This window comes from Malaclemys terrapin, chromosome 4, assembly GCF_027887155.1.
Source record: "Malaclemys terrapin pileata isolate rMalTer1 chromosome 4, rMalTer1.hap1, whole genome shotgun sequence".
NCBI lineage: Eukaryota > Metazoa > Chordata > Testudines > Emydidae > Malaclemys > Malaclemys terrapin.
Window position 1 is genome coordinate 4,861,098 of NC_071508.1, and position 60,157 is coordinate 4,921,254.

The 60,157-nt window shown below is 57.6% G+C and overlaps 5 protein-coding genes across 7 annotated transcripts in view; 2 read left to right on the top strand and 3 right to left on the bottom strand.

Moving 5' to 3' along the window:
* SLC5A2 (solute carrier family 5 member 2) overlaps window positions 1-179 on the bottom strand; it is a 17,284-nt gene extending 17,105 nt beyond the window's left edge. The window contains 1 exon segment of the mRNA XM_054027537.1: window positions 77-179. Coding sequence (XP_053883512.1) covers window positions 77-175 — 99 coding nt within the window. The 5' untranslated portion in view covers window positions 176-179.
* A 15,521-nt stretch (window positions 180-15,700) lies between these two features.
* On the bottom strand, window positions 15,701-22,736 carry LOC128836907 (carbonic anhydrase 4-like). The gene is made up of 9 exons (XM_054027631.1): window positions 22,572-22,736; window positions 20,364-20,470; window positions 20,183-20,212; window positions 19,505-19,669; window positions 18,826-18,974; window positions 18,250-18,339; window positions 17,935-18,007; window positions 17,485-17,648; window positions 15,701-17,162 (listed from the first exon to the last, which is right to left on the bottom strand). The coding sequence occupies exons 2-9, from the start codon at window positions 20,440-20,442 to the stop codon at window positions 16,953-16,955; spliced, it is 960 nt and encodes a 319-aa protein (XP_053883606.1). The 5' UTR covers window positions 20,443-20,470; window positions 22,572-22,736; the 3' UTR covers window positions 15,701-16,952.
* Window positions 22,737-26,591: 3,855 nt separating this feature from the next.
* Window positions 26,592-34,942, bottom strand: LOC128836908 (carbonic anhydrase 4-like). Its single transcript, XM_054027632.1, has 9 exons — window positions 34,866-34,942; window positions 30,346-30,446; window positions 30,165-30,194; window positions 29,002-29,166; window positions 28,310-28,458; window positions 27,774-27,863; window positions 27,456-27,528; window positions 27,006-27,169; window positions 26,592-26,801 (listed from the first exon to the last, which is right to left on the bottom strand). The coding sequence occupies exons 2-9, from the start codon at window positions 30,422-30,424 to the stop codon at window positions 26,592-26,594; spliced, it is 960 nt and encodes a 319-aa protein (XP_053883607.1). The 5' UTR covers window positions 30,425-30,446; window positions 34,866-34,942.
* On the top strand, window positions 33,626-40,786 carry ARMC5 (armadillo repeat containing 5). 2 transcript variants are annotated; one of them, XM_054027506.1, is made up of 6 exons: window positions 33,626-33,952; window positions 34,895-35,002; window positions 35,464-36,301; window positions 36,562-38,075; window positions 38,904-39,036; window positions 39,277-40,786. In XM_054027506.1, the coding sequence occupies exons 1-6, from the start codon at window positions 33,646-33,648 to the stop codon at window positions 40,067-40,069; spliced, it is 3,693 nt and encodes a 1,230-aa protein (XP_053883481.1). In that variant the 5' UTR covers window positions 33,626-33,645; the 3' UTR covers window positions 40,070-40,786. The 2 variants fall into 2 exon arrangements, with proteins under 2 accessions (XP_053883481.1, XP_053883482.1); XM_054027507.1 differs by having other exon boundaries at window positions 33,837-33,921.
* A 1,936-nt stretch (window positions 40,787-42,722) lies between these two features.
* TGFB1I1 (transforming growth factor beta 1 induced transcript 1) lies at window positions 42,723-54,641 on the top strand. Of its 2 annotated transcripts, XM_054027528.1 has the most exons (12): window positions 42,723-43,317; window positions 46,025-46,075; window positions 46,575-46,729; window positions 47,055-47,122; window positions 47,604-47,746; window positions 47,997-48,093; window positions 48,317-48,422; window positions 50,425-50,664; window positions 51,185-51,358; window positions 52,935-53,016; window positions 53,276-53,424; window positions 54,291-54,641. In XM_054027528.1, the coding sequence occupies exons 1-12, from the start codon at window positions 42,864-42,866 to the stop codon at window positions 54,555-54,557; spliced, it is 1,986 nt and encodes a 661-aa protein (XP_053883503.1). In that variant the 5' UTR covers window positions 42,723-42,863; the 3' UTR covers window positions 54,558-54,641. The 2 variants fall into 2 exon arrangements, with proteins under 2 accessions (XP_053883503.1, XP_053883504.1); XM_054027529.1 differs by lacking the exon at window positions 46,025-46,075 and having other exon boundaries at window positions 42,727-43,317.
* The last annotated feature ends 5,516 nt before the right edge of the window (window positions 54,642-60,157 follow it).

Sequence of the window (60,157 nt, forward strand, 5' to 3'; positions counted from 1 at the left end):
GTGGCTCAGGTCTCTACCCTGTGCCATTTCTTCCCCTGTTGCCCAGTGTTGGGGGGGTGGGAGAGAGGTCACATACCCAGAGCCCTACGCAGATGACCAGGATGAAGTAGCCCACGATGACTCCAATGTCAGCAGGGTTGTTGATGACGGCCCTGGGCTGCGGCACCCTCTCCATACTGTTTCTGTCTCTCTCCCTGCAATGAAATGACACCTCGTGGAAGGGTCCCCAGGGGCCAGCATGGATGGTTAATAGCAAACCTGGTCATGGGGCTGGATCTGTGATTAACCAACCCAGAGACTGCGGGGAGGAGGGAAGTAGAATAGACTGAAGGAATCCTGACTCCTGAACCCCGCTCTCTGCCCCCGTCCCTCCTCCTGCTCTTGCCATCTCTGCCCCGCCATTCCCTGGTAGCTGGGTAGAGCTGAGCCCATGTTCTGAGCCATCTGAAGCCCTTCTCCTTCTAGGAGAAGCAGAGTGAGGCTGGGCTGAGCCAGGCTGAAATGTGCACTGCTGGTGAGTGCCACCTACTACCCTGTGCTCCCTATGGGAGGGGGAGGGGGCTTCTGCCATGGGAGGGTTGTTACAGGGGAGGGGGCAAAGGGGGAGTCAGTTGTGGCAAGGAGGGCTGCAGAAGATTGATTTATCTTTCCATCCATCCCCATGCAGACCCACCTACATGTCTATCCATTTCCCCACACCCTCCTCTATGTATGCATCCATGCCCCTCATGAACCCAACTACCCATCCATCCCTTTACAGACCCAACTACACATCCCTTCATCACCCTACACACCCAACTATCCATCCCCCTCTGGATCCAATGACTCATCCCTCTATTGCCCAAGAGACCCAATTATCCATCCCTCCATCACCCTACAGACCCAACTATCCATCCCACTGTGGGACCAACTACCCATTCATGCGTCCCTCCATTGGACCTAGCTATCCCTCCCTCTATTCTCCTGTGGATCCAACAACCCATCCTTTCCTCCCTCACCATATGGACCCATCTACCTAACTATCCTTTCCTCCACCCCCCATGGACCCAATTACTCATCTTTCCAACCTCCTATGGATCAACTACCTAACCCTGAAACCCTCTTTGGACCCAACTACCCATCCTTCCATCCCCCTATGGGCCCAACTACCCATCCCTCCATCACCCTATGGACCCAACTACTCAACAATCCACCCCTCCAACCCTCTACAAATCCAACTACTCACCCACCCACCCATCACTATATCCCTTACCTACTCACCCACAAATTGTTCCATCTCTTCATCTCTGTGATGGGGTGTTCACCCCACACCAGAGAAGAAAGGGTTAAAGGAGGCCTCATGGGCCTCCACACCCTGTCCCAGAAAGACGCAATGGAGGTGAGTCCTCCAAACAGCCAATTGGAGGGAGGCTGCACAGAGCAGCCAATCAAGGCCCAGTGGGATCACATAAAAGGAGCTGCAAGGCCAGAGACAGTCAGTTGCTCTGGGGAGCCCAAGGAGTGAGGACTGTTTTCCTAGCAGGTTGCAGGAAAGGTTGGACAGAGCAGTTGCTGGCAGGGACTCGGGGAGCAAGCGGGAGCTGGTGGCTGACTGCTGGGACTTGCTGACTGGATACTCTGAGAAGAGGGCTGGGGCTGCAGGGAAGTGGCCCAGGGAATAGAAGCAGCATAGAGCAAAGTTAAGGGGATGCAGCAGGAGGCTGCTGTCTACAGGGTCCCTGGGTCAGGACCCGGAGTAGTGGGTGGGGCCATTGGGGAAGGGGCTGGACTATTGAACTGAGCTACTTCACCCCTGGAAGGGGGAAAACACGCTGATGACATGGCTGGGGGGCAAGACGAGGACACTGCGGCATAAGTGCTGACTCCAGGGCTGGAGCACCCACAGCGAAAAACCCCCCTATCAGCACCTCTCCCTCCCCCCAGTGCCTCCTGCCCGCCGGAGGGCCCTGCCAATGAGCGCTTCTCCCTCCTCCTCTGCCCTCCCACCTGCCGCCATCAGCTGTTCTGTGGTATGCAGGAGGCTGGAGGGGAGGGGATAGGAGCGAGGACACAGTGATCAGGGGAGGGGGCGGAACGGGGCAGGAAAAGGAGGGGCGGGGGGTGGTAAGAGCGGGGCTGTAGCGGGGCAGGGCCTTGAGGGAAGGGGCGGAGTGGCTGGGGGCGGGGCCTGGGGCAGAGCTGGGGGTCGAGCTCCCCCCGGCACAAGGGAAAGTCAGCGCCTCTTCACTGTGGTACTTTGACTGAGGCGGGTCTGCAGTCGGAGACAACATCGGGAGAGGCACCACCTGGAGATGGTGCACTGGTTGGCGGAGCTAATTCCTGTGGTGGCCAGCAGGAGGCGCTGCTGTGGTGAGTGGACTCCGTCATACTCAGCTATCCATCCCTCCAGCCCTCTAGGGACCTACATATCCATCCATCCCCCTGTGGTCCCAGCCATTTATCTCTGCATCCACACTATCTATCTATCTACATGTGCCTGTCCATCTGAGCTCGAATGATGCCGGAGTTGGCGTGGAAGGCGCTATCACACACTGCTGTGGCATTAAGCAGCTGCAGCTCCCCATCGACATCATCACGCATGTGGATGGGCCTCCCCCACCCCCCGTGCCTTTGGCCTGTCAGCCTGGCTGGCTCTTGCACTGGGGCCAGGGGGAGGCAGCCTGGCTTGGAGCATCAGATTGATGGCAAACACTTCTCCGTGGAGGTGAGTGGCAGGGGTGTGTGTGTGGAGAGGCTCAGCACTGGCAGAGCAGTGCTGGGGGGTGCTGTGCTGCAGGGCACAGGGGGGCTCAGCAGGGGACGCTGTGCTGCGGAGGGGCTGGGGGGCTCAGCAGGGGACACTGTGCTGCGGAGGGCTCAGTAGGGGTCGCTGTGCTGCAGGGAGCTCGGCAGGGGGCGCTGTGCTGCAGGGAGCGGGCAGGGGGCGCTGTGCTGCAGGGCACAGAGGGGCTCAGCTGGGGGGTGCTGTGCTGCAGGGAGCAGGCAGGGGGCTCGGCGGGGAGCGCTGTGCTGCAGGGCAGAGAGGGGCTCAGCGGGGGGCGCTGTGCTGCAGGGAGCGGGCAGGGGGCTCAGCAGGGGGCGCTGTGCTGCAGGGCAGAGAGGGGCTCAGCGGGGGGCGCTGTGCTGCAGGGAGCGGGCAGGGGGCTCAGCAGGGGGCGCTGTGCTGCAGGGCAGAGAGGGGCTCAGCGGGGGGCGCTGTGCTGCAGGGAGCGGGCAGGGGGCTCAGCGGGGGGCGCTGTGCTGCAGGGAGCGGGCAGGGGGCTCAGCAGGGGGCGCTGAGCTGCAGGGAGCGGGCAGGGGGCTCAGCAGGGGGCGCTGTGCTGCAGGGCAGAGAGGGGCTCAGCGGGGGGCGCTGTGCTGCAGGGAGCGGGCAGGGGGCTCAGCGGGGGGCGCTGTGCTGCAGGGAGCGGGCAGGGGGCTCAGCAGGGGGCGCTGAGCTGCAGGGAGCGGGCAGGGGGCTCAGCAGGGGGCGCTGTGCTGCAGGGCAGAGAGGGGCTCAGCGGGGGCGCTGTGCTGCAGGGAGCGGGCAGGGGGCTCAGCGGGGGGCGCTGTGCTGCAGGGAGCGGGCAGGGGGCTCAGCAGGGGGCGCTGTGCTGCAGGGAGCGGGCAGGGGGCTCAGCAGGGGGCGCTGTGCTGCAGGGAGCTCGGCAGGGGGCGCTGTGCTGCAGGGCAGAGAGGGGCTCAGCGGGGGGCGCTGTGCTGCAGGGAGCGGGCAGGGGGCTCAGCAGGGGGCGCTGTGCTGCAGGGCAGAGAGGGGCTCAGCAGGGGGCGCTGTGCTGCAGGGCACAGAGGGGCTCAGCAGGGGGCGCTGTGCTGCAGGGAGCAGGCAGGGGGCTCGGCGGGGAGCGCTGTGCTGCAGGGCAGAGAGGGGCTCAGCAGGGGGCGCTGTGCTGCAGGGAGCGGGCAGGGGGCTCAGCAGGGGGCGCTGTGCTGCAGGGCAGAGAGGGGCTCAGCAGGGGGCGCTGTGCTGCAGGGAGCGGGCAGGGGGCTCAGTAGGGGTCGCTGTGCTGCAGGGAGCTCGGCAGGGGGCGCTGTGCTGCAGGGCAGAGAGGGGCTCAGCGGGGGGCACTGTGCTGCAGGGAGCGGGCAGGGGGCTCGGCGAGGAGCGCTGTGCTGCAGGGCAGAGAGGGGCTCAGCGGGGGGCGCTGTGCTGCAGGGAGCGGGCAGGGGGCTCAGCAGGGGGCGCTGTGCTGCAGGGCAGAGAGGGGCTCAGCAGGGGGCGCTGTGCTGCAGGGCACAGAGGGGCTCAGCAGGGGGCGCTGTGCTGCAGGGAGCAGGCAGGGGGCTCGGCGGGGAGCGCTGTGCTGCGGAGGGGCAGGGGGGCTCAGTAGGGGGTGCCTTCCTTCTCTCTTTCTCTCTCCCCCCCCTTTAGCTCCACATCCTGGGGTCTATCCCCAGCTCTGCTCATCATAGGCTGCCAGCTATGTGGTGCAGGGGCTGAGGGTACGTCTACCTGCCAAGTAGAAACCTGCAGCAGCCAGTCTCCGAGCCGGGCCTGTTAGACTCGCCCTTGCGCTCTCGCACTAAACCTAGCCGAGCGGACGGTCGGCTCAGGCTGGAGTTGGGCTGTGAAACCCACCCCGCTCCCCGGCCTCACAGCCTGAGCTCCAGCTCAAGCCCACATGCCTACTTGACTGTTCTTAGAGCCAGAGCCAAGCCCCATGACCCCGACTCTGTCAGCCCGGGCTCTGAGACTTGCTGCTGCGGGTTTCTGCTGGCCGTGTAGATGTAGCCAGAGCCTCCACCTTCGCCTGCGAGCTCGGTTCTCACGGAGGCATCTGGGTCCTGCCAGAAATAACAAAACCCCTAATGGCTTGTTCAGTGTCTTGAATGAGTCCTCTGTGCTTTGCTGCGGATATTGACCTAACGGAGTCGTTGCACGAGGAGGTGCAGTAATTGCTCAGAAGAGTTGTGCAAGCAGAGACGTTTGGTGTAAAGATGTCGCCCAACGACAATGGTGACAGCTGGGTCTGTTGAAAAGGAGAAGATCTTCACACCAAATCTGAGGAGGCACCAGAGTGCGCGGAGCACGTCAGATACCTGGGAAGCGTGACCCCAAGGGACGTAGAGATCTGTCATAGAATCGGACTCGGAACTGCGGCTCTAGTGACACTCAGCCGCTTTGGAAAAGCAAAGTTGTTACCGGACAGTGTCCAATGAAATTGCTGCAGTCTCTGGTCTTCAGCATCTTGCTAGATGCATGTGAGACATGGATGCTAAAGACATGGGACAGCAGGAGACTAGCCCTTCAACATTGTCGGAGAAAAACTGAGTTCTCACTATTTTGTTAGGTACAGCAAGTCAGATGTTTTATTAACTCTCACATGTGCAGAGGGAGAGAGCTAAACAGGTCTCTCACTGGTAACTAATTACAGCAAGCATTTATACCTTTCATTACAAAAATAATGAGGGACAGCAGCATTTTTGTTTATACATAGGCCATCTTGATATCTCATTTCCTCAGTTGTTTTGACTCTTGCCAACATACAATTATTTTCTATTACCTTATCTACACAAGGTCTTCTACACTTTATCTATGCTGAGGTCATCATGACTTCTTACACAGTTCTTTCTCACCCGCCTCACACAATCCTCGCTTCTACAAATCTCGCGTTATCAGGGTTACAGTTAGCCTGACTCTTGCTAACAAACGTCATGCATTGCAGTTCCCTTCTGTCAGTTCTTTTCTCTGCTTCCACAACCCCCCCTTTTGTACTTCTAGTACAACAAACATTCTCAAATCTCTATTTGCATCAAGTCCTGGACTTCTGATTCTAAATCAGATGCTTCAACCTTAGGGGTTTTGATTGGATGCAATGACAATGCATGATTAGCATGAACATGAAAGGTATTACTATTATTACGTCTTTTACAACAACAATAACATAATCCTAAGCTAACTAATAACAATACAAGCAATAACATTCCCATAGCAATACTATAATGGGGTTGTTGTACAGCCTTTGTCATAAAGCACAATACATCATATTTAGTACATAAGGTAGATACTCTATAAGCAGTGTGAAAGGCATACTTTTCTACTTGATATACATTTTGAAGCATGTGAATTCGCCCTTGTACCTCAGAGATTTTCTGGATCTCAGGTAACAATGAAAGCAAATTTTGAAATCTATCAGATAGTAAGCTAGTCCAATTAAAGGGTATCTGGAACCTAAGGGCTACTTGAAAAACTCTATCTGCAGGCCAGTAAATGATATGATTGCCTGCAGTGGTAGTGAGATTAAAATGTATGTCTTGTGATATGGTGTCATTAACATACACACAGCTATCAGTAGCTTGGAAGAGTAAGTGTCCTGTCAGGGTAGTTCCTTGTCCCCTACCCTCCCAGCAAACGTAGTCATAGACAGTGACAACTTCTCCTGGCTTCAGTTTACGTGTACACTGAAGCTGTGGGGGTTCTAATGGCCAGAATGTCCATAGGTTACCTAACCCCATCCAAATGTCAGGTGTAATCCTAGGAGCACTAACTAAAAATCGATTGGGCATACCAGGTGGTCTAATTTCCCAGATGTCTCGATGAATTACCCAATCCCATATGCATCCTCCCCATGGACCCGGCAGGATACGGTATGTGGGAGCCCACACCCCCTGTACCGGTCCATATGCTTGGAAGGAGCACTGAGAACGTCCACACTTCCACCCAGAAAGTTTCCAAGTATGTCTCCATGGCCACAGATCAGATGGTACTCCTGACGTGTCTGTAAGGGCAGTGGGCCAAGCCTGGTGCTCTAGATCATTCCGAATGGCCATTAGCTGGTCATTCAAGAAATCCTGAATCTCTGAGCATGCTAGATCCCACTGCAATGCCTTCCCAGCCTCAGTGATATTCAATACCATCTCTACAGATCCATTTGTTTTCCATTCAATTGTTTGCTCATATACATTATCTTGAACTTTAAAGAATAATCTCTCTGAGCAAAATTTCAGTAAATCACTGAGATGTGAAAGTCTTGGCCAATGAGTTTCATTGGAATGTGTAGTACTGTTTGTATCTGGATAAGTTACAGTGGTGGTGGCAAGGGTCAAGGGACTAGTGGTAGGTGTAGTCTTTGTGGTGGCAAGGCGTTTTTGATATTCATCATCTGAAAGCCAATTAGGGAGGGCAGTGCATCCTGAAGGTACCTGTCCATAAGCACAAAGCCCTGATCCTGGAAAGAATCCACCCCACCACTGGACCCCACATTCCCAGGAACGTTCCCCACAGTTCCCTCCTTGCCAATAAACAATGCTTCGTTTCTTCCACCAGGGCCAGTTCTTAATGTCTTTTGTAGTTAGAAAGTTCTGGACTTTGGTGGTTTCAGCAGAGCGAGTGTTTCTTCTTTTCTTCTTCAAAAGCAGTTGTGATTCACCATAATACAGGGGAGAGGTTACTAGCACTTCACCCTGTACTGGTGTGGTTCCTGTAAAAGAATTCAAAGGCACAGTAGATCTGTCAGTGGACAAGGGAGAGGTTACTAGCACTTCACCTTGTCCTCTTTCCCTGCTGTCCAGGAGGCACAGCAGAGTTAGCAGGAGAAACAGGCTGATCAGCAGCTGGAGAATCCTCTCCAGGCGGAGGGGTCTTTTTGCAATGCGAAGCATGGGTCCAGGTGGGCAGTCCTTGGCACTTCACAGCAGTGTTGGTAGTTAACAGGACTTGGAAAGGGCCTTTCCAGCGTGGAGCCAGGGCAGTCTTTCGCTGATGGACCTTTATGTAGACCCAGTCTCCTGGTTCCAGCGAGTGGCAGGGCTGCACAGGATCCTTGGGTAGTGCTTCTTTCACCTGTGTATAGAAAGACTTAACACATTTCATTAGTGCCTGACAATACTTAAGCATTGTGTCATCCATTAAATGAATGTCCATCTGAGCTAGGGTCAGTGGGGGCGCAGTTGGTAGTCTCATCGGGCGCCCTGTCAGAATCTCATGAGGGCTGAGTCCAGTCTTTCGATTGGGAGTGGCCCTCATACTCATTAGTGCCAGAGGAAGGGCATCTGGCCACTTCAAGTTTGTTTCAGCACAAATCTTGGCCAGTTTATTTTTCAGAATTCCATTCTGGCGTTCCACTGTTCCAGCAGACTGCGGATGGTGGGGGCAGTGAAGGTTGTGTTGAGTCTGCAAAGCTGCACATAACTCTTTTACAATCTGTCCAGTAAAATGAGTTCCACAGTCACTGTTGATACTCACAGGGATGCCAAATCGTGGTACAAAATCTTTAAGCAGAAGTTTCACAACAGTCCTGGCATCTGCTTTCCTGCAGGGAAAAGCTTCAACCCAATTTGAAAATACATCCACCAAAACCAATACATATTCATAGCCACAACATTTAGACAGTTGAATAAAATCAATCTGAATATTTACAAAAGGTCCCCAAGGGGGAGGGTGAGCTGCCTGCCTAACTTTAACAGCTTTACCAATGTTATGCTGCTGACAAATCACACATTGTTGACAGTAGTGATGTGCAATGACTGGGAACCCGAATGCACACCAATCTCGGTTAACTGCAGCAACCATCCCCCCTTTGCTCACGTGAGCCATTCCGTGGTATACACGAGCAAGATAGGGCATTAGCATCTTCGGTGCAACCAGGCGACCAGCTGGGGCACGCCAAAGATGATCAGGGTGTAGAATACAGCCATTAGCACTCCAAAAACGTTTCTCAGCTGCCGGTGCAGCTTCCTGGATCTTGGCCAGATCCTCAAGGGAGGCTAGTGGAGGCTGTTCAATCAAAGCACAAGTATATTCAGCCTGAGTTGCAGAAAGGGCCGCTGCTTTGGCTGCAGAGTCTGCCAAAGCATTTCCACGGGTAACTTCATCATGAGGGGTCTGGTGAGCTGTACATTTCACGACAGCTATAGCTTTGGGCAATAAAAGGGCATCTAAAAGAGCAGAGACATACAGACTGTTCTTAATAGGAGAACCAGTGGATGTAAGAAAACCTCTATACTTCCAGAGCAACCCATAATCATGTACCACTCCAAAAGCATAACGAGAGTCTGTATAGATTGTAACTGCTTGATCCTGAGCGAGAATGCAGGCTCGAGTTAAAGCCACAAGTTCGGCCACTTGAGCAGAAAACACAGAAGGAAGGAAAGCACTTTCAATAACAGCATGTGCAGAACACACAGCATAACCAGCAACCAATTTGCCCTTAGAATCTCGCAAGCACGAACCATCTACAAAGTAAATAAGATCAGGATTTTGCAAAGGCACATCTAGTAAATCATCTCTTGGACGAGAGAGAACCGACGTCACAGACACACAGTCATGTGGGTCTCCGTCTTCGGGCCCAGGCAACAAGGAGGCAGGATTTAGAACAGGGCAACGAGCCAAAGTAATATGAGATGAAGACAACAAGACAAGCTCATATTTTGTAAGACGAGAAGTGGATAGATGCTGTGTCTTAGATTTTAACAAGAGAGCAGCCACAGCATGAGGAACAGCAACAATCAAAGGAGAACCTAAGACAATAGATTCAGATACCTGAACAGCAAGAGCTGCTGCAGCTACAGCACGCAGGCAAGGGGGAAATCCAGCTGCCACAGCGTCTAGGGCAGTACTGTAATAAGCAACGGGACGGTGTTTGTCTCCGTGCTTTTGCGTTAATACAGCCAAAGCAAACCCATTACGCTCATGACAGAAAAGAGTGAATGGTTTAGCATAATCAGGAAGTCCCAGGGCCGGTGCACTGGACAGACTTTGCTTGATAGCAACAAAAGCTTGTTCAGCCTCTGGAGACCAAGGAAGAGGCTCAGGGGTACCTGACTTAGTCAAATCCTGTAAGGGTTTAATCATTGTTGCATAACCTAAAATCCATTGTCTACAGTACCCAGTCATGCCAAGAAAAGTACGCATTTGAGAAATAGTTCCAGGCCTAGGCATATTTAGAATAGCTGAAATCCGAGAATCTGATAAATGACGAGTACCAGGAGAAATATCATGACCAAGGTAATGAACCTTGGGCTGACACAGCTGTAGTTTTTCCCGGGATGCCTTGCATTTAAGCTGTAAATGTTGCACTTGGGCTTTTAACTTTTCCTGGGAGTCCTTTAGACTACGCACTCGAGACTCGTGGAGTCTCTTTGTTGCTTCCTCCCACCAACAGACAAATTGCTCCCACTGTGTATCAGAGGCTTTTGGTGAAGCCAGAGTTTCTTTAAGGTATTTAAGTTTGTCTAAATCAAAGGTACCTTCTAGTGGACATTGTTTAGATGGATTTGCACGCGTGTAAAGATTCCAACTATCTAAATACCTGCAGGTTTTCGGGCCATAATGTACGTACATGAAATAAGCTGGGGTACCCTTAGGGGGTGAGAGGGAAGACTTAGACTGTCCCCCACCCATTTTTCCAATCACACACTCAAAAGGGGAAGGATGCCCTGTCCGCGCTAGCGGTTCATAAACTAAGGACTCTCCCTACAGGGTATTCACACAGGAGTGACTAACGAGGATAGCCATGACCCCCTACACCTCCCTTCAGCAAAGAGCGTCGGCTAATCTCAGAGAGAAAGCGCCGCTTACTCTGTTGCATCCAGTGAGATGGTCAGACTGTCAGTGGCTCACACGGAGAGGAAAAGGGGAGGGAAGATGGGTGCACACACTCCTAGACCCAGGTAGCCTCCTCGCCGGACGATGCCAGGCCGAGTCAACCTACATGGGTCGGATCTCCTAAAAGATCCTCTAGTTACCGGGCTTGCGTTAGAGTAGTTCTGGTCACGAGCCAAAAGACTTCGCAGAGTACTCTGGGCGTCTTCCGGTAACACTCAATTCACACTGTGTACACACACACACACACAGACCACACACACACCAACATACCAAGGCCTTCTACCAGGTACTACTCCTGAGTACCTCCAGGTACTATTCCCAAGTACCTCGATGCATCACTTGAGGCGGTAAAAAAACCCCTCTTGAGGCGGTAACAACTCCTCAATACAGGTGCAAACCCTATGCACCTAGCATATGCTTACAGGGGGCGGCAAACAATTCCCCTATTACGCCGCTCAGCATCTGACCTTGCTGCACAGTCAATAAGTTCGGATGGCGTGAGCCCAACAGGGGCAGACGGCCCCACGGACAGTCCTCCTCCGACACCCCAATAGAGATTTCAAAAGGTCTCTTACCTCTATTGTGGCGCCATGGGGTTCGAAGGGGAACGATCCGTAGCAGCTGCCGTTGCCTCAGTGGGCGTTGCCATCCCGGACGAGCCCCCAAAATTGTCGGAGAAAAACTGAGTTCTCACTATTTTGTTGGGTACAGCAAGTCAGATGTTTATTAACTCTCACATGTGCAGAGGGAGAGAGCTAAACAGGTCTCTCTCTGGTAACTAATTACAGCAAGCATTTATACCTTTCATTACAAAAATAATGAGGGACAGCAGCATTTTTGTTTATACATAGGCCATCTTGATATCTCATTTCCTCAGTTGTTTTGACTCTTGCCAACATACAATTATTTTCTATTACCTTATCTACACAAGGTCTTCTACACTTTATCTATGCTGAGGTCATCATGACTTCTTACACAGTTCTTTCTCACCCGCCTCACACAATCCTCGCTTCTATAAATCTCGCGTTATCAGGGTTACAGTTAGCCTGACTCTTGCTAACAAACGTCATGCATTACAGTTCCCTTCTGTCAGTTCTTTTCTCTGCTTCCACAGCTCCTATTGTCTAGCCTAAAGAAAACCCTTGAGTCATCAGTTTACCCATAAACAAATCTAGTGTTCTCCCTTAAACCATTATTGTTTCTCTACAAAAACCCCGACCTATGTTAAAGTAAGTGTTCAGATGCTTAGATCCAAACTCTGCATCAGTTCCACTGGGACTCCATCTTCTCCTGACTGATCGTGCTGGGGGCTCTGCCTGTCTCCAGCACTCAGGACCCTGAGCTACCACCATCACCTGGGAACCCTGACCAGTTCAAGCCTCATGGAGTGGGTGAGATTCCCTCTTCTTTATCTCTCTCTGTTTTCCTTTCTACCTTAAGTATTAACCTTTAATAATGTAACTGTTATGTTGGTTTAGCCCTCCTTGTGTAGTTCTCACTATTATTCAATAAATAACTTTTATGGTTAAGCTGGTTGCTTCTCTCTCTCTTGCTGAACTTTACTCTTTTGTGTTTTTAGCTTCCCCCATTTACTCTGCAGCAACGCTTCTTTTACCTAAGCTAAAGATACCTGCAGTGCCCAAAATACTGTGGGGTTTGCTCATCAAGTAGGTTACTACCAGTACAATTGTGATGTGAGAGTGGGGATAGAGACATGTTGAATCTGGGACACATAAGGATGGCAGCTTAAAAGTGCTGCTTGACCCAATCCATGGAGCCCAGGGACATATAAGGGGTCAGCTTGACAGTGCTGATTGACCCAGTCCGCTCAGACTTGCTCTGTTAATGTATGTGTGAGTATATGTGTGTTCATCCGGGTCCGGGCCTGGAGGAACCCAGTCCTAGGGAACCTAGGTCCTGCAGGATAGGTCCACTGGGAGGGGACTTGCAGAAGGGAGAAGCAGAGCGCCATATAAAAACACAAGTGACACAAGCAGTACATTGATAGAATTACAGAACCCCTGCCCCCTCAGAAGAGTAACCTGAATAAATGAGCATACCCCAAAGTAACAGGCAGATCTGGTAACAAATTGGTGGAGAATGCGGGCGTCATATGACCCTAATCACATGGTAATTGTTAAGTAGTTGCTGTGGAGTAGGAAAATTGAGGCACAGACCTGAGTAAGCTTTCTTTCTTTTCCTTTTTCAGACCAAGCTCCTTTAGCAAGGTCTCTCTCTCATAGACTATTTGGTAACCTTCTGTTAAGAATCATGCTTAGAATACCTGTAGAACTGTGCAATAGGAAGTTAAGAGTAGTGCCTTAAAAGTAAAGGTTTTAGAAAGAGCTGTTGGTGGGGATCATTAGTGAAATAAGGAAATAGAGATGGCTGAAAAAGCCCTTTTCGCTGCTCGCTTGAGACAGAAGAAAACCAACAGGTTAGAGAGATGGGTAATGAAGAAGGGAAAATGCCCCTGGGAAAGGGGGTGTTTTAAGGGTGAGAATCCCCTGACTGAAGCTGGTCTGAGCTTTGAACAATACTGCACAACCTTTAAGCCACGTGGTAGTGCAAAGGATGCAGCTGTGTATGAATCTACTTTGTTTTAGAAAGATCCAAGGTGGAAGCCATCCCTACTAAAACCAACACTGCCGCTGTCACTGCTAAGTAGCTCTTTACACACACCTGGGATGGCTGCAGCTCTATTGTGAATCGGGCCAGCCCCAGTGTGTGTCAGGTAGAAATCCTGAATGGGAGAAATGGAAAACCCTGGCGGAAATGGTTTCATTCTTCACAGCTCAAAGAATGGAAGGATAAACCACCTGACCCTCAAGACTGTCTTCTCCATCCTGTCGGCCACCCTTCTTGGCCAGCAAGAAGGAACGGTTTTGAGCTGTTGAAAAATACGCATCGAGTGGGCTGGTCAGTGCCTACCCCGATGTTGAGACAGGATAAGCCCAGAAAAGTTTTACTTATTATGGCCACCCTCTCGTAGGTCACTGCTTCTTGTTCACCCAGTAATATTGGTCCCAGATTCTCCCAGTATATATGGGGGGAGTGTGGGAAATTGTTCTCTCTTCTCCGCCCCCTCACAGGTCCTGAACACGAGCCATGATATCTCACCGGTGCACCAGTACCCTGCTGTTCATAAGTGTCTGGAGTCTGATGCTGTCCAGGCTCTGTGCTGTACCTGTGATCCCTCTGAACCTCTGGAGGTGCTTGCCAACTGGAGCCCAGGAAGTAAAATTGCTGTGCCACATGCATGGATTCTATGGGAATGGGAGCAACCCCCTGGCCCTGCAGCGTCGCTACCAGTTCTACGCTGTTGGCACTCCTTGGGTTGCCCCTGGGAAAGCGTTGCCAATTGCACACAGAGTGCCACCGGAGAGTCACTCAAGTTTTGTTATGAAACTAAGACCACCCCAGACTCTGTCCCATTCTTCTGTAAGCCATTGTGGTCTTGAACGGGACGTACACCTTCAAAAACACCCAGTGACAGCCTCCGGGGTGGCAGAAGGTGCAGGGTAACCCTGGTTTCCTCTGCTGTTTGGAGAACTACCACGCTCCTATGTGTCATCATTATCATTGGAACTCGGACACCTCCGTTACCTAGAGATGAACTGCAGCTGTCTCTGATCATGCAAGCAGGCAAAAATATCACACGGTTCCTCATAAACTGGAAACCGCTGAACTGAACTTTAGCTGGACATGACTTGATTCATCAAGGTCCCCCAGACTGGGTAGTTCCATTAAAGGGCACACATGGTAACAAGCTCATGCCAGCAATTTGGTTTAAATTTTATGGGCATATTGCCATTTCGGAGGGATTTCATGAGCCCGGTTGGTACAGAGTGGAATTGGGACAACAACAACAATTTTTTTTTAAATTTTCAACCCTCTGATCACAAACCTTCCTCCCCGCCGACATTTCAGAGACCCAATTTCAGGACCCCATGTGTGGATCAACAAGAACATTTGGTTCTTCAACCTCAGACTTCTCTGAAGGAGGTTCAAATCCACTTAGAGGGCATGAATATCTCTCACATTGCCCCTGTATGTGCTCCCTTGATTGGAACTAGCCATAAGGGATGGGGCGAATGGGTAACCTGGGAATAAGTCTCACTTTTCCTTCAATGTTATCCAGGAAGAGGGGTCTGTTATTGTCTATGTTGGTAAAGCATATGTGTGTGTGAGGATAAGATGTAATATTGTATGGATTGATGGACATTGGATCCAACCCATGGTGCCTCACGTTAATCGCTGTTTCTGTAATGTAACCACCATTGTTAGTTGTGATATTACGTGTACTGTGCCAATATGGACTGTACAACATCTAAATGCCGATCCTGAGCTCTACAAGGAGGTTTCCCCATTTCACTGGGAATGGGTCTCACTGCCATTAAGGGACTATTACCTCATCCCTCTTTACAGGCTGAGCGGCAAAGGCTCCAAACTTTGGGGGCGAATGGCAAACTCGGGATCCAACACCACAACCAGGAGATCTCTAGGCTGGCAGCCACAGTTAAAAACACAGGCCATCACTCCTGGTGGGAGACTTGGCTTGGGTGGAGCCCCCGTGCAACAGGTCTTTTAACTATCATGCTTCACCCCATTGTGGTGATCATTGGTTTCCAAATGATACTGGCAATTGGTCTGGTTCTGCTGGTTTGTTGGATACAACGACTGATGCGGTGGCTTGCCAGTGTGGACGCCTCAGGAGTTATGGCGCCCGGGGCTGATTTAATGCGCTCTAACTTGCAAGTGTAGCCGAGGCCTAAGGAGCTGCTTCTCAGCTTCTAGCCCCCAGCTGCGTTAGCCAACAGACCCAAGAGCGCTCTCTGGCTTTTCCCTGGGTCACACTGAGCTCACAGGGCTCTGCTTGGTGTCCCAGGTCAGGGCAACTGCCCCTGTATTTCCCCCATATGGTCCAGCAAGGGCTCCCATTCGAGGCTCCCAGCTCCTCGGCCGTCACCTCTCCTGGACACACACCTGTGTCTCGTTTCCTCCTGGGTATTTCCAGGCTGCACAATTCCCTGCCTACACTGTGAATTCACCAGCAGGTCAGACGGTCTCTGCAGGCCTGCGTTGCCTTCTCCTCAGAGGCTATAACCAGCGTCAGCGCCCACAGGTAAGTCACCACCCAGCAAGTACATTTATTGTTAAGGTGAAAGCGTTACAGAGAAAATGTATTGAGAGCAACACAAGAACCTACACGCGTGCAAATAAGCTACCCAGAGATGACCCGAACCCCAACCAGGGCTTGGGAAGGTTTTTAAGGCACACCCGGGGGTTTGTTTGTGGTCACAAGTTCATAACAGCTGTTAGCTCAGAAGAAGAAGCCCCCGGAATCTGAGTCCCTCCTTTCATCCAGCTCAGGGCTCAGGTCTTGTCCTCCCGTAGCAGAAGATCAGCCGACAATGGGTTTCTCCTCTGGCGGTGAGATGTTGCCTTCCCGTCCTCCAAAGTATCTCCTAGGGATCCCTCTCAACTGACAGTTCATCCTTAGCTGGCCCGTTGTTTCAGAGTCTTTCAAACACTTCCCAGAGTTTACGTTAGCCAGGATCCTTCTAGAGCGGGTCCATGCAATCCCACAAGAATGCGGAAACATCTGCCTGTTTAATACCATGAACTTCTAGGGTACTTCAGTAAGGTTTGTCCAGGGTATTGCAGGAAGTGACCGTCTCGGTCACACCTGGCTTTCTTGCTTTTTGCCTCTGCTTCTCTCTCTGTTCTATGTGTTTTCCTTTCACACACACACAGAGCAGGACTCATCCCTCCAGCAAGGGTCAGTAGGACAGACAGATGGACACACACACACGCACTCACACTACTCACTGAGTCCAAACCCCTGATGGTGGGGGGCTTGCGATCCAGTCCTCCTGAGTTATATTAGCTGAAGAGTGTGTTCCCACCCAGTCTCCAAGAGGACTGTGAGCAATGCTGTCTCCAGGACTGTGAAGCAAAACCTATCCCTATTTTATAGATGGGGAAACTGAAGCCTAGAGCAGGGATGGCACTTGATGACAGTCACATAGGAAGTCTGTGGCTGAACCAGGAATAGAACCCAGGAGTCCAGGCTCCCAGCCAGAGCTGCCCAGAGGATTCAGGGGACCTGGGGCAAAGCGGGGGAGCTTGTACTCACCGGGCGGCGCTCCAAGTCTGCGGCGGCATTTCGGTGGCGGGGGGCCCTTCAGTCGCTCCACATCTTCGGCAGCACTGAAGGACCCGCCACCGAAATGCCGCCAAAGACCCAGACTGCTGCTGGGTGAGGAAAGGGATTCTTGGCCAGGGCTCATGGGGCCCCTGTGGGGCCTGGGGAAAATTGCCCCACTTGCCCCCCACCTGGGCGGCCCTGCTCCCAGCACCCCCCTTGCCTAGGTCAAGCCTCCAGGTGTCTGGCTCTGTCCCCCTATAGGTGCCAGGCGATTGCTGCGGTACTGATGAGCAGAGGGATCAAGGCTGCAGGCTGCGGGCTGGAAGAGGAGCTGGGGGTGACTCGGAGGGCCGCCGAGGCCTGCACTTGGCGATCCCCAAGGCTCTGCAGAGGCCGGTAGTTGTTCTGCAGCCGGGGCCCAGCATCTGAGTTTGTGGAGCGGAGGATGGAGGGGAATGCAGCCACCTGTGGGGAGGGAGTCCGATTAGTGGGGGAGGGGCAAATTGAGGGGGGAGGCAAACTTGGGGTGCCCTGCTTAGTGGAGAGTAGGACACCCCATCAATGGAGAGAACTGAGAAGATTCCGACGGGGATCACTTTGGAGCAGAGAGAGTGGGGGTTTGAACAGGAGAGCAGAGGTGAGGTGGAAAAAGGACCCAGGAGTCCTGACTCCCAGGCCCCTCTGCTCTAACCCACTGGGCCCCACTCCCCTCCCAGACTTGGGGAGAGAACCCAGGAGTCCTGACTCCCTCCCTTCCCCCCACCCCCACACTCAGCCTCACACTCACCACGCCAGGAGGCACCAGGATGGGGCTGGGGAAGACAGTCCAGACCACGACTTCGTCACAGTTGGGGGTGGTGAGGGAGCCGTGGTAGCGGTAATAGCGGGCTAGGTCCACCGAGCCCAGGAGCCCGCGCAGGGAGAAGGAGCCGTCCAGATTCGTTTTCTTCCCTGGAGGGGCAGAGGGAGAGTGAGTGCCCAGCTCAGCCCCTCCCAGAGTTGGGGATAGAACCCAGGAGTCCTAGCTCCCAACCCCCCTGCTCTAACCCACTAGATCCCACTCTCCTCCCAGCTTTAGGGACAGAACCCAGTGGCCTGGAATCCTCGCCCCCACTCCCCTCCTCTAATCCATTTCTCTCTCTCACCCCCTGGTGGCACAGAGCTGTACTGTCCCCGGCCCCAATGCTAGGCCAGCCATAATCCACCTCTCCCGCACCTCAGTTCAGGGGATACTCACCCTTCAGAGCCACGTTCTTCAAGTGCCGGGTGAAGGAATCCCAGGAGCGGGAGGGGCGTGCGTGGGCTGTTGCCTGAGGGACAAGATCACATGAGTACAACAAATAGGGAAACTGAGGCATGAGAGGCTGGGAGTCAGAGTGACTCAGAGTAAGACTCCAGTTCCTCCTCGAATCATTAGATACCACTTCCCATCCAGAGAACCCAGGAGTCCTGATGCCCAGCCCCTGCTGTTCTAACTTACTAGACCCCGCTCCCTGTCCAGAGCTGGGCATAGAACCCAGGAGTCCGGGCTCATGGCCCCGCACTGCCTTACCTGGAGGAAGAAGGCCAGCACAGCAATTCCCTCGGGATCCTTGAGGGCGTCAGCCATGCTCAGGTTGTTCTTGGTATGAACAATATGGAGCTAAAGGGGGAGAGAGGAAAAAAATTGAAGAGCGCCCCCTACGGAGCCCTGCCTGCTCCCTGCAGGACAGCAACCCCTGCTCATCCCCTGCCCACCCCCTCCAGCACAGCGCCCCTTATTGAGCCCCCCCGCCCGCCGCGTGCAGCACAGGGCCCCCTGCTGAGCCCCCACCCGCTCCCTGCAGCACAGCGCCCCCTGCTGAGCCCCCTGCCCGCTCCCTGCAGCACAGTGCCCCCTGCTGAGCCCCCCGCCCCTCGCCTGCAGCACAGCGCCCCCTGCTGAGCTCCGCGCCGGCCCCCTGCAGCACAGCGCCCCCTGCTGAGCTCCCCGCCCGCCCCCTGCAGCACGGCGCCCCCTGTTGAGCTCCCCCCCCCTTGCAGCACAGCGCCTCCCGCTGAGCCCCCCCAGCCCTCTCCAGACCGCACAGCACCCCCTAGCTCTGCACTGGGGCATTGGGGCCAGTGCTGTGCCCCCTGCCTCTCTCACCTCCATGGAGAACTGTTTGTGATTGATGAAATGCTCTGATCCAGGCCGGGCTGCCCCCTGACCCCAGTGGAGGTGGAAGGATTTGGCTGTGTAGATAGCTGGGAGCCCCTGGGCGCTGAGATGGAGCCCATCCGCTAAATGCACCTCCACTGTAGCGGGGGAGAGAGACCGATGCAGGGAATGGGACCCAGGCGTCCGGAGTGGCAGCCCTGGGCACTCACCCCTGGGGGAGAGACCAGGGTGGGGAATGGGACCCACCAGGGCTGTAACGTGGGCGGGGTGAGCAGGGCCGCCACCCAGGTGTGCCCCAGTGTTTGAAAACTGTCGCCTCCTGCCAAGAGCCAGGAGCCAGGAAGCTGGTGGGCCCCTGGCTCTCTGAGCTGTGGGAGCCCGGGTGCTGGCTGGATGTCAGGTGGCCCCCCCTGCCCGGTGCACCGAGCCAGGCCACCTCTGCACGGCCAGGTGCTCCCCAGGCAGCTCCTCTCCCCTTCTGTGCTAAATGGAAGGCAAAATCGGGTGGGGGGCACAAGCCCCCTGCCTGCCCCCCAATGTGTCGCCTCTGGGGGGCACAAATATGTTTGCTCACAACAGGTGCTAAAATGGCTAGTTCTGGCTCTGGGACCCCGGCATCCGGCATGGCAGCGCAGGGTGCTCGCTTTAGGGATCAGGCTGTACCTACCTGTCGTCCCCTTGTTCTTCATGTAGATAAGCTTCCTGGCATCCCCATAGCCAGCGAGGGACACAGCCCCCAAGTGGGGATTGTGGACAGCTGCAGGGGTGACGATGTTGATCGGGGACTGCCTGGTGCCGTTAAAGTGCCCCAGAGCTGCCCATGTCTCTGGACCTGCCGAGATGGGAGGAGCCAACAGGGAGGGGGAAGGGCCAGAGAAGGAAATGGGGGAGGAGTCAGAATGTTAATCAGCTGCTATCACCCACCCCAGAGGTGGCTGCATGATGCAAATTTAAACCTGGAGTCAGGATTCCTGGGTTCTGTCCCTGACTCTGGCAGGGGAGTGGGCTCTGGTGGGATAAAGTGGGGGAAATGGGAATCAGGACTCCTGGGTCTTTGCTGCAGCTACACCAAGGAATGCTGTCTAGTGAGTTAGAACAGGAGAGTCTCCTGGGTTTTACATACAGCTCTGGGAGGGGGTTGGAGTCTTGTGGTTTAGAGCAAGGGTGTGGGGCTGGGAGTGAGGATTCCTGGGTTCTATCCCTGGCTCTGGAACGCTGCCACTGCTCATCTCTGTGCCTCGGTTTCCCCACCCATCCAAATATGGGAAAACAGTAATTAACTCCCGCACTGGGTGAGGTCAGAGAGTGGATGTCTGTGTCGCAGGGGATGGATGGATTCTCTTACCGCATTTTGGGTCTTCGTAGCACCAGGTATCTGCAGAAGAGAGAGAGAGGTGGGGGAGAGGGTCAGAGTCGGGAGATGGCCAATAAATAACCACATCCTGCTGCCCCTTCCCCTGGGCTTGGCCCCAGCAGGGAGGGTCACTTTAGAGCAGGATCAGGGGTGGGCTGGGGAGCAGTGTTACCTGCCGTGTCGGTACTGGTGTAGCCGGCTCCCAGCAGCGTCTCCAGCACAATGAGGTGCGGGACCCAGGCGAGATTCATGTCTCTGATGTCACCTGCTGAGAGCAACCTGGAGGAAGGATTGGAGAGACTGGATTCAACTCCCCTGCCCTGAGCCAGCCAGGCCCCACTCTGGGGCCAGATTGGAGCCGGTGCCCTAGAGGGGACGGGCCCCATGCTCCATTTCCCACACCTAGGGCCAGTAGCGCCCCTGGGGGAGACAGGCCAAGTACCCTATTTCCCACCCCGGGAGCTGGTGACCCTAGAGGGGACAGACCCCATGCCCCATTTCCCACTCCTGGAGCCTGTGCCCTAGAGGGGACGGGCCCCATGCCCCATTTCCCACTCCTGGAGCCTGTGCCCTAGAGGGGACGGGCCCCATGCCCCATGTCCCACCCTGGGAGCTGGTGCCCCTAGAGGGGACGGGCCCCTAGGGATGCTCAGCAGCGAGTAGCTCTCACCTGCGCTGTGTCTGGTGGGGGAAGGTCACACTGCAGGGGTGAAGGCTCCTCACAGCTCCTTATATACACGGGGTCACCGCCCAGCCCAGCCCAGCCCAGAGAGGCCGGGGGTGGAATTACAGGGAAGGGATGAGTTATATCCACGGGGTGGGGCAGGGATAGAGAGAGGTCAGGTAGGGAGGGAGAGAGAAAACAAGGGAGCAGAAAGAGAAAGGAGGGAAGGAAAGACGGGGACGGTGGGAAAGAGGAGAAAGGGGCCCCAGCCTGGGTGTGTCTCCCTTAGGGTGCCAGCCCCCAGTGCCCGGGCCACCCCCTGGGAGGCCGTGGGCACCCCCTGTAGGGGGAGAGCTGGCCCCAGATACCCACATTGACTTTCGCTCTTCTTGGAGGGGATGTGCGGGAGAGATGACGCAAGAACTAAGTGGCACAGGGTAGCCCGGCATGGGGCACAGCACGTCCCCCACTGCTGGAAGGGCACCTCGCACCCACCTTGAGGTGAGTGGATGTCCCTGAACCACTGCCCTGAGTGATTGGCACTCAGAAGATAGAGAGCGCGATCTATTGAGCCCCTCCCACCCCATTCCCTGCAGCACAGCACCCCCTAGCGCTGCACTGGGGCCTTGGGGTCAGACTGATGACAATGGGGGAGCGCCCTCTATTGAGCCCCCACTCTGTTCCTTGCAGCACAGTGCCCCCTAGTGCCACTCTGGGGCATTGGGCCGGCACCCGTTGTTCCAGAGTCTTTCAAACACTTCCCAGAGTTTACGTTAGCCAGGCTCCCTCTAGAGCAGGTCCATGCAATCCCACGAGAATGCGGAAACATCTGCCTGTTTAATACCATGAACTTCTAGGGTACTTCAGTAAGGTTTGTCCAGGGTATTGCAGGAAATTACTGTCTCAGTCACACCTGCCTTTCTTGCTTTTTGCCTCTGCTTCTCTCTGTTCTATGTGTTTTCCTTTCACACACACGGGGCAGCGCTCATCCCTCCAGCAGGGGGCAGTAGGACAAACGAGTGGACGGACATACACACACACACACTCACAGAAGGGTACACTGCTCCAGCAGGGGGCAGTTGGACAGACAGATGGACACACACACATGAAGCAGGGCTCACGCCTCCAGCAGGGGTTAGTAGAACAGATGGATGGACACACATACACACCACTCAGCAAACCCCCCTGTGACGGGTTTGGTCACAGGGACCTCTTGGGACTATCACCTGATGTGCTGAAATTACCTCCGAGTCCATTTTTCCTGCCAGCTTGGGACTCCAGAACCCTGCCTTGTTGAGCCAGACACGCCAGCCTGCTGCAACCCAGACCCAGGTCTGAACCACGCCCTCAAAGCTGCAGACTTTCACCAAAAGCTGCTCAGCAGGTTTCCTATCTCCAGCACCCAGACACCCAGCTCCCAATTCAATCCAAACCCCAAATCAATCCATTTTACTCTGTATAAAGCTTATGCAGAGTAAACTCATAAATTGTCTGTCCTCTATAACACTGATAGAGAGATGTGCACAGCTGTTTGCTCCCCCAGGTATTAATCACTTACTCTGGGTTCCTTAATAAACAAAAGTGATTTTATTAAGTATAAAAAAATTGGATTAAAGTAATAACAGGCAGAACAAAGTAAGTCACCATGCAAAATAAAGCAAAAACACACAGTCTAAGCCTAATACATTAAGAAACTGATTACACATACTATCTCACCCTCAGAGATGTTCCAATGAGCTTCTTACACAGATTAGACTCCTTTGTAGCCTGGGCCCAATCCTTTCCCCTGGTACAGTCCTTGTTAGTTCCAGCACACATCTTAGGTGGAAAACAGGGGCTTTCTCATGACTGGCAGCCTTAGGTGGTAAGCAGGGCTGTTCTCATGACTGGCCTTCTTTGTCCTGTTCCATCCCCTTTTATAGCTTTGGCACAAGTTGGGAATCTTTTGTCTCTCTAGGTCCCCACCCCTCCTTCTAAATGGAAAAGCACCAGATTTAAGATGGATTCCAGTATCATGTGACATGGTCACATGTCCTGTAAGACCTCATTCTTCATTACCCAGGGTCTGGCCCATACATACACAGGAAGGCTTGCAGTAAATAAACCATCTACAACCAATTGTCCTAGTCAATAGGAGCCATCAAGATTCTAAACCACCATTAATGGCCCATTACAATAGGACCTCAAAGTTATATTTCTAGCTTCAGATACAAGAATGATACATGCATATAAGTAGGAGGAATATATTCAGTTGGTTATAACCTTTGTAAGACACACGCATCTTTTGGATCACAGGCCTGTTCAGGAAGCTGTAAGCCGGGACTTTCTTCCCAGACCAGAAGATCACTGTGAGGGAAGTCAAAATGCCCATTGTGATCCTTGGAGACCCGGCTTACCCTTTAATGCCATGGCTCATGAAACCCTACACAGGGAGCCTAGACAGCAGCAAGGAGCGGTTCAACAACAGACTGAGTCGGTGCAAAACGACTGTTGTGTGTGCTTTTGGCCTTTTAATGGGCCGCTGACGCTGTCTGTATAGGAAACTGGACCTGACCGATGACAACATCCTCACGGTTATAGCCTCGTGCTGTACCCTCCATAACATTTGTGAAGGGAAGGGTGAAAGCTTCACTCAGGCATGGACCGCGGAGGTTCAACACCTGGAGGCTGAATTTGAACAGCCAGAGAGCAGGGCTATTAGAGGGGCCCAGCGCGGGGCTGTAAGGATTAGGGATGCCTTGAGGGAGCAATTTGAGGATGAAAGCCACCAGTAATGTTTGGTGGCCTGCACGGGAGTGAAGTGCAGAGGTTCCAATGCTAGTAGGCATCTGCATTTGCTGAGTATGATGCACTGACTTGCAATGCCTGTTGCTTTCCTGGGCTACGGTATCTTTTCTTAATGCAATAAGTAGAGTCAGAATGAGCTCTCTCCTGACATCTGGTGGTGAGCTGTGGAAAAGGACTTCCGGGGCTGATCTCGTTTGCACGGGCACACCCATCCTGCCTAGCATGATGGACGGCTTGCCCAAATGGTCACTTTGGCTGCTGTGGGATCCCCAGTCTCTTTATTCTTGGGGCAGGAGTAATAAAGTGTTATCCTGGTTATGTGAATCAAGGACAGTAGAACTGTACTTGGCATTTTATGATGGAGGGACTCACCCTCAACTAAGTAACACTTGCTAGGCAAGGGACATGGGTTCCAAAGCCCAGTGAATTGAAAGAGGTTGGGTTCTGTTATCATATTCAGCCTTCCTCCCTGGAGCGTTGTGTAATGAGTGCTGCACTTCAGGCTGGCTAAAATGCATGATGATGGGAGTTGAGTGCAGTGGATAAGGGTTGTAGTTGGCAGGGCTGGGTGGTGAAGCTACAGGTGTTCGAGGCAGCTGCTGGTGATAAGAAACTGGATGTTGAGGGAAGTGGGTTGGTGGTGATATGGGGGCACAAGGGAAAGAGTTTTAGGACAAGGGCTACAGGGGAGGGTGGGCGTGGATCTGCTCTGTCTGCATTGATACAAGCGCCTGGATCGAGTCCACTTGGCGCTCCACGATGCTTAGGAGCCGCTCTGTGCTTTGGTGCCGGCGATCCGCATTCTGCTGCCAGAGCCTCCTTTCACTCTCCCGCCACTCCTGTACTTTTTGATTTTCAGTAAGGGAGAGCTCCATGACTTCATGCAGCAGGTCCTCTTGGGTTCTTCGCGGAGCCCTCCTGATTCTTTGCAGTCTTTCGGCCGGTGACCACCAGGACGGCTGGGATCTCAAGGTTGCTTCTGTAAAGCCAAAATGCAACAGTTAACAGAGGCAGCATTGTTCATACTAGACAGAGCAATGATTCGGCTGTATTTAAAGACAAGTACAGTGTACACAATAGCAGAATTTGCCGGTCCCAAAGCGAGCGCACATAACCCAAAGGAGCCCCAAAATGGTGAGTGAGCACAGGGGCAAGGGGGACTGATTGTTTCAGGGCTGCACTGTCCTCTGGGGTTCTGTGCCTTGGGGAGAGCCAACAGCTACAGGGAGCCCATATACTGAACACTGTCCCCACATTTTCCACAGGATGAGTTAATCCTGGAAGATATTACTCCTGGCTTTCTTGCTTTTTGCCTCTGCTTCTCTCTCTTTTCTATGTGTTTTCCTTTCACACACACATGGAGCAGGGCTCATCCCTCCAGCAGGGGGCAGTAGGACAGATGGATGGACACACACACATACTACTCAGCAAAACCCCCTGTGACGGGTTCAGTCACAGGGATCATCTTGGGACTGCCACCTGATGTGCTGAAATCACCTCTGAGCCCGTTTTCCCTGCCAGCTTGGGACTCCAGAATCCTGCCTTGTTGAGCCAGACACGCCAGCCTGCTGCAACCCAGACCCAGGTCTGAACCGCTCCCCCAGAGCTAGAACTTTCTCCAAAAACTGCTCAGCAGGTTTCCTATCTCCAGTACCCAGACACCCAGTTCCCAATGGGATCTAAACCCCAAATAAATCTATTTTACTCTGTATAAAGCTTATACAAGGTAAACTCATAAATTGTCTGCTCTCTATAACAGTGATAGAAAGATATGCACAGCTGTTTGCTCCCCCAGGTATTAATCACTTACTCTGGGTTCATTAATAAACAAAAGTGATTTTATTAAGTATGAAAAGTAGGATTTAAGTGGTTTCAAGTCAAAACAGACAGAACAAAGTCATCAAGCAAATTAAGGCAAAAACACACAAGTCTAAGCCTAATACATTAAGAAACTGATTACAGGGAATATCTCACCCTCAGAGATGTTCCAATAAGCTTCTTTCACAGACTAGACTCCTTTGTAGCCTGGGCCCAATCCTTTCCCCCGGTGCAGTCCTTGTTAGTTCCAGCACACATCTTAGGTGGAAAACAGGGGCTGTCTCATGACCGGCAGACTTAGGTGGTAAGCAGGGCTGTTCTCATGACTGGCCTTCTTTGTCCTGTTCCATCCCCTTTTTATAGCTTTGGCACAAGGCAGGAATCTTTTGTCTCTCTGGGTCCCCACCCCTCCTTCTAAATGGAAAAGCACCAGATTTAAGATGGATTCCAGTATCATGTGATATGGTCAAATGTCCTGTAAGACCTCATTCTTCATTACCCAGGGGCTGGCCCATACGTACACAGGAAGGCTTGCAGGTAAATAAACCATCTACAACCAATTGTCCTAGGCAATGGGAGCCATCAAGATTCTAAACCACCATTAACGGCCCATTACAATAGGACCTCAGAGTTATACTTCATATTTCTAGCTTCAGATACAAGAATGATACATGCATACAAATAGGAGGAATACATTCAGTAGGTTATAACCTTTGTAATGATACCTTACAAAAGACCTTTTTTCATAAACCATATTCCAGTTACATCATATTTACATTCATAAGCATACTTTTATAAAACATATGGAGTGCAACGTCACAGCCCCTCTGCCCACTCAGTCCAAACTCCTGGCAGTGTGGGGCTTGCGACCCATTCTTCCTGAGTTATATTAGCTGAAGGGTGTGTTCCCACCCAGTCTCCAAGAGAACTGTAATCAATGCTGACTCCAGGACTGTGAAGCAAAACCTATCCCTATTTTATAAATGGGGAAACTGAGGCCCTGAGCGGGGATGGTGCTTGATGACAGTCACATAGGGAGTCTGTGGCTGAACCAGGGAAGGAACCCAGGAGTCCAGGCTCCCAGCACACCCCCTGCCTAGGTCCAGCCTCCAGGTGTCTGGCTTTGTCCCCCTATAGGTGCCAGGCGATTGCTGCGGTACTGATGAGCAGAGGGATCAAGGCTGCAGGCTGCGGGCTGGAAGAGGAGCTGGGGGTGACTCGGAGGGCCGCCGAGGCCTGCACTTGGCTATCCCCAAGGCTCTGCAGAGGCCGGTAGTTGTTCTGCAACCGGGGCCCAGCATCTGAGTCTGTGGAGTTGAGGATGGAGGGGAACGCAACCACCTGCGGGTAGGGAGTCTGATTAGTGGGGGAGGGGCAAATTGAGGGGGGAGGCAAACTTGGGGTGCCCTACTGAGTGGAGAGGAGGACACCCCATCAATGGAGCGAACTGAGAAAGTTCCAATGGGGATCACTTTGGAGCAGAGAGAGTGGGGGTTTGAACAGCAGAGGGGAGGGGAGCTCCCTTCCCCCCACACTCACACTCACCACATCAAGAGGCACCAGGATGGGGTCGGGGAAGACAGTCCAGACCACGACTTCGTCACAGTTGGGGGTGGTGAGGGAGCCGTGGTAGCGGTAATAGCGGGCTAGGTCCACTGAACCCAGGAGCTCCTGCAGGGAGAAGGAGCCGTCCAGATCCGTATCCTCCCCTGGAGGGGCAGAAGGAGAGTAAGGGCCCAGCTCAGCCCCTCCCAGAGTTGGGGATAGAACCCAGGAGTCCTAGCTCCCAACCCCCCTGCTCTAACCCACTAGATCCCACTCTCCTCCCAGCTTTAGGGACAGAATCCAATAGCCTGGACTCCTCGCCCCCATCCCCCTCCTCTAATCCATTTTTCTCTCTTGCCTCCTGGTGGCACAGAGCTGTACTGTCCCCAGCCCCAATGCTAGGCCAGCCATAATCCACCTCTTCCGCACCCCAGTTCAGGGGATACTCACCCTTCAGAGCCACGTTCTTCAAGTGCCGGGTGAAGGAATCCCAGGACTGGGAGGGGCGTGCGTGGGCTGTTGCCTGAAGGACAAGATCACATGAGTACAATAAATAGGGAAACTGAGGCATGGGGAGGGCTGGGAGTCATAGAGTGACTCAGAGTAAGACTCCAGTCCCTCCTCGAATCATTAGATACCACTTCCCACTAGAGAACCCAGGAGTCCTGATGCCCAGCCCCCGCTGTTCTAACTTACTAGACCCTGCTCCCTGTCCCGAGCTGGGCATAGAACCCAGGAGTCCGGGCTCATGGCCCCGCACTGCCTCACCTGGAGGAAGAAGGCCAGCACAGCGATTCCCTCGGGATCCTTGAGGGCGTCAGCCATGCTCAGGTTATTCTTGGTATGAACAATGTGGAGCTAAATGGGGAGAGAGAGAAAAATTGAAGAGCGCCCCCTACGGAGCCCTGCCTGCTCCCTGCAGGACAGCAACCCCTGCTCATCCCCCGCCTACACCCTCCAGCACAGCGCCCCTTACTGGGCCCCCCACCCGCCGCATGCAGCACAGCGCCCCCTGCTCAGCCCCCTGCCCGCCGCCTGCAGCACAGCGCCCCCTGCTGAGCCCCCCGCCTGCTCCCTGCAGCACAGTGCCCCCTGCTGAGCCCTCGCCTGCCCCCTGCAGCACAGCGCCCCCTGCCGAGCCCCCCACATCCCCTGCAGCACAGTGCCCCCTGCTGTGCCCCCCACCCGCTCCCTGCAGCACAGCGCCCCCTGCTATGCCCCCCCAGCCCTCTCCAGACCGCACAGCACCCCCTAACTCTGCACTGGGGTATTGGGGCCAGCGCTGCACCCCCTGCCTCTCTCACCTCCATGGAGAAACTTTTGTAATTGATGAAATGCTCCGAGCCAGGCCGGGCTGCCCCCTGGCCCCAGTGCAGGTGGAAGGATTTGGCTGTGTAGATAGCTGGGAGCCCCTGGGCGCTGAGACAGAGCCCATCCGCTAAATGCACGTACACTGTAGCGGGGGAGAGAGACCAACACAGGGAATGGGACCCAGGCGTCCGGAGAGGCAGCGCTGGGCACTCACCCCTGGGGGAGAGACCAGGGTGGGGAATGGGACCCAGCAGGGCTGTAACATGGGCGGGGTGAGCAGGGCCGCCACCCAGGTGTGCCCCAGTGTTTGAAAACTGTCACCTCCTGCCAGGAGCCGGCAGATCAGAAGCTGGTGGGCCCCTGGCTCTCTGAGCTGTGGGAGCCCGGGTGCTGGCTGGCTGCCAGGTGGCCCGCCCTGCCCGGTGCACTGAGCCAGGCCACCTCTGCACGGTCAGGTGCTTCCCAGGCAGGGTGGGGGCACAGCTCCTCTTCCCTTCTGTGCTAAATGGAAGGCAAAATCGGGTGGGGGGCACAAGCCTCCTGCCTGCCCCCCAATGTGTCGCCTCTGGGGGGCACAAATATGTTTGCTCACCACAGGTGCTAAAATGCCTAGTTCTGGCTCTGGGACCCCGGCATCCGGCATGGCAGCGCAGGGTGCTCGCTTTAGGGGGCAGCCTGTACCTACCTGTCTTCCCCGTGTTTTCCATGGAGATAAGCTTCCTGGCATCCCCATAGCCAGCCAGGGACACAGCCCCCAAGTGGGGATTGTGGACAGCCGCAGGGGTGACGATGTTGATCGGGGACTGCCTGGTGCCGTTACAGTGCCCCAGAGCAGCCCATGTCTTTGGACCTGCCGAGAGGGGAGGAGCCAACAGGGAGCGGGAAGGAAGGAAATGGAGCAGGAGTAGGAATGTTAATCAGCTGCTGTCACCCACCCCAGAGGTGTCTGCATGATGCAAATTTTAGTCCCGGAGGTAGGATTCCTGGGTTCTGTCCCTGCCTCTGGCAGGGGAGTGGGCTCTGGTGGCAGGGCTGCCCAGAGGATTCAGGGGGCTCAGGGCATAGCAATTTCGGGGGCCCCTTCCATAAAAAAAAGTTGCAATATTATAGAATACTATATTCTCGTGGTGGCCCCTCCGGGGCCGGGGGCTTGGGGCAAATTGCCCCACTTACCCCTCCTCTGGGTGGCCCTGTCTGGTGGGATAAAGTGGGGGAACTGGGAGTCAGGACTCCTGGGTTCTTTCTGCAGCTAGGGCCGGGGAATGCTGTCTAGTGCAGGGGTCGGCAACCTTTCAGAAGTGGTGTGCCGAGTCTTCATTTATTCACTCTAATTTAAGGTTTCGCGTGCCAGTCATACATTTTAACGTTTTCAGAAGGTCTCTTTCTATAAGTCTATAATATAGAACTAAACTATTGTTGTATGTAAAGTAAATAAGGTTTTTAAAATGTTTAAGAAGCTTCATTTAAAATTAAAATAAAATGCAGAGCCCCCCAGACCGGTGGCCAGGACCCGGGCCGTGTGAGTGCAATTGAAAATCAGCTCGTGTGCCACCTTCAGCATGCGTTCCATAGGTTGCTTACCTCTGGTCTAGTGGAGGCTCAGGGGAGGCTCTTGGGTTTTATACACAGCTCTGGGAGGGGGTTGGAGTCTTGTGGTTTGGAGCAGGGGCCTGGGGCTGGGAGTGAGGACTCCGGGGTTCTATCCCTGGCTCTGGAACGCTGACCTGTCCCTTCTCCGTGCCTCAGTTTCCCACCCATCCAAATGTGGGAAAACTGTAATTAACTCCCGCACTGGGTGAGGTCAGAGAGTGGATGTCTGTGTTGCAGGGGATGGATGGATTCTCTTACCGCATTTTGGGTCTTCGTAGCACCAGGTATCTGCAGGAGAGAGAGAGGTGGGGGAGGGGGTCAGAGTTGGGAGGTGGCCAATAAATCACCACATCCTGCTGCCCCCCGCCCCTTGGGCTTGGCCCCAGCAGGGAGGGTCACTTTAGAGCAGGATCAGGGGCCGGATGGGGAGCAGCGTTACCTGCCGTATCGGTACTGGTGTAGCCGGCTCCCAGCAGCGTCCCCAGGACAATGAGGTGCGGGACCCAGGCGAGATTCATGATGTCACCTGCTGAGAGCAACCTGGAGGAAGGATTGGAGAGACTGGATTCAACTCCCCTGCCCTGAGCCAGCCAGGCCCCACTCTGGGGCCAGATCGGAGCCTGTGCCTTAGAGGGGACAAGCCCCATGCCCCATTTCCCACCCCTGGAGCTGGTGACCCTAGAGGGGACGGGCCCCATGCCCCATTTCCCACTCCTGGGCCAGTGGCGCCCCTAGAGGGGATGGGCCCCATGCCCCATTTCCCACCCCGGGAGCTGGTGCCCCTAGAGGGGACGGGCCCCTAGGGATGCTCAGCAGCGAGCAGCTCTCACCTGTGCTGTGCCTGGTGGGGGAAGGTCACACTGCAGGGGTGAAGGCTCCTCACAGCTCCTTATATACACGGGGTCACCGCCCAGCCCAGCCCTGCCCAGCCCAGCCTAGAGCGGCCGGGGGTGGAATTACAGGGAAAGGATGAGTTATATTCATGGGGTGGGGCAGGGATAGAGAGAGGTCGGGGAGGGAGGGAGAGAGAAAACCAGGGAGCAGAAAGCGAAAGGAGGGAAGGAAAGAGGGGGACGGTGGGAAAGAGGAGAAAGGGGTGCCAGCCTGGGTGTGTCTCCCTTAGGGCACCAGCCCCCGGTGCCAGGTCCACCCTCTGGGAAGCTGTGGGCACCCCCTGTGCGGGGAGCTGGCCCCAGATGCCCATTTCGTCTCTCGCTCTTCTTGGAAGGGCTGTGCGGGGGAGATGGCGCAAGAAGGAAGTGACACAGGGCAGCCCAGCGTGGGGCAGAGCACGTCCCCCGCTGCTGGAAGGACACCTCGGGGTGAGCGGATGTCCCTGAACCACTGTCCGGTGTTGCCCGCCTGGAGCTGGGGTTGGAACCCAGGACAGGAGTCCCCCCTGCTCTAAGCCACTAGATCCCACTCCCCTGTCAGAGCTGAGGACAGAACCCAGGCATCCTGACTCTCAGCCCCCACCCCTAAATTATTAGACTAGATTTTTGCCACCCTCCGCTATTGGCACTCAGAGGATAGAGAGCGCCCCCTATTGAGCCCCTCCCACTCCACTCCCTGCACCACAGCACCCCCTAGTGCTGCACTGGGGCTTTGGGCCAGCCCCCTCTACTGAACAGCCAGGTGTGTTCATAGCCCCCCGAGGGGGTTCGGCAGCTGGTGGTTGGGCAAGGCGAAGATGCTGATGTCATCTCCTGTCACCCCATGATACCCTGATCTGTTTCCCCATCTGCTGAAACTCAAGCTGGGCGGATGGAGCAACTGTGCTTCCTGGGTTTACAGCTTCTCATTCCCAACGCTACCGGCTGGGACTGACTCACAACAGTGTCGGGCTGGTGTCGTTCGTACACCCTGCTCGACAGGTGGGGAATACCCACAGGTCTCCCGGAGCCAGAAGACTTCCTTGATCCCCTCAGCTGGGGCTAGAACCCAGGAGTCCTCACTCACAACCTCCCATCTCACCTACTAGACCCCACTCCCCTCCCAGAGCCAGGGAGAGAACCAGGTATCCTGGTCCCAGGACGGGGTGCAAGAAGGGTCAAAGTTGGTCTCTCTCCCGCACCCCTGCCTTGACTGGTTCTCTAGCCTGGAGACGTGGCGTCGCTGGGACTCTCTGGAAACAGGGCAGGAGGGCGAGGCCAGATCATTTTGGTGACACGCCACGGCCCCAACCAAGGGTTTTAAATTCGCAAGGTTGGCTGCTTCCCCACTGTGACCTGTACTGACCATGACAGTCATGAATGGGGGGCAGGGTCTAGTGGGTTAGTGTAGTGAGTGGGATGGGGGAGGGCAGGGAGTCAGGACTCCTGGGTTCTCCTCAGAGCTCTGGATGGGGAGTGGGGTCCAATGAGTTAAACCAGGGAGTCTGGACTCAGGGCCAGTTGGGGTTGGGGGGGCTCAGATCTCAAAGGCATGTGGGGACAGGGGACAGAGGACTCTCTCTCTTTGTCTGTAGCATCCACAAGTCTGACTGGGAACCAGTTTGGATAACTGGGCCAGCTTGTGGGAACTGGTCTGTGCTGTACCCAGAGGGAAGTGTCTTCCTCTCCTAGCTGGGAGCCTATAAACAGGCAGCTGCTGACAGTGTAAACTCTGCTGCGCTTCACCCCAACAGGCCTGGGGGTGGTGCAGACAGAGGTCATGCTGTCCTTGCTTATAACCCCTGTCTCTCTCCAGGGGCCCAGCGCCCCTGAGGGGTTAGCGCCCTCAGGGAGAAGAGATGATAGGGATGGGGTCTAGTGGTTTGGAGGGGGCATGGGAGCCAGGACTCCTGGGTTCTATCCCTGGTTCTGGCAGGGGAGTGGGGTCTATTGGGCACCTGCAGGGGGTTAGGCCAGATGACACTTACAGTCCCTTCTAACCCTATGAGTCTATGATCATACCCTGGGGCAGTGGGTTCCCGTCTTCTCTGCGGTTCCTCCCAACTCCCTGATGCAATGCTAGGGGAACTGGTGCCAAACAGGAGCTTAGGGTGCAGCTGCCCCGCCCCTCCCAACCTGTGGGCCCCACACCCAGTGCGTGTGGTGCTGATGCCTAGCTGGGCTTTCAGCCCTGCCTATGGTAAGTTTGCTCCCCACTGCAGTCGGGCATCTTCTCCTGGTGTTGCATGTGGGGAACGTGAGGCACCGACAGGGGAAGGGAGTCGGTGAGTCAGCCAGTCAGCCAATGACAGAATCCAAGAGTCCTGGCTCCCACGCCCCCTCGAACCCACTCCCCAGGCTGCCTAGAGCCGGGGACAGGACCCAGGAGTGCTGGCTCCTGGATTAAAGTTAGCATCATGCAGCCAGCTCTAGGGGGGGGTGACAGCAGCTATTTAACATTCTGACCCCGCCCACTGGTTCTCTGTGGCTCCTCCCCCTCCCTGTTGACTCCTCCCCACTCGTCAGCGCCAGGTAGATGGGAGACCCCAGGGCAGTGTAACAGCCCCGCACGCACTCCCCCAGCTGAGGTGAGAATTGCTCTCTGCCCCGCCCCCCGCCGGCGCTATGCCTTCTGGGAGCTGTAGTCCTTTCCCTTTAGCTCCAGTGGGCAGCAGAACTACAGCCCCCACAATGCATCGCGCTCTCCCCGCGCCGGCGCCGCCCCTCATGGGAGTTGTAGTTCCTCCGGTCGCCTTTAGCGCAGTCCCTGGGGGGGTCCGAACTACAATTCCCACAATGCGCCGGGGCCGGACCCCGTTCAAGGCTCCCCCTTCCCCCGTTGCTCTTGCCCTTGGGCCTCTCCCGCGATGGCCGCCGCAGCCGGGGGGAGCTGCCCCGCCGAGTCGCTGGGCTATTGCCTGGCCCAGCTGCGGGGCGGGGCCGAGCCCGGGCTGGGCCGGGCCCTGCTGGCCCTGCGGACCCGGCACATCAAGCAGCCCGGCGGGATCGAGCGGTTCCGGGCCCGCGGGGGGCTGGGGCCTCTGCTGGGGCTCCTGGCTGGGGCCCTCCGGCCCCGCCGCACCCTCGACCTGGCCCTCAGCATCCTGGGCAACTGCTGCACCGAGGGGGGGAGCCGGGCCCAGGTGCGGGAGCTGGGGGGGATCCCCTCGCTGGGTGAGTGACGCGGCGGGGAATCCCCGACGCGAAATGGTACGGTCCGGGGCCATCTGCCAGGCCTGGGGGTGCAGCCTGGGTCTTCCCCCCCCCCCCCGAGCCGGAGTGGCACAGTCCAGGGTTACCCTGCTCTGGGTTTCCCCGAGCCGGAGTGGCACAGTCCAGGGTTACCCTGCTTCTGCCAGGCCTGGGGGTGAAGCCTGGGTCTCCCCCCCCCCCCAGCCGAAATGGTACTGTCTGTGGTGCCTTTGAGATGTAGTGGTATAGTCTGGGGTTACCCTGGAGGCCGGGCCAAAGTGGTACAGTCTGCGTTCTCCTTGAACTTGTTAGCCTGGAGGTGCAGCTTAAATCCCACCGGGCTGAAATGGGACTGTCCAGGGTGCCCCTCTCCCCCCCCCCCCCAAAGTGGCATGTTTCAGGATTCTCTGCACCTGCCAGGCTGGAGTTGAGTGTGATGTTCCCTGCCGAGCGCCCATGGCACAGTCCAGGGTTACCCTGCACCTGCCTGCCCTGAGAGTTAGCATCTGGGGCCCCTGTACTCCCCCATTGTGGAATTTGCCCCCCCCCATTTGTGCCGCAATAGTGCTATGCCTTGATTTCTCCCTTCCCTGGGTATGGTGTGGCTTGGCATTCCCCCCATGCATGCATGTGTCCCCATTGGTGGTACGGTCCTGTGCCCCCTCCATCTCTCCTTGAGGTGGAACTACATTGTGTTCTCATGTCCCTCTACTCCACCGCAGAGGCAGCTACATCTCAGCACCGGACAAGGGATCACTGTATAAACAGCCCCCGGGTTCCACCCCAGAGGTGGTTGCATCTCATTACTGGATGAGAGATCCCTGGATAAACAGCCCCTGTGATGCACCCCAGAGATGGCTACATCTCAGTTCTGTGCAAGGGATGATGCACTCACCATGGTTCACAGATGATTTCTCTCCCCAGTTATGATCCTGAAATCCCTTGGAGTCGAAAGTATCCACAACCGGACGGCACGGGCCCTGGGCAACCTGGCCATTGATGTAGAGAACCTGCAGGCTATCCATGATGCTGGTGAGTGGGGTCATGCCCCCCCTGCCAACCTGCGAAAGGAGGGTGGGGGAAGACTGGGAACTGGGACTCTTGCCCCATAGTGGGGAGCCCCTCTGATCTTGCTAGCCGAAGGGTAGTACTGAGGCTCACCCCATACTGGGCATCCCCTGTGACCTGGGCTGGGATAATGGGAATCATTCCATACAGGGAGCTCCCCTCTTCTTCCTTGCATGGGGGTAATATTGGGGCTCACCCCCATACCGGGGAGTGCCCTGCTGACCTGGGGGATAATGGGGTTCACTCCTATATTGGGGAGCCCACTCTCTGATCCCTTGTGGGGTTCTCCCCATACCAGAGAGGAGCCATGTTGGGGTTCACCTCAATACTGGGGAGTCCCCTGCTGACCTGGGAGGGGGTGATTGGGGTTCATTCTCTGGGTTTGGGGCTCACTAACCCCATTTCTCTCTTCCCCCTCCCCCCAGGCGCGGTGGCACCCCTGGTACAAGTCCTTGCCAGCTCCCAGGACAGCGAGTGCCTACAGAGCATCATTCGGGCCCTGCGCAACCTGGGCGCCACCCCAGCGCACCGTCTGGCGCTGGCCCAGCAGGGCGCAGTGCGGGTCATCTCCGAGCGCCTGGCTGCCAGCCCCGACGACCCCGCTCTGGCTGCTGCGGCTGCCCGGGCCCTGCTAGAGCTCACCAAGGGCTGCAGCCGGGACTGCGCCGAGCAGCTGAGCCTGGGGGGCGGGGTGGCGCCCCTGGTGGCGTTAGCCGGGCACAGCAAGCGGGCGGTGCGGGAGGCGGCCGTCTCGGCGCTGTCCAATCTCTGCCTGCAGGGGATGCTGCGGCCGGCGGTGGGCAATGCCGGGGGCGTGGCGGTGCTGGTTGGGGAGATCCGGCGCCGGCGCGGGGCGGGAGCCGCCGGCGCCATCCTGCAGCCCCTGGTCAGGGCGCTGTGCCTGCTATGCCGGGAGGCAATGAACCGCAGCCGGGTGCGGGAGGCCGGCGGGCTAGAGCTGCTGCTGGCGCTGCTGCAGGATGGGCGCCAGCGAGGCTGCCACGCCCGCGTGGTCGTGGCCTTCGTGGCCTTCTTCTACGACCAGGAGGCGCTGGAGGTGCTTCAGGCCGGCGGGCTGGTGGCCCTGCTGGTGGAGCGGCTGGTGGCCCAGGGCCAGTGGGCTGCGCGCTGCGAGGAGGAGGACAGGGAAGAGGAGGGAGACAGCGAGGACGAGCGGGACGCTGCCTCCTTTGACTTCCCTCCCGAGGGGCGACGGGAGAGCGGGGCACCAGAAGGGGAGTCATCCAGCTTCCAGAGACTCAGGTGAGCATCTCTCCCGGTGCACTTGGGGCTCGCTTGAGGGGTTCTCCTCCCCACTCCCTAGTGCTCCCTGCCGGCCCCGGGGCTCCCCTGGTTTCCCCGCCCCCTGCTTGCTCCCGTGCTCCTGGCTCGCTAGCTCGTCTCCTTTCCCTGTTCCTGCTTGCTTGCTCTGGGCTCCCTTGGTTCCCCCTTCCTCCCTGCACTCAGGACTTGCTTGACCCCCCCCCCCCCCCCCGGCTCTCACTCCTTCCCTCTTGCCGCAGGTCCTGGCTGCTCTCCGAGGGTTACATTGCCAGTCCCGGCGACCTCTCCCCGCAGTGGTCCCCCGACGGCTCCCTCAGCCCCACCCTCGAGCTGCAGGACGACACGCCAGGGCCTGGCCGGCTGCCTGCGGGGCTCGGCTCGCCCACCTGCTTAGCTCCTCCGTCGCTGGATCTGGCTGCCAGGGTGCAGTGCTTGGCACCCGTGGCAGAGCCGGACTCAACCGTGGCTGATGGGAGCCATGTGGCAGAGACGCCAGGTGCTGAGGCACCAGTCGTGGCACGTTTGGCTACAGCCAGAGCTGACAGGCACCATCCAGCGGAGTTACTGCCAGGCACGGCACCAGATTTGGCTGCCAGGCACCATACAGCATTGCCAAATCCTGCCAGAACAGGTGACCACAGCGCAGCCCCCGTGGTGCTGCTGGCTACACCAAAGTCCACTGGGACCAAGAAAGACCATCCAGCACAGATTGCACCGGATGCTGCCGGCAGCGCCCGGAACCTGCAGGCTCAGTTGCTGCTGTCGGTGACCCCGAATGAGGAGCTCCCGCCAAACTTCGCTCTGACTGACCTGCAAAATCCAGCACGGTTCCCGGCTGCGGCAGCCACCGAAGAGTTGTGTCCAGGCATGCTGGTTCCAGCCGGGCCTGGCTGGCACGTCATGGCACCATCAGACGAGCCAGGCCCAGCGCTGGCACCACCAATTCCCGCTGGGGCAAGCCAGTCTGATCGGGCACCAGGCCCCTTTCCTGAGCATCTGCGTCCGGTGTCATCAATTCCCACCGGGGCCAGCCGATCTGATCGGGAACCAAGCCCCGTTCCTGAGCATCTGAATCCAGTGTCACCAATTCCCACTGGGACCAGCCAGTCTGATCGGGCACCAAGCCCTGTTCCTGAGCATCTCCGTCCGGTGTCACCAATTCCCACTGGGACCAGCCAGTCCGATCCGGCACCGAGCCCAATTTCCAAGGATCTACGTCTGGTTTCTCCGATTCCTACTGGGACTGAGCAGCGCCTCCTTGCCAATGACGTCCTGGAGCCCCAGCCCGCTGCTTTCTCCTCACGGCGCCGTGGCAAATCACGTCCCCATCCGGACGCGGCCGCCTGCACGCCGGCTCCGTTCCGGCGCCCGGGCGAGGTCCTGGCCCCGCAGTTCTTGCTGTGGGGTGGGGAGGAGGAGCTATCGGCCCCCGAGGCGCCCGCCCTGCTGCTGCTCTCCCGCTTCTCCCAGGCTGAGGACCCCAGCCGCAGCCTGGTGACGGGCCCGGTGCTGCGGGGGCTGCTGGCCTATGTCACCGGAGCCCCCGCCCCGCTACCCCGCTGCCTGCGGCTGCTGCACCGGCTCACGTGCAACCCCGTCTGCCTGGAGGCCTTCGTGCGCTGCCACGCCCCCTCCCTGCTGCGGGCCTGGCTGGTGCTGGGCGTGTCCCCAGAGGAGGCCGCCGCCGTGGGACAAGAGACCCCCAGAACTCCAGGCAGCAGGCACCGGCATGGCAGGAGGTTCAAGGAGTTGGGTGAGTCCTCCCCCATGCTGAGTCCCGGGGGATCCCCCTGCTGCGCCCCAGGGGTAGGTGAGTGCCCCAGTCCTGGGCTGTGGGGGTCACCCTGCTGCATTACGGGACTCCCAGCATCCCAGTGTGAGAGCACTTTGTCCTCGGAGTATTGTGGTCCTCTCTCTGGTAGCCCTAATCCGGTGACGACCCTCCCCCCTCCCCCCCCACTACTGAGGGAACTGGGGTTTGCTCTAGGTCAGGGATCGGCAACCCTCAGCACGCGGCCCGTCAGGGAAAGCCGCCGGCAGGCGGGGACGCTTTGTTTACCCGCAGCGCGTGCAGGTTCAGCCAATCGCGGCTCCCGCTGGCCGTGGTTCGCCGTGCCAGGCCAATGGGGGCTGCAGAAAGCCACAGCCAGCACCTCCATCGGCCCACGCCACTTCCCGCAGCCCCCATTGGCCTGGCACAGCGAACCGCTGCCAGTGGGAGCCGTGATCGGCCGAACCTGGGGACGCTGCAGGTAAACAAACCGGCCCGGCCCGCCAGCCGCTTTCCCTGACGGGCCGCATGCCGAAGGTTGCCGATCCCTGCTCTAGGTTAATGGGGTCTCCTGCTCCACACCTCAGGGTGAGCCTTGTACTTCCGCTGCCGGGTTCAAAGTGCCCTAGCTGTGTGGCGGGGCGTGGGGCTCGCCTGGGAATGCTGCATGGTGGGGGCTGGGCACCATGGGGTGGGGGGGCTTTGGAGGGATGCTGTGCCTCAGGAGCTGTCATCCCATGGGGTGTTTTTTGGGGGGGGGGCTCTGTGTTGGGGGAGGGGCCGGGCGCTGACGTGCTGCCCCTTCCCCAGGCGAGACCCTGCTGTGCAATCTCTGCGTCCAGGCTGAGTCGGCCTTCGGGGCGGGCGTCCTCACCCACATGCTGCTCTCGGGCGCCGAGGCCGACCAAGTGGCTTGTGCCATGGCCCTGCCCCTCATCTGCAGGTGGGTGGTGCTGGGGGGGGCGGCGGGGTGAGTGGTGGGCGGGCGCTGATGTGGTGGTATTGGGGGGCTTAGGGGGCTCGTTGGGGAGGGGGCTGGGCCCAGCTGGTGGAAGGAGGCCATTCCGGGGGAGGTGGTGGGAATGGAGGTTGTGGGGCTGATCCAGGGAGATCCTGGGCCCATTGGGTGGGGGGAGGTTAGGGGGCCGATCCGGGGACTGATCCATTTCCTCCTCCCCCCCAGGAAGAAGTCCCTCTGCCGGAGGCTGCTCCTGGAGCACTCTGGCCTGCGCCTCCTGCTGGCTGCCTTGACACGTGGTGCCGACCCGCCCTTCATCTTCTACGCTGTGGACTCGCTCTCCCTGCTGCTGGGTGCTGCCGCCCCCCTCCCTGCCCCGCCCGCCCCCAAGCGCTCCCGGCTGGCAGCCTCCCCGACGTGCCCCTACGAGCGGCTGGTGAAGGCGGGCGGGGCGGACCTGCAGTTCCGGTTGGACTCGGGCGCCCTGGTGCTGGCCTCGCGCCAGGCCGCGTGCGCCGGCTCCGACGTCCTGCGGGCCATGCTGGCGGGCGGGTTTGCTGAGGCGCGCCAGGCCCTGGTGCCCATCCATGGGGTGGCGCCTGCCCCCTTTCTGGTGCTGACCCACTTCCTGCATGGCTGCCGGGGTGAGCCGTGCCCGGCCCTGGGGGGCCAGTTCCCACCCGCCGAGGGGGAGCTGGCGGAGCAGACGCTGGCGGTGGCCGAGCAGTTCCTGCTGCCCGAGCTGCAGGAGCTGGTAGAGGCGGCGTTGTGCCGGCAGTACCTGCGCCCTGGCGCCAGCCTGGACCAGCTGTACCGGCTCGGGGAGCGGCTTGGCCGGGGGCAGCTGCTGCGGCGCTGTGCCCGCTACGTCCTGCTGGGGGCGTCAGAGGAGCCCACCAGCCGAGCGGCCGCGCTGGCGCAGATCCTCCGAGTCACCAGTGACCCCAAGGGACTGGCCCAGGAGCTGCTGGCGGTTGCCATGGAGACGCCATGGGGAGTGGGCACTGATGGGACCTAGGCTAGGGGGCTGGCTGAGGGCACTGCCTGTGCCCCTCTGGGTGCGGGGCTGGGCTTAGGGCACTCTCTGTACCCCTCTGGGTGGGGGAGTTTGGGAACAGAGGAGTTTGGAGGTCAGGGAGCTGTGGGGGGGACTGAGGGGGAGAAATGGGGTCATGGAAAGATAAGGAATGGGGATATGGGACCCCGGTGGCGAGAGGAATCAGGGCAATGGGGACGAACCACGGCCCCCCAGGAAAGTTCGGTGAGTTGTTCTCCCCCGCCCCCCAGGCCATGGCACAGGGTGGGAGCCTGCCTGCAGCCTCCCCCAAGGAAGGGATTGTGGTGTAGTGGGGGGGTGCCCCTACTTTTGCAGCACAGGGCACCCCAATTCCCCACCTGAGGCCATGGAGAGCAGTTTTGGGGGGGCCTTGACTGGAGGGGGGCTCAGTCCCTGATCTGCAGGGTACCCCTCAGTCACTGGGCAGGGTAGTGTGTGCTTTGTCTGCACAGAGAGATGCCCACACCTTTTTTTCTAGGTCCCAGGTAGGGCATCTCCGGGGGGTGCTCAGCGGTACCCCCCCATGCTGCGGGGAGCAGTGACAGGCGGCCGGAGGTGCTCAGCAGTGACAGGCGGCCAGGGGCGCTGCTTTCTGCTGGCGAGGGGATGGGTGTGGACGAGTGGAATGTATTGAATAAGCTATTGTACGTGGAGAAATACAGGCTGGGCTTCACCATGTGCATGTGTCTGTGTGTCTTCATTCTGCGGCCTCCCCAGAGCTGGGAAGCGAACCCAGGAGTCCTGGCTCCCAGCCCCCCCTGGGGCTAGTCTCCCATCTGTGCTCCTCGCTGGGGTGTGGCAGGGGCAGCAGCAGCATGTGATCCCGCCCCGGGGGGGGGGGGGGCTGAGCTGAGCCTGTCGGAGCTGGCTGGGGGTGGGGAGGAGGTGGTGGGTTGAGGGGGAACCAGGCTGTGGAGTCCCTGCTTGGCGCTGGCTGCGCCCCCCCTTCCTTTCTCCTCCCCTCCACAGGAAACGCCTGCTGCTCAACTGCTTCCAGATGGGCTGGGGGGGGGCGGGAAGGGAGGGCTGCTTCCTGAGTGTGGGGCCTGGGATGTGTCATCCTCTCCTCCCCCCCCCCCCCGCCTCTCCTCTGTCCCCTGCCACTGGGAGCCCTCCCAGCCTCTTCCTCCCCCCCTCCTCTGTCCCCTACCCCTGGGAGCCCTCCCAGCCTCTCCTCCTTTTCCCCCCCCCCAGCCTCTCCTCCCCCCAACCTCTCCTCTGTCCCCTACCCCTGGGAGCCTCCCCAGCCTCTCTTCCTTCCCCCCCCCAGCCTCTCCTCCATCCCCTGCCCCTGGGAGCCCCCCCGCCTCCTTCTTCCCCCACCGAGCCTCTCCTCTGTCCCCTACCCCTGGGAGCCCCCCCAGCCTCTCTTCCTTCCCCCCCCCGCCTCTCCTCTGTCCCCTACCCCTGGGAGCCTCCCCAGCCTCTCTTCCTTCCCCCCCCCCCCAGCCTCTCCTCCCCCAACCTCTCCTCTGTCCCCTACCCCTGGGAGCCTCCCCAGCCTCTCCTCCTCCCCTCCCCCCGCCTCTCCTCTGTCCCCTACCCCTGGGAGCCCCCCCAGCCTCTCTTCCTTCCCCCCCCCAGCCTCTCCTCCCACCAACCTCTCCTCTGTCCCCTGCCACTGGGAGCTCCCCCGCCTCCTTCTTCCCCCACCCAGCCCCTCCTCTGGCCCCTGCCCCTGGGAGCACCCCGAGCCTCCCCTCCCTCCCCCCCCAGCCTCTTGTGTGGGGGGGCTGCTTCCTGAGTGTGGGGCCTGGGATGTGTCATCCTCTCTGCCATCCCCCTGCCACTGGGAGCCCCCCCCCAGTCTCTCTTCCTTCCCCCTCAGCCTGCCCTGCCCCCACTATCCCTGCCGGGGTCCCTCCTAGCTCTCCCCCCCCCATGACCCCCCTCCCTCGCTCCTGGGCTCTGCCCTTCGCTCCCCCCGTCTCTCCCCGCTGGGGGACCTGCTCCCGCCCCTCTCCCCGCATCCTGTGGCCACTCAGCCAATTCTCTCGGCTGGTGACAGTTTTTTCCCAACGTCCCAGCCAGAAAAGGCCGAGCCGGAGTCCCCCCGGCTCCGCGGCCTCCCCGCTTCCCTTAGCGTCAGCAGCAGCAGGCGGGGAATGGGAATGGCACGAGAGAGAACCCAGGAGTCCGGGCTCCCCGCCCCCGCTCTAACCCCCAAGCCGCACTCCCCGCACAGCGCGGCGCTGGCCCCCTGGGGGCCCACAGCAGGAATAGCTGCCACCCCCCCAAAAAAAACGAAGAAGGGACCCCCGGGGGCTGCTGGGGCCCTATGCAATGGCTTAGTCTGCTTATGCCTAGCTTGGGGGGCGGGCGGGAGAGAGAAGAGGAGTCTGGGCTACCAGCCCGCTCCCCTCCCTTGTGGGATGGAACCCAGGAGTCCGGGCTCCCAGCCTCCCATCCCTGCTCCCCTCCCTTGTGGGATAGAACCCAGGAGTCCGGGCTCCCAGCCTCGCTCCCCTCCCTTGTGGGATGGAACCCAGGAGTCCGAGCTCCCAGCCTCCCATCCCCGCTCCCCTCCCTTGTGGGATGGAACCCAGGAGTCCTGGCTCCCAGCCTCCCATCCCTGCTCCCCTCCCTTGTGGGATGGAACCCAGGAGTCCGGGCTCCCAGCCTCCCATCCCCGCTCCCCTCCCTTGTGGGATGGAACCCAGGAGTCCGGGCTCCCAGCCTCCCATCCCCGCTCCCATCCCTTGTGGGATGGAACCCAGGAGTCCGGGCTCCCAGTCTCGCTCCCCTCCCTCGTGGGATGGAACCCAGGAGTCCGGGCTCCCAGCCTCCCATCCCCGCTCCCCTCCCTTGTGGGATGGAACCCAGGAGTCTGGGCTCACCAGCCTCCCATCCCTGCTCCCCTCCCTTGTGGGATGGAACCCAGGAGTCCGGGCTCCCAGCCTCGCTCCCCTCCCTCGTGGGATGGAACCCAGGAGTCCGAGTTCCCAGCCTCCGATCCCCGCTCCTCTCCCTTATGGGATGGAACCCAGGAGTCCGGGCCCCCCGTCCCTCTTCTGACCCGCTAGCCCCTCCCTCGGGGCTGGAACCCAGGCGTCCGGGCTCCCAGCGCCGAGCGATGCCCCGTTGCCATACATGGTCAGCGCGCAGGGGCCGGAGCCGGGCTCCTTGGCTCTCCGGGAAGACGCGTCACGGGGCGGGGGGGGGCTCTGCCTCCATCCGCCGCTGGGGCCGGGCCGCCATGGACGACCTGGGTAAGGGACCCGCTGCCAGCCTGGGACCCGCCGCGCCCAGCCCGGCCCCAGCCCCCGCCCGCGGCCGGCACCTTCCCCGCAGCCCCTCGCCCCGCTCCTCCACCGCTCCCTGTTCCTCCCTCCTCCACTCCCTTCTTTTTCTCCTCCACTCCCCTCTTTTTCTCTCTTTTTCTCTCCCTTTTCCTCTCGTTCACTCTCTTCTTTTTCTCTCTCCCTCGTTTTTCTCTTTTTCTCTTTCTTATTCGCTCCCTTCTTTTTTCTTTCTCTCTCTTCTCTCTTTTTCCCTCCTGTCTTTCTCTTTCTCTTTCACCCTCCTCTTTCCTCTCTCGTGGGCTGCTTTTTGCTCCCATCCATCCATCCATCCATCTTTCTCTTACCCCCCCCCCGTTCCCCTTCCCCAGAGCGGGCAGGGCGTGGGGGGGGGGGTTGGGGAAGGTGCACTCCCCTCCCCCCCCCCCCCCCCCCCCCGCCTGTCCCGATCGGGAGGAGACGGAATTTCTCGCCATATTCCTGTGGCTTCCTGGTGCCTGCGGTGGGGCCCAACCTGCAGGGGGCGCTAATAACCATGGACACCCCCCGCCCAGCAGCACCCCCCTCAGAGAGTTCTACCCATGTGCCGCGGGGTCCCTTCTCTTCCACCCTTAACACGAGGGGCAGAGCTGGGGGCCGGAAGAGATGCTGGGGCTGTGTCCCGGGAATGGGGGCACAGGGCAGGGGTGGGGTGGGGGCAGGCTGTGGGAGGGCTGCGTTATTGGGGGATGGGTGGGTGTGTCCTAGGAAGGGGGGTTGGGGGCTGCATCCCAGGAAGGGTTTTGGGGGGCTGCGTCCTAGGAAAGAGGCTGGGGGAGCAGTGCCGGGGGGCTGTATCAAAGGAAGGGTTTTGCAGGGGCTGCATCCCAGGAAGGAGGTTGGGGGGCAGGGCTGTGGGAGGGGGTCCCAGGATATAGGATCTGGGTTGGGGGTTGGTCTGAGTCCTAAGGGGGGGGGGCTGGATCCCAGGGGAGGGAGCTAGACGGGGGGATGGGGTGCTGAGGTTGTCCATCCCCTCCCCAGGTAAGAGCCCCAGTGAGTCCTGCAATGAAGACATGTGTGTGCCGGGATAGAGGTGTGTGAGGGGGTCACTAAGCTCCCACCCCAGGATTCACCCCCCTCGCCAGATTTCCCCAGCACCCCCTCCCAGCAGGAGTGGAGCTACCCCCCCTTCCTGGCCCCAAACCAGCAGGGGGGCCTGGCAGCCCACAGCAGGTGTGGCCAGGACTGGGGGAACCACTGGGTGAGGGGGAGTTCTGGCTGTGTGGGGGGGCGGAGCCATAGAGGCTGGATGGGCAACCCCCACCCTGGGCTCACTAAACCTGAATCTCACTTTCCCCCTTCTATCCCCAGGTCTGGTTTGTTATTGTAGGGTCTCCTGTGATTGACAGAGGGGCTGTATTCATCATGGTTTGTTGTTGTAGGGTCTCCTGTGAGTGCTGCAACTACAAGCAGTGGTTTGCTAGTGTAGGGTCACTTGGGAGGGCTGCCCATGCTGGGTTATTATTGTAGGGTCTCTTCGAGATCTCCGGGGCTGCTGGCAGTGGCACTCCTTTGTTATTGTAGGGTTGTCCACAAGGACTCCTTTATTTTTATATGGCTGCTTGTGGGCCTTGGGGCTGACCACTCAATTGTTTGCTGCAGGGACTTTGACGCGATTGCTTTGTTATCGTAGGGTCTCTTGTGAGCACAAGGCTGTATACACTGGTTTGTTATTGTAGGGTGGCTCGTGAGCAGCAGGAGCTGTTTGCTTGGGTGGGGCCGCGTGTGAGATAGGGGTGGCATGTGCTGGTTTGTTATTGTAGGGTCTCACATTTACACATGTTGGTTTGTCGTTGGGACTTGTATTTACGCATGATAGTTTGTTGTAGGGATGTGAATTTACACACAATGGTTTGTTGTTGCAGAGTGCTCATAAGCACTGGGGTTACAAGCACTGCTTTATTTTTGTAGGGTCTCCCATAAGCAATTGCTGAGAATACTGCTTTGTTGTTGTAGAGTGGCCATTATTGTAGGGCCTCCTGTGCATGCTGTGCAGGTTTGTTATGGTTGGAGGGGCAGTGGGTACTCTGTGTTATTGTAGGGTATCCTGTGAGCACAGCAAGGGGTTGTTATGGTAGAGGGGCAGTGGGCACTCTGTGTTATTGTAGGGTCTCCTGTGAGTACAGCAAGGGGTTGTTATGGTAGAGGGGCAGTGGGCACTCTGTGTTATTGTAGGGTCTCCTGTGAGCACAGCAAGGGGTTGTTATGGTAGAGGGGCAGTGGGCGCTGTGTTATTGTAGGGTCTCCTGTGAATACGGTGCTGGATTGCTTGTGAGGGCTGAATCAGGCCGGTGTGTGATCCGTGGTCTGCCCCCTCCCTGGCTTCACTGCTCCTGGCTGCTGGGGAATGAAAAGGCCTCTGTAGGGCTCAGTCTGTGGTGGAAAATGTTCCCACAAAGGAGTGATTGTAGGAGCGGGGGGAGATCTCCAGGGAGAGGGGTAGGGGCGCTCTCCCCGCATAGGCAGTGGTGGCCCCGCTGTGGTGTTAGGAGGTGCAGGGCATGGTCAGGGGGGCTCAGCGGTACAGGGGGTGGGCGGGGAACTGTCCCTTCATGGAATGCGCTAATCCCAGTGCCCCTCTGTCCCTCCTCCCCGTCTGCTCCCCCGTCTCCTTCCGTCCTGTCTCCTTTTCCAGGTGACCCTGCCTCCCCTTCTTTCCCGCTTCGCCCCCGTCTAGTGGTGTTTGGTACGTACCGTATGAGCTCCTCACCCAGCCTCCCATCCCAGCACAGGTGGTACTTCTAGGGCACTGCCGCCCTCGGGGAACTTGTATTGCTAAAGGTTGAATCTCTTCTTGGGAGAGGAGTGGGGTCTAGTGGTCAGAGCACGGGGCTAGGTGTCAGGACGCCTGGGTTCTAGCCCAGCTCTGAGAGGGCAGTGGAGTCTTTTGGTAAGGGGGGGTGGGCTGGGAGTCAGGGACTCCTGGGTTCTATCCCAGCTCCGGGAGGGTAGTGGGGAATAGAGGATCAGGACTCCAGGGGCCTTCCCCCCGCTTTGGGAAGGTCCAGATCTTGATGCTAATTCCGCAGCCCCAGAGCTGGGCGTCCTCTCTTCCTTTTCTTGTCCCTTGTCTCTGCTTCCCACAGCCCCTGCTCCCTCTCTGTGGCCCCGTCCCCCCCAGCAGTCCCCCCCAGATCCATCCTAGCCTCTCCCCGACCCCCCGCCTCTCTCTGCTCCCCCGACAGATGCCCTGCTGGCTGATCTGGAGACCACAACCTCTCACATTTCCAAGCGCCCAGTACTGCTCACGGACTCTGGGGCAGCCCACGCCAACGGGCTGGGACAGGATGGGATGCCTGAGGCCAGGCCCCCCCCGCCTCCCTACAACCCTCAGCAGCAGGTAACACTAGGGGGGTACTGCAGGGAGGAGGGTGGTGATTCAGGAGGGGGTTCTTTCTCTTCACAGTCAGTTTGACATTAGGGAGCGCTGTGCTGCATGGAGTGGGGTGAGGGCTCAGTAGGGGGCGCTCTCCTCTCTCAGTGCTGGCCTGGCCCCAATGCGCCAGTGTGGTGCTAGGGGGCGCTGAGCTGCGGGGAGCAGGGTGGACCCCAGAGGTGGCTGCATCTCCTTGGTTACTTAGTGACGCAGAAAGCTCATGTCACGGGTGAATAGAGGCCTATTGAGTGACTCCTCGCACTCCCCACCCATGTCTCTCTCTTTGCAGGCCATGTCTGTGGCCCCTCCGCCTGTCTCTGCCCCGCCTAGCGGGGGCGACAAAGAGCATCTCTACAGGTGGGTCGCTAGCACTGGCTGGGTTAGGTGTACAGGGGGCAGTCCTGGGAGGGAGTGAAGGGTATGCGTGTGGGTAAGGAGCTGGGGGGCAGCTCACTGGGGGAAGGGAGGGAGAGACTGGCAGGGGTGGGGTGTGTAGGGTGGGGGAGAAGTGGGTGGGGGTGGAGGGGTGAGGTCAGAGGGAGGGGAGAAGAAGCGGGTGGGTTGGGATTTCTGGGGCTGGGGAGGATGGGGTGGGGAAGGAGAAGCAGGCAGGGGTGGGGCAGAGGTAGCAGCAGGCAGGCCTCCCCTTGGCTCTGGCCCAGTCCCTGCTGGCCCTGGTCCAGCCACTCCATTAAGAGGCTCCCTATAAATAGCTTCTCCATCCCGCCCTGCCTCCCCACTGCTCCCCGGGCCAGGCGGGAGCTGGCTCCTCCCTGCGAGGTGGCTGGGGGCAGGGGGGCTGCTCCCTGCACTCTGCTCACCCTCTGCTCACCCCCAGCACTGTCTGCAAGCCCCGCTCGCCCCGGCCCAAGGAGCCAGCCGCGCCACCCTTTTCCTCGTCCAGCGGGGTGCTGGGCGCCGGCCTCTGTGAGCTGGACCGGCTGCTGCAGGAGCTCAACGCCACGCAGTTCAACATCACAGGTAGGGCACTACCCCCCTTTCCCCTGGCACTGCTGCTCCGGGGCACCGCTGCCCCCTGCTGGGCTGGGATCCGGGCTCCCTCCGGGGCACTGGCATGCTCTGCTGGATTGGGATTGGGGCCACTCCATGCCCTAGTGCATCTCTGCCTATGATTGTGAAATACGTCCTCCTGGTGGATACGCTTGGTCACTGCAGGCAACTAATGGAAACACTATGTATGTGTGTGTTTGTCTGTCTGTCTTTTCCCCAGACGAAATCATGTCCCAGTTCCCATCCAACAAGGGCCCTGATGGGGAGAAGCGGAAGGAGAAGCCAGAGGATGCTGGGGAAGGGGGGTCCCCAAGCCGGTGAGTGAACCTCCCATTTCTGGCCATTGGTCCATGGGGTTAAATATCCCTCAGTGCTGAATGGGGAACACCCCAGAGGTAGCTGCATCTCAGTGCCAGGCGAAAGAGCCCTGTATAATCCGTCCCGGCGCCCCACCCCAGAAGCGTATGCATTTCAGGCGGGGTGAGGGATTCCTGGGAGCCGTTGGGGGACCCAATGACCATGCTGTTGTTTCCCCCCTAGCTCTGCTGGCTCCACCCCACCTCCTGTGAAGCCATCAGCCACATCTGCTACCCTGGAGCTGGACAAACTCATGGCCTCCTTGTCGGACTTCAGAGTCCAGAGCAACGTGAGTCTGGCACACTACGGGGGACGAGGCTCAGTCTGGGGGTGGGGGTCTAATGGGATTAGGGCTCTTCCTGTCCCCCGATGGGAACCAGTAAGTGTGGGAGTAAAAGAAGCAATGGGGAGGGGGAGTGTGTGCAAGAGGAGGGACTTGTGTGTGTGTGAGAGAGAGAGCAAAGGCTGGTATGTGGATAAGGGAGTATGTGTGTGCAAATGTGTGCAAGAAGCAGTGAGTGTGCATACAAATGTGTGTGCAGGAATGGGGATAGAAAAGCATGTGTGAGAAATGGTGTGTGCAAATGGACACACAAATGAGGGTTCAATTGCGTGTCTGAGTGTGCCTCTAAATGATAGTGGAAGAGCATGTGTGCCAATGAGCATGTGCACATGAGTGTGCAAGATGCAGTGCATGAGCATGGGAGAGTGTGTGTGCAAGGGGCAGTGTGCAAATGAGCACACGGGCGAGTGTGGGTGCAAGGGGCAGTATGTACAAATGAGTGAGCAAGGAGCTGTGTGCACACATAAGTGTGCATAATTAGTGTGAGAGTCAGTGTGCAAGGGATCTTGGGTCTGTGTGGGGGTGGAAATGAACATGTAAGAGAGCAGGTGTGGGAATCAGTTCATGAGCCCACAGCCGTGCACGCAGTATGTGTGTGCAAGCAAGTGCAAAGGCAGATTGATGTGTGTGCAAATGGGGGTGCAAGAAAGAGCGACCCAGCAGGTGGGCAAGCGAGTGTGGAAGTGGCTGCAGCGCCACGGAGCACTAGTACAAGTATCCAGGAGTGGGTGAGAAACCACAGGTGCTGGTGCCAACGTGGGCGACGGGGGCTGTGATCGTGAGTGTGAAAAAGGACATGCTGGTGCACAAGCCCGTGCCCTCCCACGGGGGGAGCCAGGAGGGGTGAGTCTGGGGGAGAGCTGGCAGCCGGCTGGGATCAGAAGTGGCCTGGCGAGATCACCCATGTGGCGGGCGGCTGACTCTGCCTGTCCCCTGCCTAGAGCCACCCTGCGCGAGCCCAGGCACTGGGTACATTCCTGCCCTGGCACCAGCCTTCTGGCAGCCCACCCGCGGGTATGTGGCTCAGCCTGACCTGCTGCTGTTTGCCGTGTGGTGCTGTTTGGCATTGGACAGCACTGGGGCGGCGAGCTGCCGCTGTGGGGCCGGGCTGGGTGGCATTGTCCTGGGAGTGGTGATGCACGGGGCAGCGTAAGGCCTCCGTAGCTTGCTGGGATGGCACTGCATGGCATTGGGCATTGGATAGCATGGCATGGTGCAGCCTGGCACTGCCCGTTTGGCCTGGTGAACAGGTGAACACAGCAAGTGCCCGGTGTGGGATTCTCTGTCGAACCGGAACGGGTGCGGCACCGAACTCCGAGGTATGTGACGGGTGACCTGGCGGGGTGCCCCATATCCCAGCAGCTGGGTACAGCGTAGTGCAGAAACCTGTATTAGCCTGGAATGGCACCTCCTGGCGTGGAATGGCGGCTGGCCTGGCCTGTGGCATGAAATGGATCGGGGTGGCCCTGGCGTGGGTAACGGGGTGCTGCGGCATTGACTGGCCAGCACCCGCCATGGCTGGGTGGCAGAGGCTGTGACCGGGTTTGGGGTGGCGGGTCGGTGTAATGCCTGGCACAGTGAGTTGGGGGCAGGGAGTCAGGGCGCTGGTTGTGGCCATGGGGCACTAGGCGTTGTGGTGCTTCAGATGCTGTGTGGCAGGGACGGGCACGATTTCGTGGACTGTCGCATTCCTCCTGGTGGTGGGGGGAAAGGTGGGAGCAATGAATGGGGTGCAACTGGTGCTTTGTGGAACAGTTTCGTGTCATTTGTGGTTATGGCTCCTGCAGGGCCGTACAACCTGCCTGGTGCCAATCCGGGCAGCTTGGTTCGGCGCCGTGGGGCGGGCGCTGCCTCGCTCGCCGTTGGGACCCAGCGTGGTTCTGTATTGCCCCCGGGCGCCGCTTGGTGCATGGCTCAGCACCTCATATCACAGCCGCTTCCCTTCCAGCTCCCGGGGGTCTCGGCTGCGCCGCCCCCGGCCCCCACCCGAGTCTCCCTGGCGCAGCAGCCGGTGGTGTCGTCCGTCTGCCCCAGCCCCTCTGGCCCGGCCCCCCCAGCAGCGCCGGCACCGCAGGGTGGCAATTTGGACAGCATGCTGGTGATGTTGCAGTCGGACCTGAGCCGCCAGGGGATCTCCACCAGCACCAAGGGGCTGTGCGCCTCCTGCCAGAAACCCATCGCGGGGCAGGTGAGGACAGGACTGGGGCACCTGGGGAGGGATATCGGAGGTGGGTACAGAACTCAGGGGCTGGGGTGGGGCAGAGGAGCAGGGCACTTGGGAGCAATCAGGGGCAGGATTGGATTAAGGGAGGGATAGATTGGGGAGGGGGCGGGGTCAGTTTTGGGAGGGGCAGATTAGGAGAGTGGTGGGAGATGCGGAGGATGTGGTAGGACACAGAGTGGAGGGTGGGACGGGACCATGCAGCACTGGGGAGGGGGCAGGGGGAAAAGGAGAAGCACTAGGTGGGGTGTGAGGGGGAGGGGAGACAGGTAAGGGGAGGGGCTATCTGGAGGAAGAGAAGGGGTTGGGGGACATGGGGGGAGGGAGGAAGGGGCCTGTGGAGTGGGGAGTGGAGCACAGGAGAGGGGAAAGGGAGGGGCCAGTGTGGGAAGGGGGAGAAGGGAGAAGCTGGGTCTTTTCTTCTCTCGGTAATGGGTGTGTGTCCATCTATCTATCTGTCCGTCTGTTCCCCCCCCCCCTTGCCCAGGTGGTGACGGCGCTGGGCAACACCTGGCACCCCGAGCACTTCGTCTGCACCCACTGCCAGAAGGAGATGGGGGGCAGCAACTTCTTCGAGAAGGATGGCGCCCCCTACTGTGAGAGGGACTACTTCCAGCTTTTCTCGCCCCGCTGCGGCCTCTGCAACGAGCCCATCCTGGATGTGAGTTGGCCACGCAGTGCCCGGCTGGTGCTATTCCCTCAGAGCACAGTGTGGTGCAGGAGAATGCAGTGCCGTACAGTGCTGTGTGAGAGAGCGCAGTGCCGTGCAGTGTTATGAAGTGTGAGAGCTCAGTACCACACAATGTGATGCAGTGTTAGAGTGCTGTGCAGTACCTTGTAGTGTGAGAGCACAGTGCAGTGTTGGAGCATGCAGTGACATTCAGTGGGAGAGCACAGTTATGTTCAACACAATTCAGTGCAGTGTTAGTGTAGTGCCACACAAGGCAGCACATTGCAAAAGGGTACCTCAGTGTGAGACAGCACAGTGCTACACAATGCAGTGCATGCAGTGATACACAGTGTGACAGAGCACTGTGCCACATGGTGCAGTGCAGCACTGTAGAATGCAGTGACATATACTGTGGTATAGTGCTATAGAGTGCAATGTGAGCAATGCAGTGACTGAGTGCAGTGAAACACAATGCAAGGCAGTTCTGTATGTAGTGACTGCATGCAGTGAGACCCAACAGCATGTGTGGTGAGGCTATAGAATGCAGAGGCGGCCGGAGCCCCAGGCCCTTTAATTCGCCCCTGAGCCCCGGGGCTCCCAGCCACCTCTGCAGCTGGTAGCTCTGGGGTGATTTAAAGGCCGTGGGGCTCCCAGCCACAGCTGGAGTCCCAGGGCCTTTAAATCTTGAAAGGCCCCACCTCTTCCGGGTGAGGCCACACCCCCACTCAGGACTCCGGCATAACGGTAAATCCTTTAAGTTACTTTCAGCCCTGGGGAGGAGAGAGGCCAAGTGATGATGTCACTCTCCCTCTTTTGATACTTTCCTCCAGCTGCCAGAATGATCCTTGCTGTGATGTGGGTTAGGCGGCTTTCACTGGGTAGGTGCCCTCTCTGAGCAGTCTCTGGGATGGCCACTGGATGAGTCGATTCCCCTTAATGGACCATCAACACATGTCTGGCTGGTCCTGATGTAAATCTGTCTTACTAGGCGCTCCTTTGGATCTAGACTGTTCTCAGTGGTATCAGATGAGAGAACAAGGAGCAATGGTCTCAAGTTGCAGTGGGGGAGGTCTAGGTTGTATATTAGGAAAAACTTTTTCACTAGGAGGGTGGTGAAGCACTGGAATGGGTTACCTAGGGAGGTGTGGAATCTCCTTCCTTAGAGGTTTTTATGGTCAGGTTTGACAAAGCCCTGGCTGGGATGATTTAGTTGGGAATTGGTCCTGCTTTGAGCAGGGGTTGGACCAGATACCTCCTCAGGTCCCTTACAACCCTGATATTCTATGATTCTTTGTTGCCACTGAAAGGCCAGTTGTGGGCGATTCCCAGCCTCACCACATATTCCAGTAACACACACGTAGCAAAGCTTCATAACTTCAGACACAAGGATCACACGTCCAATCCAATGGGATAACAATGTTCAATGGCTCAAGACTTTTTAAATGATACCTCACAAGGCATACTCTGTACAAAACACCTCATCATCATATCGCAGTGGTGAATATCGGGGGGGCCGGGATGCTATTTTGAGGTACAGAGTGTCACACCCTGACTCTGTCCCTTCCAGAAAATGGTGACAGCTCTGGACAAGAACTGGCACCCGGAGCATTTCTGCTGTGTGAAGTGTGGGAGGCCCTTTGGGGAGGAAGGTGAGTGAGCACCCCCGCCCCACTGCACCCCACATCTGAGGGGACCTAGGCTGCGCCCCAGTAACCCCTCCATGAGACAGACCCGTCCCCCAACTAGCATTGTCCCCATTTCTTGACAGAGATTGGCCCCCAACTAGCACTGCCCCCCACTGCATCCTCTCTGTGGGAGCACTCAGACCCCTCGCTTGCAGTGACCCTGCTGCAGTGTGGCCGGTCACTGAGGACCCCACTGGACCCTGCTCTCTGTTTCCCCCCACAGGCTTCCACGAGAAGGACGGCCAGCAGTACTGCCGCCAGGACTTCTACGAGCTCTTCTCCACGCGCTGCCAGGGCTGCAACCAGGCCATCCTGGAGAACTACATCTCGGCCCTCAGCGCCCTCTGGCACCCCGAGTGCTTCGTCTGCAGGGTGAGCCCTCCCCCCGCCCGGGCACAGCTGGCGGGGAGGGGGCAGTGGGGGAAGGGGGCAGTGCAAGGTTGGGGAAGGAGGGACCGTGGAGGGAATGGGGGAGGGGCACTCTGGGGGATGGTGGGAGTGCCGGGAGTATGGGGAATGTGCAGTGCGGGGGGGAGGGAATGGGGGAGCGCAGGGGAAGTGGGGGAGGGGCAGTGGGGAAATGGGGGGGCAGTGCAGAGGGAAGGTGCAATGTGGAGGGAGGTGGGTGAATGGGGGAGGCCGGGGCAGCATGGGAGGAAGTGAGGGGAGGGAGCAGTGCGGGAGCAAGAGGGGGAGGGCCAATGCAGGGGATATGGGGAGGGGGCCATGTGGGGGTGGATGGGGGAGGAGGCAGTGTGGGAGGAGGGACATGGAGAGGGGGTGATGCGGGGGGTGGGTGGATGGGGGAGGGGGCAGTGTGGGAGGAAGTGAGGGGAGAGGCAGTGTGGGAGCAAGAGGGGGAAGGGCAATGCAGGGGATGTGGGGAGGGGGCCATGCGGGGGGTGGATGGGGAGGAGGCAGTGTAGGAGGAGGGACAAGGGGAGGGGATGATGCAGGGGGTGGGTGGATGGGGAGGGGGCAGTGTGGGAGCAAGAGGGGAGGGGCAATGAGGGGGGATGACGGCATGCGGGGGTGGATGGGGGAGGGGGCAGTGTGGGAGGAAGTGAGGGGAGGGGCACTGCGGGAGCAAGAGGAGGAGGGGCAATGACGGGGGATGAGGGCATGCGGGGGGAGGATATGGGGAGGGGCAGTATGGGAGGCGGGACGAGGGAGGGAAGCAGGGGCAGCGTGTGGGAGGTGCGGCGCGTGCACTCACCCCTCCTGCCCCTTCCCCCCAGGAGTGTTACGCGCCGTTCCTGCAGGGCAGTTTCTTCGAGCACGGCGGGCGGCCCTTCTGCGAGACGCACTACCACAAGCAGCGGGGCTCGCTGTGCTGGGGCTGCGAGAAGCCCATCGCCGGGCGCTGCATCACCGCCATGGCCCGCAAGTTCCACCCCGAGCACTTCGTCTGCGCCTTCTGCCTCAAACAGCTCAACAAGGGCACCTTCAAGGAGCAGAACGACAAGCCCTACTGCCACCCCTGCTTCCTCAAGCTCTTTGGCTAAGCCACGCCCTTGTCCGGGCAGGCCCCGCCCCCAGGCCCAGCCACACCCCCGCAGGCCCCGCCCCTGGCCCAGTCATGGTGGGCAAGCCACGCCCCACCCCACAGCCGCACTTCAGCAGGCCATGCCCTGGGCACATTCACGCCCTGGCAGGGGGGCCCCCATGGCAAGGCGACTCCCCGGCAGGCTCCTTACCTGGCATAGCCACACCCATCATCTCTGAGTGGGCGACGGAAAGGCCATGGCCCCCAGCACAGCCACGTCAATCATTGCCAAAGGCTGGGGAAGCCACGCCTTCCAAGCCAACCTGGGAAGCCCCGCCTCTTTCAGAGCCACACCCACAACCGGCAGGGGGCAGCACATCTGCCATTCCTCCCATGCTGCTGATAGGTCTTGCCCCATCAAGCCGCCTGGAGGCCCCGCCCCCGTGCTAAGCAGAATTTGAACCCCAGGCCCACAGGGGATGGGCACTGGTCATGGATCTCCTCATCCAACAAGAAGGCATGGCCGTGGGGGGCAGAGAGGAAGGGCCACTGGGCTAAAGCCTACCTTCAATGGGGTGTGGCTGTCTGGGCTAAGCCCCGGCCCCTGGGCACAGCAAAGGGGGGCGTGGCTTATTTTTTCCAAAACTCACATTGAAATGTCATAGGATCACAAAGTGTCTTCAGCTCTGGGCTGGGGGTGTGTGTGGGTGGGGAATGGGGGGTGTAAAAATGGGGCAGGTGGGAGATAATTGGGGGGGAAGGGGAGAAAGGGGTTTATTACAAGCACAAATAAGGGAGGTATTTTATACTCATGCTGATGTGTTGCTGTTTAAACACAGTGGGGGTCACTCCAGACTGGCACCAACAATCCTCACCTCCAACACTATGTGGCTGTTAAACAGCCCTTGCGCCCTGCCCCAGAGGTGGCTGCATCGCAGCACCAGGCGCGGGTTCTCTGTATAAACAGTCCCTGTGCGCCACCACAGAGACAATGGGGTGGGGAACAGGATGGGAGGCCTTTCCCCAATAGGGGATGCTGGTGTGTGGAGGAGTGATTGCCTGCTTATGGGACCCCTACTGTGTTCCACATTGTGTCTTGTCTTTATTTTGCTTTTTATACACTCAGTTACGCTGAAGCGTTAAGTATTTATTGTAATTTTGGGCTCTTTTAAGGAGCGTTCATGACAGCACTCTGGGCTCTGTTCCAGCTTGGAGACAGGATCGGGAAGACGGAAGAGCCAGAGAGCCTGGGGGCCGAGAGTAATGGGTCCTGTGGGGGGAGAGGGATTGTAGGCAGAGAGCTTTCTGGTCTGAAAGAGGCCAGCGATAACGCTGACGAGACAGAAGAGCTCAGGGAATGAGACACAGGGCCTTGCCCCTCTAAGGTCTGATCTATCCCAAGCACTGGCTGGCTCAAACTGTGGGCAGTGGGCCAGTGGCCTTTCCCTTCTGGGGGGGCTGGTCCCAGCTTACTTGCTGGGGGAGCAGGCAGGGCCCAGGTGGGTTTTCTTGCTGAGCTAGGATTGTATCAGGGTCACTTTTTTTTTTTCTTTTACTGTATAAGCCCAAAATGCTTCTTCACTCTCACTGCTGTCCGGTGCCCAGCGGGCATTGGCACGCATGGGTCATTTCTACCCAGCGTGCGCTCACTGCTGTATCCATGGGTATTACAGAATAAAAGCCACATTTGAATAAAACTGTGTGTGTAAGAGGGAGAGCAGAGTGCTGCCCCCTGCTGGAGGGAATCGGGGCCCTCTGTGTGCGTATCCTGTGCATAGGATCATTGTGTGGGTGTATCAATGTTCGGGGGCGGGGAGCGTCAGAGATTCTTTCTCCCAGTCACATTCCCCTTATTACTTGTTTCATCTTCTTAGTCTTCCATGGAGCCACATGGGAAAATGTTCCACACCAGGTGTCAGGGTTCCTTCCCCACTCTTGAACTCTGGGGTCCAGATGTGGGGACCCACATGAAAGACCCGCTAAGCTTATTTTACCAGCTTAGGTTAAAAACTTCCCCAAGGCACAAATTCCACCTTGTCCTTGAACAGCATGCTGCCACCACCAAGTGATTTAGACAAAGAATCAGGGAAAGGACCACTTAGAGTCCTATTCCCCCAAAATATCCCCCCAAGCCCTGCACCCCCTTTCCTGGGGAGGCTTGAGAAGAATATCCTCACCAATTGGTACAGGTGAACACAGACCCAAACCCTTGGATCTTAAGAACAATGAAAAATCAATCGGGTTCTTAAAAGAAGAATTTTAATGAAAGAAAAGGTAAAAGAATCACCTCTGTAAAATCAGGATGGAAAGTACTTTACAGAATAACAAAAGACTCAAACACAGAGGATTTCTCCACTAGGCAAAACTTGAAAATTACAAAAACAGGGATAAACCTCCCTCTTAACACAGGGAAAATTCACAGGCTAAAACAAAAGATAACCTAACGCATTTCTTTGCTATTACTTACTACTTCTGCAATATTAGATGCTTAGTTTAGATATGGCTTAGGGAAATGTATTTTCCCTGCCCTGATTCCTTGTTGACTCCAGGAGACACAGACCAAAACCTTCCCCCACAGATTTGAAAGTATCTTCTCCCCTTATTGGTCCTTTTGGTCAGGTGCCACCCAGGTTATCTGAGCTTCTTAACCCTTTACAGGTGAAAGAGGAATGAACCCTTTACAGCATAAAGAGGGATTTTATGCTCCCCTTAGCTATATGTTTATGACACCAGGGCAATAAATGGGGATAGATTCAGAATCCGAGGCCCGAAGAGACCGTTGTGATCATCTCATGTAACCGCCTGCATAGAGCAGGCCAGAACTGTCCCCAAATAATCCCTAGAGCAGAGCTTTCAGAATGGGGCTGCATGGATAGACAGAGGGGGTCTGTATGCAGATGGAGAGAGAGGTCAGTGTGGGGAATGCACAGATAAGGGTCTATGGGGCTGCACAGATAAGGGTCTGTATGGGGATGGAGAGAGAGGTCTGTATGGCCCTGCATGGATAGAGGGAGAAGGACAACAGAGCCACAGTCTAGGGCCTGGGGTGAGGAACAGTCTGGTTGCTCATGGGCGGAGGCATCTGCACTGAGCCACTCTGTGTGCCCCTCTTCCTCCTCATCAGCGCCAATCCCACGCGGCCCATCATTGGCTTGTAACTGGGGTTCCTGAGGCTACAATGCTGAGGGAAGGGAAACCAGCAGCCATTCACAAGGGGACTAGAGGAGATAGAATCTCACCAGCCCTAGGTCCGGATCAGAGGCAGCACCCCTAGAGGGGACAGACTCCATAATCCGCTCCTCCACTCTGGGACCAGATTGGAGCCAACTCCACCCAGAAGGGAAAGGCCCCATATCTCATTTCCCATCCCCCTGACCCAGCCAGTTCCCCACTGTGGTGTCACTTGGACAGAGAAGTGTCCTTCACTTCCGCCCCTGGACTGTTGGGCAGTGTTGCCCTGTGTCCCCCACATCCCATGGCTGCATTTCAGCACTGGGTGAGGGATCTCTGTATAAACAGCCCCTGTGACACACCCCAGAGGTGGCTGCATCTCAGTGGCAGGCGAGAGGAGTGTATGAGCTAATCGGGACTCCTAGGTCTGGCTCTGGGAGGGGAGTAGGATAAGTTGGGGTTCCTCAGCACAACTGAGAGGGGAGCAGGGGCAGCTCATGCCTGGAATGAGACCCCCATTCTCAGCTGGGTCCCCAGAGGAGGCTGCTCCCACCTGAGCAACAGAAGAGGGGATGGGAGGTGGAGTGGAAATTGTTACAGACCCCCCATCTCTGTAAATATCAGTATGTGCTGGGGGTGGGAGGAGCAGGGATTGGAGCGCTGGGCTGGGGGTGCTGGGGAGGGGTCAGGGATTGGGGGGCTGACATATCTGATGGACGTCTCCAGTGGCAGGTCATCCTGCAGCTTGTACAGCCCCCCACCCCCACCCCCAGCCAGATTACTGGCCCCAGTTCCCCTCCATACCACCTGGTGCTGGAGACGAGAGAGACACCCCATGGGGCGAAGGGTGAGATCGGGGAGAGCAGGAACCCAGGAGAGAAGAAAGGGAACCTAAGAGGAAGCTCCTCCCCAAGAAACTCCACAGCCCAGGGCCCTCCCTGACCCCCCGCTCCCCCACAGCCCAGGGCCCTCCCTGACCCCCTTGATCCCCACATCCCAGGGCCCTCCCTAACCTTGGCCTCTTGACCTATGAGTCCATACAGACCCTTATATCCATTCCCATCTAGCCCCCTCTATCTAGCCCCACTATACTGTGTGTATAAATATTTGAGGCTTATGCTTGTCTATGAGACAATAAACATTCCCGCCCTGCAGCGCGTTTGATTAGGTTTTTTTAACCCTCGCAGTGCCACCACCTTTAGTGTGGGGTGCGGGGGGCTGAGTGGGAGCATTAGCAGCACAGCCATGGGGCAGGGCGGCGGTAGGTTTGGCCGATGGTGAAAACATTTGCTATTTCAGAGCGGTGTCAATGACTGGGCTCTCCCCTGACCGAGTGCTGAGCTGGGAGCAAAGACGTCAGGAGCAGCCCGGGTTTGCTCTGCCTGGGTGCGCAGCGTGATGGAGCCGCTTTGTCAAAATGATCCATGTTGGCTGGTGCTGGGTACAGGATTTCCGTGTTTGTGTGTGCTGGGGGGAGGCAATGTGGTTAGCCCTAGTGTCTGAGGAAAGAGCAGCAAATCTGTACTTAGCCTGCCCTGATTGACGGGGGGGGGGGTGTCCCCCTAAACTCACTCACTAAGCAGGGGGGAAGGGATGCCAAATCCCAGTAAAAATGGGAGCGGGGGTGGGGGCAGGTGTTCTCACCTGGCCGTGTGGGTGCTGTGCGAAGAGTCCTAGCCACCATTTGATCTGCTCCGTTTTGGGGTTTAGTGCCAGAGCTCCATTAAGAGTCCTTGTTTGGGGTTGGGGATTCCTCGTGTTATGCTCATACAAAGCACACGGGATCTTTATAGAGGAAGGTAAATACACACAGTGTTTATTGAGAATACACAGTTAGCATATGCTTTTTAGACACACACACACACACACACACACACACACTCACTCACTCTCTCTCTCTCCTGCAGTGATGTTTATAGTTACCAGTCCAGAGTCTGGATCAATCTAGTGGCCAGCCAGATTGGTCGTAGCGGGGAGCAGGGCTCTATCGGTCGCGATCCGATGCTCCTGGAGTGTGGCAAGACGAACCCAAAGTCCTATGGCAAAGCACCCTGTTCTTATAGGTTTTCTTCTTTGTTGAAGTCTATGGATTCTGTTGTGTCACTTTGTGACCGGTTACTTCTTAATTGGTGTAAACATTTCAATACACCTCCGAGAGGGTCATCCTGTCCTTTGTTTCGATTTAATCAATTGTCTTAATCAATTGTCTTTAGGGGTGCCAGCCTTTACCTCAGGGTCTTCAATGTGCCCTTCATTATGGATACGTGTTGATGATTCTTTGATGTCCTTTAAGTTTCTTCACTCCTTCTTCCTTGACTCTGGCTATAACAATGGCCGTCACACCTTATCTTTTCCTGATGCATACATTCCTCATTCACACAAACAGATTGAGAATACAAACAGTAGTATTTTATATGGAGCAACAGGGCATTGCAAATTAAACCTTGC

Coding starts and splice junctions, on each gene's coding strand:
- LOC128836908 (XM_054027632.1), bottom strand. CDS start 30,424: ATGAATCTCGCCTGGGTCCCGCACCTCATTGTCCTGGGGACGCTGCTG. Junction 27,864..28,309: donor ACAAAAGTTTCTCCATGGAG/GTGAGAGAGGCA, acceptor CTCCCCATTTAG/CTCCACATTGTTCATACCAA. Junction 26,802..27,005: donor TCCTGGTGCCTCTTGATGTG/GTGAGTGTGAGT, acceptor CCCTACCCGCAG/GTGGTTGCGTTCCCCTCCAT.
- TGFB1I1 (XM_054027528.1), top strand. CDS start 42,864: ATGGAACCCAGGAGTCCGGGCTCCCAGCCTCCCATCCCCGCTCCCCTC. Junction 47,123..47,603: donor GACAAAGAGCATCTCTACAG/GTGGGTCGCTAG, acceptor GCTCACCCCCAG/CACTGTCTGCAAGCCCCGCT. Junction 51,359..52,934: donor GCAACGAGCCCATCCTGGAT/GTGAGTTGGCCA, acceptor TGTCCCTTCCAG/AAAATGGTGACAGCTCTGGA.
- ARMC5 (XM_054027506.1), top strand. CDS start 33,646: ATGGCCGCCGCAGCCGGGGGGAGCTGCCCCGCCGAGTCGCTGGGCTAT. Junction 35,003..35,463: donor GCAGGCTATCCATGATGCTG/GTGAGTGGGGTC, acceptor CCCTCCCCCCAG/GCGCGGTGGCACCCCTGGTA. Junction 38,076..38,903: donor CAGGAGGTTCAAGGAGTTGG/GTGAGTCCTCCC, acceptor CCCCTTCCCCAG/GCGAGACCCTGCTGTGCAAT.
- LOC128836907 (XM_054027631.1), bottom strand. CDS start 20,442: ATGAATCTCGCCTGGGTCCCGCACCTCATTGTGCTGGAGACGCTGCTG. Junction 18,340..18,825: donor ACAAACAGTTCTCCATGGAG/GTGAGAGAGGCA, acceptor CTCCCCCTTTAG/CTCCATATTGTTCATACCAA. Junction 17,649..17,934: donor GAAGAACGTGGCTCTGAAGG/GTGAGTATCCCC, acceptor CTGCCCCTCCAG/GGAAGAAAACGAATCTGGAC.